Consider the following 72,089-nt stretch of genomic DNA (forward strand, 5'->3'; position numbering starts at 1 on the left):
GTGGGGCTTGGTTTTATGCTACCTGTGAGATCTGGGTTTCAAGCATCTTGTTGTGAGTGATTATCTAATCAACCTTGGTTCCTAATTGCGTTATAAGTTCGTTTACGTGAATGTTCTGGTTTAGGAATTCTTTATTTTGCTGAGTCTGGCCCGATATAAAGCTTTCCATGATCTTCTCAAGGTTAGACTTCTGGGGCACAACTTGCATAGGTTGGTTTGGTTTTTGGGCTTGATAACCTTGCAGTCTCTGAGGTGCATGATTTTGGATAGGGTTCTGGTTTTTATAGGAGAAATTCGGATGATTCTTCCATCCAGAGTTGTAAGTGGTTGAAAATGGGTTACCTTGGGCGTAATTCACTTGGTGGATATTTAATTCGTTCAAAAGATTACACTCCGCCGATTCGTGTCCTTTAGATCCACAGAGTTCGCACTCTATGTGGACTACTGCTACAGTGTTAGTGTTTGTAGACATATGTTCGATCCTAAGGGCTAAAGCGTCCATTTTCGCTTACATCATGTCTAGAGATCTTACCTCATGTATTCCACCTTGGGTCTCCTTTTTCTCTATCGATGCTCGTTCTGTTCCCCATTGATAATGGTTTTGGGCCATATCCTCAATTAGGTCACAAGCTTCCGGATAAGGTTTGTTCATCAGTGTGCCGCCTGCGGCAGCGTCGATGCTCATCTTGGTGTTATAATGGAGTCCATTGTAGAAGGTATGAACGATCAGCCATTGTTCTAGGCCATGGTGTGGGCAGACTCTTAATAACTCTTTATATCTCTCCGAATCTTCGAAAAGCGATTCTCCTTGGTTTTGAGCAAATCTAGTTATTTGGTTTCAAAGAATATCAGTCTTACTAGGGGGGAAATATCTAGCAAGGAATACTCTCCTAAGGTCTTCCCAGGTAGTTATTGAATTAGTTGGAAGTGAATCTAGCCATGAACGTGCTCTATCCCTGAGGGAGAAAGGAAATAATCTTAAACGGATCGCATCAGGTGAAGCTCCGTTAGATTTAAAGGTGTCAGCTAGTTGGATAAAAACTTTTAAATGTTGATTTGGGTTCTCAGTAGCGAGACCCGCGTATTGGTTTTGTTGCACTAATTGCAACAAAGACGGTTTTAGTTCGAAATTGCTAGCATGTATAAGGGGGTTCACTATACTCGAACTAGGTCCCTCATCAGAGGGTTGGGAGAATTCATTAAGAGGTCTCCTATCGCGATTCTCGGCCATAACTTTCTTAATTCGGATGAGTAAGAGGCGCTTACGAGTATAACATTCGGGTTCCACTAAAGGATCTACTAAATTTCCGGTACTACGAGTTCTTCGCATTTACCGGCTAATAATGCCCTAGTCTATACGGTGTAACAACAGGGTACGAAATTTGATGAAGTTGGTCCCCGGCAACGGCGCCAAAAACTTGATCGTTGTTGATTCGCAAGTGCACGAATAACGTCAAAGTAATATAAAAGAATATCGATCCCACAGAGACCAATCGTCAATCTATCGATTACTATCGTTACACTGTTTATCTAAGGCGGTATAAAAGAGATATTGGGTTTGCAAAATAACGGTAAAAAATAAATGCAGGTAAAGACAGGTTGAATGTAATTCACGTCAGTTAAGTGATGTTTCGATTGTCTAAATAGAACTACTTATGAGGCAATATTTTCTACTCTTGAAAAGAATCCATTTAACAGGAACTATCGCTTTCGCGTATTCAAAACTGAGTTTACCCTTAAATTAAGGCCTTTTATCGTCACTTATAAAAGGTGCGCAGAACGCTAAAGTAGTAAACCTATTTTTAAGAAATGAGACTCGTAAACTTAGTTGAAAAGTGATTTTGATTTGGAAAGTTTACCCAAGGAGTTTCCTGATTTTAAACCTATCAACGCGTCCGAAAACAGTTTCAAAAATAGTTTTTCCTTAAAGTGATAAAAATTCCTAGTTACTAAGCCAGGGTGCTTTCGCACTCCTTGAATAATTAAAACTAACCAAGTTTGTTTTAACAAACTCAAGTTAAAAATCAAAACAGCCTTTAAGGTATTTCTACAGATTTCAATATGTGAAACATTACTTTAACCGCGATCCTTACATTTTAACCTTTAAAAGATTTAGCCAGAAATGGTAACACAAACGAACACAACGGTGTTAATCATGATGAAAAGTTTGTTTTAGAATGTGAGGCGTGGAGAGCGAGTAAAGTGCGTAAAGTAAATAAAGTAAAGCGAGTGCGGAAAATAAATAAAGTAAAGCGAGTGCGGAAAATAAATAAAGTAAGGCGAGTGCGGGAAATAAATAAAATAAAAGCGATGCGGGAAATAAATAAAATAAAAGCGATGCGAGAAATAAATAAAATAAAAGCGATGCGGGAAATAAATAAATAAAGCGATAAATAAGAACCTGCTCCAAACGGAGGCTTCAATTCTGGTACAAAAATAAACCTCCGACTCCTAAAGCTAAAGACGACAGCAACTCGAAGTGACCCAACTCAATCTCACAAAGGTGCGATAACCCCCCGATGTGACGGATTATCGCTATTACAAATGATAAATATATGCTTAGTGTTGTAAACCTAAGTTGGATCATTAGAAAACGAAATGGAATGAGCTATTTATAGATATTTTCAGCAGTTTGTAAAGACCATGGTGCCCTCCAACTTCCCCTTAGTGGGAACGTGATTTCCAAAGGTGGCGCCCGCCATCCCTTCATGGCGCCCGCCATGTGTGTAAATGGGGTGGATCATGGGAACGTGGCAGTTACCTCCTAGTTGAGGGCTGATGACTCATGGCTTCCCCTATAGCGGGCGCCATGTGCAACGCCATGTGTGTAATTTCGCCGAAAAACCCTAATTTTAGGTCTTTTTGCTTTGTTTCTTCCAAAAGAGTCCGAAAGTGCTAAATATATGAAAACAAGATAAAAGAGAGCATAATACAAACAAAATGATAATAAAGTCCTAATAAACATGTGAAATCCGAGTAAAAAACATGGTGTAATTCGGTGTGATCAAATTCTCCCACACTTAAACCTTTGCTTGTCCTCAAGCAAAACTCTTTATAGTTTATGCAAGAAAATTAGTATCAACTAGAGTTTATTCGAGGCAAAAAGACTTACGAGTTCGTTAAAGGGATGTATCGATAGGTACTAACGAATCGAACTAAGGGTATTGTAGTGACACTTCCCGCAATTGCGGTCGTAGGCTTCGTTCCTATACAAATCAATCACCATTACCCCACCATACCTAAGCCTTCTTTTTGTTTTCTTAAAGTCTTTTTCATTCAAGTGCAATCACATTAAGCCTGTTAGCCGTACATACTCATAGTAAAATGACCGGTTAGTGATTATGATCTTAAGCATGAGGCTCTGGTACATAAGTTAGTGTAACCCTTTTATTCAACCTAATTTGCAGTTGTGGGGGATTGGATCATAATCCACCCTACCAAGTTCAGCACCAGATACCTCTGAACCAACAAGCAAATAGGCTTATTATTTTATTTTTCTATGCATTGGGGCTCCGGTACATAAGTTGGTGTAACCCCTTTATTCAACCCAATTTGCAGTTGTGGGGGATTGGATCGTAATCCACCCTACCAAGTTCAGCACCAGATACCTCTGAACCAACAAACAAATAGGCTTATTATTATTTTTTCTTCTGCATGTCCCGCATCTTTTTTATTTTGCTGGGTTAAATGACTGTATGAGAGTCACCTAGCCCGGATTTTCATGCGATTTGAGAACAAAGCAAGAATTTTTGTGATCATTCACTTATTTTCATCGGTCCCCTACGTAGAGCATGCTTAAGCCGGAGCTGACTGCTAGGATAAACTACTTAAGGACTTATCTGGAACAAAAACTATGGCTATAGCATATGGGCTATCGGGATCGACTCTTATAATCATGAACCCTAAGGTGTTAAGACAATACCGATTTTTAGAAAAAGTTTTACCAAGTCTTTTACATCCTATTATAAACCTGTCTTATAGCCTGAATGTTCAAGATGTATTGTTTTCTTGGCTAATTTTTTTTTGTAAGGTTAATGAAATGGGGGAAATAAGGATACACTTACACAGATGAATCGTCAGACACATGTTATTTTATTGAAAGGGAAAAACAAGCAACTAAAATAAAAAAAAACATACTAGAAATGAAAGAAAACGGTAAAAAGCGATAAAATTAAAGGAAAGCGATAAAAAGCAATAAAAATAAAGGAAAGATGAAAAGCGATAAAATCTCCTCCCACACTTAAACCGAACATTGTCCTCAATGTTTAGATATGAGATAGAGTAGGAGTAACCTGGAAGAGAGAGAGAGAGAGAGAGAGAGAGAGAGAGAGAGAGCTAGGGGTGAGCACCGATACCGTCACCGTCACCGCCCTGGTCAGGATGCCTGGGTCGACGATGTTTGGATCGAGTACTAAGTCCTTCCTACAACTGTTGAGAGCGACCTAGGAGAGATCCTTGGGTGGCCTCGATGAGAGCGAAGTGACGCTCATTAGACAGTTGCATGAGTTGCTGCTCATTAGTGATCGCAAGCAAAGACTCAGTGACAGTCTGATGCGCTTGCTCACTACGTTGCTGGGAAGCTACCATAAAACTCATATTGTCGGACAGTTGTTGGTGTATGGTGTTCAGGAGGGTATCACGCCTTTCCTCACGAGCCAGGTGCTCGCGCCACATCTCCTCGGTGATGTAGAAACCGAAAGTGGTACCTGCAAAAGGGTTAGAGAAAGAAAGTGCGGTGTGTGCAAGTGATGCAGCAGGAATATCATGAGCTGCTGACTGGTCGCGCCGGTCATACTCATCATCGGTCGCCTACCCTTCGTCCATAGGAATGTTAGGTGGCAAAGGTCCGGTAAAGGGTGGAGCATCAAGATTGTATGTCCAGCTCCTTGCATGTCGCACATCCGTACGCTAAGAGCAAGGTAGGACAACACTGGGTACAATTGCACCATATATCATGAAAAATTAAAGAGAGAACTTTAAAAAAGGTACTAATTGATTATGGAGCTAGTGTGAGTCTGATGCCGTTATCAATCTATCACAAGTTGGGTATTAAAAATGTCAGTGATAGAAAGACAAATCAGAATTTTACGGATCACTCGAGAAAGGATGCATATGGTATAATATAAGACGTACTGGTGACAATAGAGGACTTGAGTTTCCCTATTGATTTTGTGATCCTAGACATACCTGAAGATGAAGAGACACCCGTCATTCTTGGTCGACCTTTCATGCAGACAAGTCGATGCAATCTCGACATGGACCAGGGCACAATAACCTTACAAGTTTTTGATAAATAAATAACATTGAATGCTATCGAAAACAGGGATCTTAAGGTAGAAAAAGATCATCACTATCAAGTAGGATTCATCAGGACAGAGGTGAGAAGGCAAAGTAACGTACCGACATCAGAAAAAGATGCATATGGGCCTTCTCAAGTATCACCACCTCCATTAGAAACTCCAACTCATAGTTCTAGTCCAAACAAAAAAGGAAATAAGTAAAAGCCTTATCCTCAAGGAAGAGGAACTTGACTGGTAAAGAATGTTTACCCACACGGATAGTGTGGTAAACCGTTGAGCCATGCGATGTTAAACGAAGTGCTTCGTGGGAGGCAACTCAGGCATTTTTATTTCTAATTATTGTAACGCCCCAGACTGCTTTCGAGATTATCGACTGACCCACAAACCAACATGGGTCTTTTCAGCATGTTATGTCCTTACTCACACGCTTTTCGGGAAACTTCCCATAAGGTCACCCATCCAAATACTACTCCAAGTCAAGCACGCTTAACTATGAAGTTCTTATCTGTTGGGATACCGAAAAGAAAATGCATCTTATTAGTATATGTAGTACCAATTAATCCTTATAAGTCTTCCTTCAACCATGTAGTCCCATGTCTGCACAGTTTCAAGATCCCTCTCATTCCGATGTGAATTCAATTTTTTCCCTAGAAGTTGTTAGGAGTGTCTCATTGTCATGCCGCGTGCACCGACAACCACTCCCTCGCCCTCGGGTGTAACATGTAACCATTTTTTGGCCTCTCTGGCATTACATGCCCATAAGCTTTCGCTTGATTCGCCCCGAACCACATCGTACTCTGAGAGGTTTGGCTCTGATACCATTTGTAACGCCTTAAACTGCTTTCAAAATTATCGATAGACCCCACAAACCAACACGGGTCTTTTCAGTATGTTTTATCCTCACTCACACGCTTTTTGAGAAACTTCTCAAAAGGTCACCCATCCAAATACTACTCCAAGTCAAGCACTTTTAACTATGGAGTTCTTATATGTTAGACTATCGAAAAGAAGATGCATTTTACTAGTATAGGCAGTACAAATTAATCCTTATAAGTCTTTGTTCAACCATGCAGTCTCATGCCTGCACAGTCTCAGGATCCCTCTCATTCCAATGTGAATTCAGTTTTTTCCTAGAAGCTGCTAGGAGTGTCTCATTATCATGCATCGTGCACTGACAACCACTCCCTCGCCCTCGGGTGTAACATGTAACCACTCGTTGGCCTCTCTGGAGTTACATGCCCACTAGCTTCCGCTTGGTTCATCCCCAAACCACATCATATTGGGAAAGGTCGGGCTCTGATACCATTTGTAACGCCACATACTGCTTTCAGGATTATCGACTGACCCCATAAACCAACACGGATCTTCTCAGCATGTTTTTTCCTCACTCACATGCTTTCCTGGAAACTTCCCAGAAGGTCACCCATCCAAATACTACTCCAAGTCAAGCTCGCTTAACTATGGAGTTCTTGTCTGTTGGGCTACTAAAAAGAAGATGCGTGTAACACCAGAGAGGCCAAATAGTGGTTACATGTAACACCTGAGGGTGAGGGAGTGGTTGTCTATGCATGAGGCATGACAATAAGACACTCCTAACAGCTTCTAGGGGAAAAACTGAATTCACATCTAAATGAGAGGGATTTGGAGACTGTGCATGTATGAGACTGCATGGTTAAAGGAAAGTTTATAAGGATTAATTGGTATTATCTATACCAACAAGATGCATCTTCTTTTAGGTAGCCTAACAGATAAGAACTCCATAGTTAAGTGTGCTTGACTTGGAGTAGTATTTGGATGGGTGACCTCTTGGGAAGTTTCCCGGAAACCGTGTGAGTGAGGACAAAACATGCTGAAAAGATCCGTGTTGGTTTGTGAGGTTAGTAGGTAATCCTAAAAAGCAGCTTGGGGTGTTACAAATGGTATCAGAGTCAAACCTCTCCTAGTACGATGTGGTTCGGGGATGAACCAAACGGAAGTTGGTGGGCATGTAACGCCAGAGAGGCCAAAGAGTGGTTACATGTTACACCCGAGGGCGAGGGAGTGGTTGTCGGTGCACGAGGCATGACAATGTGATACTTATAGCAACTTCTAGGGGGAAACCAAATTCAGATCAGAATGAGAGGAATCCTAAGATTGTGCAGGTATGGGGCTGCATGGTTGAAGGAAGGCTTATAAGGATTAATTGATACTACCTATACTAACAAGATACATCTTATTTTCGGTAGCCTAGCCAATAAGAACTCCATAGTTAAGCGTACTTGACTTAGAGTAGTATTGGGATGGGTGACCTTCTGAGAAGTTTCTCGGAAAGCGTGTGAGTGAGGACAAAACATGTTGAAAAGGCTCGTGTTGGTTTGTGGGATCAGTCGATAATCCTGAAAGTAGTCGGAGGCGTTACAAATGGTATCAAAGTCAGACCTCTCCCAATACGATGTGGTTCTGGGACGAACCAAACGGAAGCTGGTGGGCATGTAACACCAGAGAGGCCAAAGAGTGGTTACATGTTACACCCGGGGGCGAGGGAGTGGTTATCGGTGCACGAGGCATGATAATGAGACACTCCTAGAAGCTTCTAGTGAAAAACTGAATTTACATCGGAATGAGAGAGATCCTGAGACTATACATATATGGGACTGCATGGTTGAAGGAAGACTTATAAAGATTCATTAGTACTACCTATACCAACAAGATGCATCTTCTTTGTGGTAGCCTAACCAATAAGAAATCCATAGTTGAGCGTACTTGACTTGGAGTAGTATTGGGATGAGTGGCCTTCTGAGAAGTTTCGCGAAAAGTGTGTGAGTGAGGATAAAACATGAAAAGGCGCGTGTTGGTTTGTGGGGTCAGTCGGTAATCCTGAAAGCAGTATGAGGCGTTACAATTATTGTATATGTTTGTTTGTTATTTTAGGTCTGCACAGTGCCTTGCATATAAAAGGGCGAAGGTAGTCACATAAATGCGGGAGTTGTACCGGGAGGAAAAACTGTATCTGAAAATAAGAGAGAGAGAAATGTCTTAAGGAGAAACCAACAACCTGACACGGCCGCCCATGTCATCTGACACGGCCTGTGTCAGGGCCAGGACAAAGGGCTGCAAGTTGAGAATTACAACATCCTAACACGACTGCCTGTGTAAGCTGGCACTACTCGTATCAAGAGCACTGAAGGAATGAATGAAATCAACATTGGCAGAAGCCTGACACGGTTGCCCGTGTCAGCTGACACGGCCCGTGTCAGGACCATTGAAGACCACACCCTTGAGAGTTGGATAGACAATGGCCTGATACAGTCACCCGTGTTAGCTGACACGGTCCATGTCAGGCCTGCGGATTTGAAAAATATTGAAAAAACTTGGACTTTGTGTGGGGTCCACCCATCATTAAAACCCAATACCTATTCATTACACCCACTTAACCCTTCCCAAAAATCTGATGTGATTCACTTTCCACTCATTATCTCTCACTAATCTTATCTTCTCCACCATCTCTCTCTAAAAAAAACCCTACCTTCCATTAACACCCCATCAAAAAGCTTCCTCCTTTACCACCACAACAAACCTAAATCATAAACTCCCTTCACGAATTCTTCTCCATTTTTCGCCCTCATCACACCTACGGTGTCCGTTTTCTCTAATTTCAATTTCGAATTTCTCTTCCTTTTTGCAGGTACAAAAATGCCCCCAAGAAGGATTGTTCAAGGGAAGCAATAAATGACTGAGACCTCGAGGCCACGAAAAAGGAGTTGCCGTAATCCGAACCCGCACAACATTGTCTTCGACAATCCGGAGTAGGAGGAACGATATGTCATTCATAAAAAGAGGAAGCTAACCCCCACCAGGTATATGTGCAAACAGACCCTTCATGATTTAGGCCTAAAAATTGAATTTGACAGGATGTTCCATTTGCTGGGTATGCTGGATTTCATGAGCCTCGAAACGCCGACCTGTGAGCGCATCCCGCTCGAATTTTTGAGCATACTCGAATTCCAACTAGAGAAGCGGTGGATTAACATGATGAGGTACTATTATGGTACTCTCCGATTCCGCCTTTTTAATAATTATCATGAGCTTTATGTTGAGGAGTTAGTTGGTATTCTCCGACTCTCACTGTACGGACCTGGTGCGGTCTCTGACGGGTTTTCTCCACAAGATTTATGGACTGCCATTACTGGGAGGATTGATTACACATCAAAAGGTGCAAAAGCCTCCAGCATTCAGAACCCGTGCTTCCGACATGCCCCAAAAGGTCTAGCGTACACTCTGTTTGGATGGGGTGATAGTACGGGCGTGACAACTCAGCCGAAGTTATTCTTCCTGTACTCGATGGCACAAAACCAAGCCATCAATATTGCTGCCTTTGCAGCTGATTAGTTGGGGAGAGTTGGTCTGGCAGATTCCGGTGGTATTTCTGTTTGGGGCATGATTACCCAAATTGCTGAACATTTTGGGTATCATGCGGTTTTTCTTGAAGACACCACGGTGGCAAGTAAGACAAAAATTGATATGGCAACTCTCATCCAACAAGGTATGATTTCTGTTGCACATGGTTATTACTCTGTTCTTATCCATAAAAGGTTTATCATTGCACCTCCTAATCCTGACAGAGTAACTATTGCTGATTGTGCTAATTGGTTGTATGTGAGTGTTGACCCTGATACAGAGGAAGGCTACGATGCTGAAAATCTAATTGCAAATGAACAGGTTGCAGGTGAATAAATGAATAAAGGCGAGCAGCATCAGGAGCCGTTTGTACCCCCTCCCCAAGAGCCATTCCATCAGGGCATTAGGTCTTCATCCGTGAATCACAACCAGTGGGCATGGGTACAAATCGAGCTCGGTGACCTTAGGACCAAGCAATCAAGACAAGGTATCGAGAAGGCTCGACAAGGGGCGGTTTTAGATGAGATGAACCTGATGATGCGACAGTTGATGTTGCACTTTCTGCCCCAGCCTCCTCAGTAAGGCACTATGAGTCACCCTTCTTCTATATTGTTCTAAAACATTTAGGCCAATGTTTAGTTCAACTGTGGGGGAGGTTTTATTATTCTTTTTGTTTTATGTTTTTTATTTTATTTTATTATTTCCCATTTTTTACTGTTTTACATTTGGTTTGTTTTTACTGTTGGGTATCATTTGTTGCATGTATTTCAGGTTCTTGGTGTTATTGTTGGATTAGGTGATGACCATTAATGGTAGTGGATGAAATAAGCACTCCACTTACTATTTCTTGTTGTGAAGGATCTTTCCAAAAAGTTGATACTGTTGAAGAAAATATCAGACGCAACTTCTCAAGCTCGACTAACGTAGGTTCCATGTGCATGCTGAGTTGAGTAAGAAGCCGCACCATACTAGAAGTACTGGAGATTCTGTCAAGATTTACCTAACATGGTGAGTGCATAAAAAGCCAAACACATTTATCATCATGTGCGAGATTCAGGTATGTCTTTATCACTCTGAGTTTATGTAAGTTCTCTTGGAATATCACTGCATATATACACACATTGAGGCACGCTATTTGAATAATAGCCCAGAGCCTTTCTAGCCACCCCTTTAATATTATCCCATGTTAACCCCGTTTGAGCATGTACCCTTTGTTTGTTTATATAACCACATGAATGTAACCCGCGACCCAAACACTTCCTTACCCTGTTCAGAGTCAATTTTATGTCTTTAGGCTGTGTTAAATTCTAAGTTTAGGGTAACCCCATAAGCATCTAAAAGTAAGGTGAGTGCAGAAAAAAATTAAGAAAAACGACCATCGAAAAAAAAAAGAAAAAAAAAAGAAAAAAAATTCTTCGAAGGTACGAGAAAAGCACTCGCCGAATGAGAAACACTCAGTTGAAAAAAAAAAGAGAAGAGAAAATCAAAGAAAAAAAAGAGAACTGAGCAATACAAACTGAAAAAGAAAATAATTAGAAATGAGATGTACAACAAACACAGTGAAAAGAATAATGACATTGACTTTGAACTCAAACCACTTGTTTTCCCTTTTGTTTGTATTTACCCCACCGTAACCCAAGCCCCATTACAATCCAAAAGACCTCAAAAAGTGTGTGTTGTGTGTAGTTGATACGAAAGAAGAAACTATTTAAATTTATGAGTTGATATTGCATATTCTGAAATGTGAGTGTAAACACTTTAACCCGAAGAGACTTGGTGAAAGTGTGATATAAGCTGACAGGTGAAGAGGTACGTCAATGTGGAAGTGCAGCGGAAAATTCATTAGGAAAAGCAGGGACTATGAAAGGGAGAATGAAGGTGTTGGAGAAATATCCCAACAGTATTGCGGTAAGAATTCAATTTTGGGAAGTGACACACTTTGTCGTGTAGAACATTACTTGAGGACAAACAATGAGCTAAGTTTGGGATTGTGATCAATCACCATTTTCACTATATTTTCATTACTTATTCAATAAGAAGCCAAGGATTCTGGAATACTTTGTGCGCATTATGGTACCTTTTGAGTTAGTTTTCATTTCCGTAAGTTATTTAAGCATTTTATCAATTTTTAGTTTTATTTTGTGTTTTCGGGATTGTATGCTTTGGTTGTCTGTGTTTATGCCCTCTAGGTCCACGTAGAATATCCAACGGACTCAATGCAAGAAAATGGAAGGGTTCGGCGTTCAAGGAAAGGAGATTTTTTAGTATAGGAGGCCAGACATGGCCACCCGTGTCACTTGACACGGGCCATGTCAGTAGGAAGGAAAATTAAGAACAAGAAATAGCCAAGACATGGGCCTGACATAGCCACCCGTGTCAGCTGACACGGCCCGTGTCAGGTCACCTGGAACGTGTTAGGAGAGATGGATAAGGTAGGGAGCTGACACGGCCACCCGTGTCAACTGACACGGGCCGTGTCAGCCTAGGCACAAAATCTTCCAATTTTTGGGTTTCTTACCCGGGCTTGAGCAGCAGGGACGTTTTGGGGCTTAAGAATGGTTAGTACTCAGATTACCAAAGAGGTTCATTCCATTTGTGGCAAGCCCAAGCTTAAGGTTTCTTGGCTCAAGACCAAAATCCAGAAACAATAAATCAATTTTCTTCTATTGCAAAGAATCAACTACATGGCGAATATTTCTATCACATTTTATTTCATCTGCATGCCATCTAATATTCTTTGCATCATTCACATGAGTAAAAAGTATCTTTAAAATTGAAATTATTGGCAAGTACCATAACACTTTAGAAGGAGGACACTTCTTACTAACATTGCCATTGTCATCATCATTGTCGTTCTTCAACTTGAGGCGCGACTCACCATATTTTGGACATTGATCCAAATTTTCATACTCTTTCCTGTATAATATGCAATCATTAGGATATGCATGTATTTTTACATACTCCAAACCCATTGGACACAATATCTTTTTGGCCTCATAATAACAATCTGACAAGTTGTTATCTTATGGTAGCATTTGTTTCAAAAAATCAAGCAATTATGTGAAACTTTTATCCGACCACCCACATTTTGCCTTCAGATTAAACAATTTTAACAATGCAGGCAATCGTGTAAAACTGGTGCACCCCTTATATAAAGGCACATCTTTTTCACTATATAAGTATCGTAACTATGGGCTTTCATATAAGATGATTATCCAATATCACAGATCATATCTTCTAGTCAATCATCCATATCTTCATCCTCTTCATCCATTTGTGACATCGCATTTCGATTATTTCTAGTGGCAAATATGTAACATATCCATGGGAGGGTACACGATTTATATCAGTGTTCTGATTCATGTGGATATGTGACTTATCCTAGCGACATGAATGAAGAATATATGATTTATCACAATATTTAACTCAAGGATATTCGATGATTCCTGATGCTCTGAGTAGAGCAATATATGATCTATTATGATATTCTCAATGATGGACATATGATTTATTCATGGGAGGATATGTGATTTATCTTGGTAATCTCGTCATACGAATATGTGATTTATTTATTGATTCAGTCATATGTGTTATGATTTGACCTAGTACCCATCACAAAAACATGTCATCTATCATAGTGAGTAAGTAAATGGAATATGATTTGTTCGGGTCTAGCCAATAGAGGAATATGTGATTTACAATGATACTCTGATTTGTGGGTATGGTGGTTTATCATGTAATCATGTCAAGTTCACAAGTACGAGATTGTTGATATTAGAATGTGGATGAAAGATGACCTTGAAGGGATATGAGATTTTCCTATTAGTTGATTTTGGGACATGAGAGAATACCATGATGGGTAGTGATAGATTATATGGTTTAGTTCAGGCATCCACTGAGATTAATATCTCACCCCACATTGTTCTCTTAATTTTTTCTTCAGATGGGCAGGTGCATGGGTTAGATCTGTTGGATCGTATTGCTGTCGCGATTAAGATTTATGTATGAAAGACACCGTATCTATTAAACTTGTTGAATTGGGAAAAAAATTAGTCCAGTTCCATACTATAATTTCTAATTTAGAGTCCGTTTGTTTTAGCTTTTTTTTTAAAACGATTTTTCTAGTGTAACATAATTTTGTATTAAAAAAATTTATAAAGAAACTTTTCATTAAGCCTTCAAATTAAAATTTTATTTGAATAGTTATTCTTAAAATGTTATTTTAGATATTTCATCATCTTATTGAAACTTTTTTTGAATATCAAAATTAAAAAAAAAATCACTTTATTTTGAAGTTATATCAAATAGTTTTTCATAAAGTTCATTTTTGAAATACATCTTTTTAAAAAATTATGATTTCGACTATGTTTTAAACTTCAATAATGCATGTTTATATTATAAGATGTTTAAATTAGTCTTTTAATTTAAAAAAAAACAGATATAAGAAAACTTATAATATTTTAAAAAACCGTTTTACAAAATCTATTTTTAAAAATATTAAAAAATATTTTTTTTTTAAAGTTAAAACAAACACCCCTTATTCCTTATTCCGTATCAATAGTTAATAATGTGATTGTTATTCTAAACATGTAATTACAGTATTAGTATTACATGTAATTCAAAACTCAAAAATCTATTATATTCATGATCAGAGTTACCGGTGTAATTGTTTTCTATACATGTATTGTTGGTTCTTTAAGAAAAGTATATACATCTTTGAGAGAAGCATATTCAAATAAACTCACATTTTTAAGAGATGCATATTTAAACATTATTTTTGTCAATAATAATATAAATTTTAATATTACTTATGCTTTGGAGATATTAAAAAGTTTAAAGGGTAAAGATACTAGGAAGTGTAACTAACGAACATATAATAATAACGAAGAAGAAAAGACAACTATATGAGATGTTTTTAGAATCATTTCATTAATAAGTCTTTCACAAAAGTGGTCACTAAGCAAAAAAGAAGAAGCATAACACAAGTTGGTTATAAACCCTTTCAAGGGTTAGAAAAGATGGAGGAAGGAAAGTTATCCAAAAATCACCATGGGATTTTGTGTGGTACGATGAAGAGAAAGATATGAAAGATCTAAGAGATGCCAACTTCAACCATAAGCGGAGAGAGTAATAAAGCAGCTCATATGATTGCTAGGGTTTCAGTTGACTTGGCCCAGGGTAGGTTAGATATTGGACTCGGGGTCTAAATTGTTATACATAATGTAAATCCAATTTTTTGGAGGGAATTCTTAATGCATCCTATATGTTTCTTACATAGCACGCGGATTTTCTAAAGTGTTTCCAATTTTCGATGATGCGTCTCTAGACGTATCAAATTCTGATTAAATATTAAAATTTAAAACGTATATCATTGATCACACTCAGAAGTCATTCTATAACTTAAAATATTCCGGAGATACATCTCCTTTTATTTTACGGAGATACATCTTCGTAACTTATCAGAACATAATTGTTCATGCTATGTTTTGTTTATGTTTGGTCATATGAAGATTTAAACCATACAAGTGATCCGCAAAAAATGACGTACGTAAGTACAGATGGTCCAAAAATGTCATATATAATTAAAAGTTTGGATCACACAAATTATCAATAATGACTTTGCAAAGATGAAATGAAAATGACAAAGAAACACTAAAATACCAATAATTATTATCGTCAATAGTGTGACGATGCTTGTGACTTGCTTCGTCTTCCACATACAACCCTCTCTCAACTTCGAGTACAGGTGGACCAAACAAGTGGGGCCCCAATTGTACTCATGGATCCGCTCGAAATCCAAGAAGTATCGTAGGTAGACGGCATCTATATAAGTGACACCCATGTCCAAAAAAATGGCATTGCCAACCAAATATATCAAGTATGCTCTCATAGCATGCGGTATGTGGAGCCCCACCTGCTCGTCATCACCTGTGGCCTAATGTGCTATATGTAGCTCATATGTATATATCTTCTTCAGGTATTCAAACCTAGCATGAGCTCCCCTGGTCCTATCCAACTCCTCATTTGCCTCCCCTAGGTTAGCCCCTATATAGTCTACCATCTTCTGATGTGCCTCGCCTTTGGTAATCCTCTCATGATCTAGGAGTCGCCCCCTGATCGGAAGATGTCATAAACACGAGACATCGTCGAGTGTGATAGACATTTCACTAAGCGGGAGATGAAATGACGAGGTCTCTGAGTGCCATCTCTCCACGGATGCATTAAGCATCTCGTGGTTTACCGTAGTATAACCGATCATGCACAAGTCCTTTAGGCCAGATAAGGACAAAACCCCTGAAACCAATCCTCATTTGGATGAGGCAAGCCAATAATCTTTAGCATATGGTTAATAAATTTTTGCGGATCACACTCCTAAAAAAAATCAATGTCAGACATTTGTCAATTAAAATTAACGTAAACAAAAAAAAGAATGAATTCAACTAATACTACCTCTCCTTCCCAGATATGTATGGCAATATGGTCTGGGTACAGAGGAAGTAATGAAAAATCAAAAATGCCTCCTCCAAATGCTTCTAGCTCAGCATCCGCAGCAGCCTCACCCTCCAGAGGTGGCACTGGATCAGCAACATCAAGAGTAGGAGGTGGCGCAAACTCAAAAGCATCTACATTAGAAGGTGGCACTGGTGAATCAGGTACCTGGCGCCTGCGGAAGGATGGAGGGAGTGATGCGTCAGATGGTGAATCCTATCTTCTACGGGAAGAAGAAGATGAAGTGGCATGAGGAGTAAGATAAGCCCCATAAGTAGATGGTTCTTCATGACCAGGGGGACTAGGAGCCTCTGAAACTTGCTGACTTTTCTCCCGCCACACTAATGTGTGTCGAGAAACCCTTTTATGCCTTAATCTATCGTGTCTATCAGTCATTACGCTTGTAAGTTAAAGTAAAGCAGAAAATTAGTGAGGCAAACAACACCACAAGCAAGAAAAAAAAGTACTGACAAAATTCCAGCGGAATCTGGGAAACTAAAACGCTGAAAAATTCTGGAGATGCATCTCTGGAATTTTCTGCAACTCAGAAGTTGCGTCAATAGCGTCAATGTACCCCATGAAGTCCCAAAAAACATGCTTTGATCATCCTTTTCATCCAACCAACATCTAATACACTATGTCTAAATTATCTTAAATGATATTTTTACTCATTTCTAACCTTAAGCAACTATATTTACTCATTTACACAAAAACTCAAAAAACATACAAAATTGATGTTTCTGATGTTTTTCTGATGTTACAGATATTGATTGAAGTTCTCCTGAACATTGTTGATTGAGTTTTGACTTGGTGTAGAGAAAAAAAGTTGTGAGAGCTTGAAGTTGAGTTTGAGTCAAATGAGAAATGGGGAAGGAGAAGGGTGTGAAACGATTTAACCTTCAAAATATTCTATAGATGCATATCCGGAATATTTTAACGTTTACTGAACTTTTTGGTCAAAGATATTATTGATTTTTGAACATAATTGAATAAGTCACTAAATGAAAATTAGACTGGTTTTTTTTAAGCATTTGACTGAATTTATTAAAGGTGAACAGTCTGATATCTTTGAATTAGTTAAATATTGATATTTTCAATTCAACCAATCAAACAATATAATTTTATAATTTCACTTTATTTTATTTTATTTTATTTTAAAATAAATTAAAATTTTAAACCAATTTGTTTTAAAGATACCAATACCCAACTTAAACTCATAGGTAGTAAATAATTTATCTTTGATAAATTTATTTTACTTTTAAATTAATAAATGAGAAAATAGAATATGCAGTGTCAATATGGTATAATTATACAATATCAATCACTGTGTATTACATCAAATCATATTTAAAATTTTAAAATTATTTTAACGTTATGACAAATTATTAATTTTTTATTGAATGATAATATAAAATTATTTTACAAGCATATTAATTAAATTTAAAATAAATTATTTGATTTTTAATTCATTTTTTATAAATTTGAATTTTGACAAGTTACACTAAATAACTCAAATTAATCAATAGATTAAATCTATTAAAAATGAATATAAAATTTTGGTACAATGATTATTTATTGTAAGACATGTTAAAATCAACAAAGTTTGATGTATTTGATTTTTTTAATTGTATTTCGTTTAATATATGAACGAAATAGAATAATTTTTACTCAATTAACTTTTAAAAAAGGACAGCAGAAATTATATTTTATGTTAAAATTGAATGGATTTATTATCTTTTTTACCAAATTAATGCATTAATTTATTATTAAAAATTAAAATTAAAAAAAATAAAATCTTAAAATATTTCTTTTTGACTGAAAGAAACCCATTTGTCTCAATAAATAGTCCCTAGGTGTTTGTTGATTTTCATTGAAAACTGAAAACATGGCAACCTGTATTAATCGAATGTATCTTTTCATTGTAATTGTGTGCATCGTTTCCGTTATGACTCAAGGTATTCTTAAATTTACATGTTATTTTTCTACGTTAATTTAATTTAAATTTTGATGTAAAATAATTGATCATATAATTGTATATCTATTAAAGTATATAAACAAAAAAAATCATTTTATGAGAATATTATTTTATTTTATGACGTTGTTATTGAAGTTGTCAATTGTTAAAAATGAAAAGAATGTCTTTTAAATCAATGACAATTTTTTTGTCTTCTTTCGTTTAAACCCGTAATATAATATTGAAAACATTTATAGTCAATGATACGATAATTCTATAAAAAAATTTAAATAACTCTGGTATTAATTTTTATATAATTGTAGGCACATATAAAGTGGTTGGAACAAAAGAAAGATTAAATGACGCTCCTTCGCCACAAGACTGTGAGAAACGACCTGATTTGTGTCCAGATCATCCTCAAGAATGTATTCAGAGTTGTGCACAAAAGGGTATCACTTTCGGTAGCGCTTGTCAAGGAGCCCTATGTTGCTGCGGAATATAGCATATATGTCTTTGTACAAATTTATGTACACATACTATCGTATGGCTGCTATCAAATGAAAAAATAAATACATAAATTTCACTTTATAAAATGCATCGTCCAACCACAAGTTTAAAATTATTCATTTTGTTTCTCCATCAAAAGAAGACATTCAATTATAAGGTGTTCATTGATGTGAGTTAACCTGTAAATTTATTGATTCAAATTGAACAAACTCATAAATTATTCAAACTCGCTTATTTACGGGTATGTCCAACTCAATTCACAATAATCAGTACTAATCACAATTTTTCCAAAAAAATATATCTATTTAACATCAACATTATTACTACTAGACCATGAACTTAACTAATTCTAAGATTAAATATTGTATCTGATTTCATTTTATATCATTTTCACGTTATATATTTTATTAAAATAAGGTGTTTTGTGAAATTGTCTACTAATATTAAGTGGATGAATTTTATGGACATTATATAATGTATTTCATACAAGTTGAGTGTTACAAATGAGTGTAATTTTATCGCATTGTGTTATTATTTTTTTATAATTGAAAAAAATAATATTTGAAACTCAACCTAACCCAACTCATAAATGAACAAATCGATTTTGTTTGGTTTGATTTTGAAATTTTGGGTTGGACGATGAACTTTACTCATTAAAGTTTGAACGGATTGGATAATGAATTAAAACAAACAAAGTTCAATCCAACCCATATTCATCACTATCCAACACTAATGAAGGTTGACTCAGTTGGTAAGGAGTTGTCTCACATACTAAGAGGTTGTGAGTTTAACCTCTACGATCAACGTAAAATATCATTGGTGAGTAATATGTAACTGATCACTAGGACGTGCTTTTGATATTTGAGGTAGTACATTGTTTTATGATTGAAATAATCAGAAAAATTTGATTAATCTTTAAAAATGGTGGTTTTAATTTTGCGCATCTCGATAAATGATGTCCACTAACCAAAAAGAGGAGTTTCTAAGTGTTTCTAATTGAAAAAAAATATTTTTTATTTGAAACTCAACTCACAAACTCAACCTAACCCAACTCATAAATGAACAGATCAATTTTGTTTGGTTTGATTTTGAAATTTTGGGTTGGACGATGAACTTTACTCACTAAAGTTTGAACGAATTGGATAATGGATTAGAACAAACAAAGTTGAATCCAACCCGTATTCATCGCTATCCAACACTAATGAAGGTTGACTCAGTTGGTAAGGAGAATCACATACTAAGAAGTTGTGAGTTTAAACTCTAAAATCAATGTAAAATATCTTTGGTGAGTAATATGTAACTTATCACTAGGATGTGTTTTTGATATTTGAGGTAGTACATTTTTTTATGATTGAAATGATCAAAAAAAATTCGATTAATCTTTAAAAATGGGGGTTTTGATTTTACGCATCTCGATAAATGATGTCCACTAACCAAAAAGAGGAGTTTCTAAGTGTTTCATAGAAATGAAGTACAAATAAAACTTAATCGGAGTGTAGAAAAGCAACAAAATTTGGCACAGGGCCTAAAATGCACCAAGGAGGTTAACTGACGTAAGTCCATTCGATTGACACCTTAAGAAAATTAATTGGAAGAGCTTGATGCACATATTTTCAAATTGAATCCAAGCTAAATGCATGCTGCAAGCTAATCAAATCCCATAATTGATGATGAACATTCAAAATCAAGAAATACTCGATTAATCAATTCATTGGGGCCGTTAACCAATCGATTGGCGCACTCAATTTTGAATAATTTCTATTTGATTTTGAATGAGAACAACCCTCATTGATTTCTTACCAAAAATACACTATCTAAATGTCAGAAGACACATTATAAATATGTATGCACTCTCACTATTTCTTGCACCTCAAGATTAATCTCTTCTAGCATTCTTCTTATGTGAGTTCTCTTTCCATAAGCTTCATCATGGCCTCCTCAAGCCAAAAACCTAGAGAAGCACGAGGAAGGTTTGTGTTCACTGCTGGATTGATAAATAGAAAGAAATAAGAGAAAATTATGATCCTAGGGAAGAAGGTGATTCAACCTTAGTACATGGATTCAAGCCTCTTAAAAAGTCATAAACCATATCATCAAACATGTCAGACCTATAAGAAAAGGTCCCAAATAAATCTTTTAGAAAAAAAGTGGGGAAACATTTGATCAACATCAATTTCTTTTTCAAACTCATTCAAAGCGCTTCAAAAATATTTTTCTCAAATAAACCGGATGAAAAAGGATTAATTGGGCGTATGCCTCTTTCTTCCCCGATTATTTGGATACTAGTTGTAGAGATTGCTTTTTCAACACTCGTCTTCCGAACTAAAATATGATAATCAACCAAATTTAATCTATTATTTCATAGATGAAAGAAGATTAATTGGTCATAGGCCTCTTTCTTCTCATAGTGTTTGGATACTAGCTGTAGAGCTCGCTTTTTGAATACTCGTCTTATGTTAAGGAACTATGACTCAATTCGCCTAACATTTTTCACAAAAAATTTGGATGAAAAAAGATTATTTGAGCGTAGGCCTCTTTCTTCCCCGAGTATTTGGATATTGGCTTATGTATTGAAGTCATGAAGTCATGCTAGATGATTTAGGAACTGTCAGAAAATTTATGGGGAAATTTTTGTTCCTGCCAATTGATTGACACTTCACCCAATCGATTGGGTCAGTGAAAAATGTGCCCTAAACATAGTTCTTTTCTTTCCTTTTAAAACAAACCAAATGACTGTTTTTAGGCCACCCAATCGATTGGATCATTAATTTTGACCACAAAAGAAGACATCCAATTATAAGGTGTTATTGATGTGAGTTAACCTGCAAATTTATTGATTCAAATTGAGCAAACTCATAAATTATTTAAACTCGCTTATTTACGGGTATGTCCAACTCAATTCACAATAATCAGTACTAATCACAATTTTTCCAATAAAATATAACTATTTAACATCAACACTATTACTACTAGACCATGAACTTAAATAATTCTAAGATTAAATATTGTATCTGATTTCATTTTATATCTTTTTCACGTTATATATTTTATTAAAATAAGGTGTTTTGTGAAATTGTCTACTAATATTAATTGGATGAATTTTATGGACATTATATAATGTGTTTCATACAAGTTGAGTGTTACAACTGAGTGTAATTTTATCGAATTGTGTTATTATTTTTTTATAATAGAAAAAAAATATTTTTTATTTGAAACTCAACTCACAAACTCAACCTAACCCAACTCATAAATGAACAGATCAATTTTGTTGGTTTGATTTTGAAATTTTGGGTTGGACGATGAACTTTACTCACTAAAGTTTGAACGAATTGGATAATGGATTAGAACAAACAAAGTTGAATCCAACCCGTATTCATCGCTATCCAACACTAATGAAGGTTGACTCAGTTGGTAAGGAGAATCACATACTAAGAAGTTGTGAGTTTAAACTCTAAAATCAATGTAAAATATCATTGGTGAGTAATATGTAACTTATCACTAGGATGTGTTTTTGATATTTGAGGTAGTACATTTTTTTATGATTGAAATGATAAAAAAAAAATCGATTAATCTTTAAAAATGGGGGTTTTGATTTTACGCATCTCGATAAATGATGTCCACTAACCAAAAAGAGGAGTTTCCAAGTGTTTCATAGAAATGAAGTGCAAATAAAACTTAATCGGAGTGTAGAAAAGCAACAAAATTTGGCACAGGGCCTAAAATGCACCAAGGAGGTTAACTGACGTAAGTCCATTCGATTGACACCTTAAGAAAATTAATTGGAAGAGCTTGATGCACATATTTTCAAATCGAATCCAAGCTAAATGCATGCTGCAAGCTAATCAAATCCCATAATTGATGATGAACATTCAAAATCAAGAAAGACCCGATTAATCAATTCATTGGGGCCGTTAACCAATCGATTGGTGCACTCAATTTTGAATAATTTTGATTTGATTTTCAATGAGAACAACCCTCATTGATTTCTTACCAGAAATACACTATCTAAATGTCAGAAGACGCATTATAAATATGTATGCACTCTCACTATTTCTTGCACCTCAAGATTAATCTCTTCTAGCATTCTTCTTATGTGAGTTCTCTTTCCATAAGCTTCATCATGGCCTCCTCAAGCCAAAAACCTAGAGAAGCACGAGGAAGGTTTGTGTTCACTGCTGGGTTGATAAATAGAAAGAAATAAGAGAAAATGATGATCCTAGGGAAGAGGGTGATTCAGCCTTAGTACATGGATTCAAGCCTCTTAAAAAGTCATAAACCATATCATCAAACATGTCAGACCTATAAGAAAAGGTCCCAAATAAATCTTTTAGAAAAAAAGTGGGGAAACATTTGATCAACATCAAGTTCTTTTTCAAACTCATTCAAAGCGCTTCAAAAATATTTTTCTCAAATAAACCAGATGAAAAAGGATTAATTGGGTGTATGCCTCTTTCTTCCCCGATTATTTGGATACTAGTTGTAGAGATTGCTTTTTCAACACTCGTCTTCCGAACTAAAATATGATAATCAACCAAATTTAATCTATTCTTTCATAGATGAAAGAAGATTAATTGGTCATAGGCCTCTTTCTTCTCATAGTGTTTGGATACTAGCTGTAGAGCTCACTTTTTGAATACTCGTCTTATGTTAAGGAACTATGACTCAATTCGCCTAACATCTTTCACAAAAAATTTGGATGAAAAAGGATTAATTGAGCATAGACCTCTTTCTTCCCCGAGTATTTGGATATTGGCTTATGTCTTGAAGTCATGAAGCCATGCTAAATGATTTAGGATCTGTCAGAAAATTTATGGGGAAATTTTGTTTCTGCCAATTGATTGACACTTCACCCAATCGATTGGGTTAGTGAAAAATGTGCCTTAAACATATAGTACATCATCTTAATTAGTGGTAACGACTATATGTCTTTTCTTTCCTTTTAAAACAAACCAAATGACTGTTTTTAGGCCACCCAATCGATTGGATCATTAATTTTGACCATAAAGATTTTCCTTTTTTGTGTCAACCTCTAGCCTATAAATAAATATACCTTCCCACATATTTCCACATCCAGATACGTGATCTTTCACTCCTTACTCCTTACACACACACACTCTCTCTCTATAAGATATTTTTATTAAGATTATTTCATCCATTTAGGGATTATTTATTGGGGTTCAAAGCTAAAACCATTGAAATTTTGGTTTGGGGGATTTAATTATTAAGTAACTAGTTCGGTTCAAAGGCTTAGGCCATTCAAAAGACTTCATTCGGTTCGAGATCAGGCTAAGGTTAAATATCATCTTCCTAAGGTTGGAGATCAGTCCGATATAAAATTTCCTAGGTTCGTGAGTTCATCCTGGTGTTAAATGCTCACCCAGGTTCAAGATCAACACATGTAGAATATTGGTTTGAAGCTTGAAGACTAACCGCTCTAAGTTTCTTATGGAAAGGAGACTAACCGCCTCGAACCATTATTTAAAAGGAAGACTCAACTATTCTCTTCGCGTTTATTGTTTTGGTGGAAGTTAGCCACAAACTTCATTTTTCTTGTATAAAAGGGTTCAAGAGTTCAACCTAATAAAAGATCTTAAGTTTACTGGATACTCTCAGAAACAAATCTTGGAGAGGATTATGTCTTTTTCTTTTATCTGAACCTCTATAACTTATGGTATTTTCTCTTTTCTCTTAACTTTTACTTTCTTGAATTTACCATATGAAATTTATTTCCCACTTCTCACTTTCAAAACTTTTCTATTTTTTATTAAACTTTGAAATTAATTCTATAAAAATTTTAAAATCAAGTTTTTCTGAAACACACAATTCACTCCCTTTTGTATGTGAAGTCACATGTCCAAGAAAGCCAAGGTGTGGGTCCCCTGATCTCCATCCATCAGAACATGTACTAAAGTCAAGGCGTAGATTCCCATATCACCAGTTTCATAACATGTACTGATGTCAAGGCGTAGGTCCATTTATCATCATATTCATAACATGTACTCAAGTCAAGGCGTAGCTCCATTTGATCATCAAATTCATAACATGTCATAGAATAACATCAAGATGTAGGGGCTTTGTCTATTCTATTTCCATAACATAATATAGAATAGAATCAAGGATTAGGTCCCTTGAATTATTCTGATCCATAACATAGAACGAAATCAAGGCGTATGTCCATTAGATCATTCAGATCCACAATACATCATATCATAAGTATTACCATTTGAGTACCACCAATTAAGGTTGACACCTAATGGTCATAAAAGTTATGAAATTATTTGTATATTTATGTTTGCTTTCTAACACAGTTGACCTCCCCTCAATTTGAGTTTCCTAGCTCAAAATATGCAGATTACAAGCTACTCTGTTTCTAGGCAGCTAGTATTACAAGATGAATATGACAAAGTATTATGGCTTTAATTTTCCCATACTTTTTTACCATTTGATCACAAAGTGTTATGGGGTGGCCGTAAAAAGGTCTTACCGAAGTAATTTTTCTAGAAACACACAAAACATTCAAGAAGAACAATTATCCAACACACAAAATCAAATATAACATAGATTCATCATGCAACCGTGTGGTATCAATTGAACACAATCACAAACATTATTTCACATATTCATCATAGAAATACATGGTATCTCATTCAACCATCACACATTCAACATGTAGTCAAAATCAATCATGTCTATTTCAACTTAAAAGCCAACATGCATTTCATCCTAGTTTTCTCTATCCAAAATTAAATTCTAAAGAACCTCACCTCAAGAGTCAGTTCTAAATTTGATGAAGATGATGAGAGGATTGATGATGATCCTTGATCCATTTCCTTCTTTTCTAAATTAGAAAAGAAGCATTATTTACTTCTACATTCAATAAATTATTTTCACTTCTACATGCAAGACGAGTATGAACTTGATACTCATTTACCTCTCTCACACACACACATTCTCAAGATGAAAATGAGAGGAATTCTTTTACTTTTATACTTTTAACTAAATCATCCTTTTTAGTTATTAAAATATATTTTATAAATAATTTTTTAAATAAATTGAAGAGAAATTAATTTAAAACATTTTTCTAATCTTATTTTGGAAACTGTTTGAGATGACAAAATGAAAAAAAACATTGTTTAATATGCACATTTCTATTTATAAAACAAGATGACTCATATTTTTATTTTACTTTTTAAAATTGTATATTATTACAAATATTGCATTAACAAAAAAATATTATTTTTCTTATTTTTTCTTTTCTTAACTTGTAAAAGTAAATAAATCAAAACATTTAAATTTTTGTTGAATACGTCAGAATTATCTCTTTTTTTGATGTCTTTTTTATTTTGCACTTGAGTAAAAAAACGTGTATTTTGTCGATTTTGTTTACATTTTGTACCGACACTTTTTTCATAGTAAAAATTAAAAATAAAAAACTTACCAAAAGAAGTCAGCTAATACTATAATGCTAATAAAAAATCTCTCATACTCATAAAATAAATCATCCTTTAATATTTCAATCGATTTAATATTTGAGATTGTACCTATCAGAAAGTTGGATTGTTATAGAGACATTAACATTTTTTCAATGTATTTTTTTAAGTTAAAAGATCAAAATATCTTAAATAATAGATTTTAAAAGATTCCGTTCAAAATATATTATTTTCTTAAATAAAAGAATAGACATTTTAACTTAAAAGCATATTAACTTTTTGAACATAAAAGTATATTATTTTAAAATGAAACTTAAAAGTATATTAACTTTTTGAACATAAAAATATATTATTTTTAAAATGGAACTTAAAAGTATATTATTTTTAAAATGGAACTCAAAAGTATACTATTTTCAAAATGAAACTTAAAATAATATAATATGTTCAAACTAATATATTCTTTTTTAAAGCAAAAGATCAAAATATCTCAAATAATAGATTTTAAGTTAAAAAATAACTCAAATAATAGATTTAATATCCTTTTCTGTTTTATATGTTAACTTCGTGGTTTATTTTGATCATTTAACTTAAAAATATTCATATTGATCCCTTAATTTTTAAAACATACTATATTAATCTTTTTTTGTCTAATTATAGATGAATTTAGTGATTAAATTTTAAATTTTGTTGTTGTTAATTAGACAAGAATAATTACTATAATATATTTTAAAGAGTTAAAAGATCGATTTTTTACCAAAATACCCCTATTTTTCAACAAAAAAATCAAAATAACTTTGATTTTAAAAAAAATCTCAATCTACCCCACCTTTTAGAGGAGACGTCAGACCAATTGACGACAACTCTTAAAGTTAGAGAGGAGGCGCCAATTGGATTGGCTACAACACGTGGTGCTGTCAATCTAATTGGCGCCCATGTGTTAGTTTGTAAAGGAGACGCCAATTGGTCTAGCGCCTCAGTGTAAAGTATAATTTTTTGTGTTATAAATAGAGGTGTTGTGTGAATCATTTTTTCACATCTCATTTTATCATTTTGCAAACATGTATGGTGTTCGTCACCGTTGTGGAAAAGTGGTTTATTCGAGAGACAAACCTCCGATGTTGATGCTCTTCTGGAACATCACTAGTTTCGATCAACTGAAGAGAGAGTTGGTTCTTTGGTTAGATGGAAAAATACCATAATAGAAAAAAATTAGAAGTATTGAAAGACTCGATAGTATATTTGGTTAGGTGCGAGTCAAAACTGATAAGGATGTTAGGGAAATGATGTTTGGATGAGATGACATTAGTTTGATTGTTGTAATCAGTTAGGAATATTCTGTTTTAAGTTTGCTTATGTTGTAGTGATGTTTGTTGTTAACCTTGTTGTAACAAAAAGATAATGATATATAAAAATCCAAGGTTACAAAATTTAAAAGGAGATAATATCTAATGATGCAGATGTTGCTCCTAGATTGGGACAGTTGTTCTTATTGTGTCCTGGTTGACGATATATACTACATAGTCTTATCATTTTATCAGTCGTATCCATTTCTATTCTAATACGTGTGATGTTTGGTCGTCCTTTTTTCTTTCTTCGCATCTCATCGTTGTTCTAAACTATGTCACCTTCATATGGAGGCCAATATTCCTCCATTGGTAGCACTGAGAAGCTTTTGTTATACACATTCATGACGGTAATGGCCTTGTAAACATCAGATAGATGGCGGTAAGCGTCCTGACAAGTATGTGTGCATGTCGCAATGACATGGGAGCAATGAATACGGAAGGCCTGGAACTTTCCACAATCGCACCAACTTCTATTTAGTTTGACAACATAGGATAAATTTGGCATCCCCTCATTGTGGTCCATTGTTTCCTGTACGCTGAAATTTTGCCTATGACGATCAAAGATTGTTACCGCGTATGTGCTAGCTTTGATAGTCTTCTCTTTCATCACTTTCTTACAACATTCATTGAATGTTTGACCCAAAATTAACAATGCACTCCATCTTTGACCTCTGGTTACGAAGGTGGAAGCTAACCTATAATAAGTTGTTTTGACCCAAGCGGTTATTGGTAGATTTCTAATGCCTTTGAATACGTCGTTCATGCATTCCACAAGGTTTGTTGTCATGTGGCCCCATCGACAACCTCCGTCAAATGCCCTTGTCCACTGCTTTACTGGTATGTTATCCACCTATCTTCTTACATCAGCATTAGACAGTCTAATTTCATCACAATAATATTGATATGATGACTGAGTTAGAGCATACCTGGCATTCACCACTTTTTTGTGAAGGTTCTTATCTTTGATTGCACGCATGAAGTTTTATGCGATATGTCTAATGCAATAGACATGAGTGGAAGGAGGATCATGACACCCGTTGTCATGGTTATTGTAAGCACTCTCAATGGCAGCATGTCTACCAGAAGTCAAACAGAGATTGGCTTGTGGAGCCACATGTGTTATGAGATGTCGAAGAAAGAAACCCCAACCACCAACGGTTTCACCTTTAACCAGATCTTGTGATTGTATGTGCTAGCCAAATGGATTGGCGCCCATGTGTACTTACTACATGCTAGCGCCACTCAAATTGGCGCCTCCTCTAGGCTCATGCATGCTACATCTTGACCTAACTGGGCGCATGCATGGCTCTGCATGCTTGGTTACGAGGTATGCATGCAAGACATGGTGTCGCCAATGAGGGGAGGCTACATGCAATCACAAGATCTGATTGATTGGATCTTGTAGAGATCTTCATGACATGATTGCCCCTGATCGATTGGATCGTGTAGAGATCTTCTTGACGTGACTGCCTCTGATCGAATGGATCTTAAAGCGGTTTGTCTTTCTACTCCACAGTCTTCAGAATTTTGCCTTGGTGTGATCAAGAGAAATGGTTTTCCCCTGCTCAATGAAGGTCTTAGGCGTTCTGCACTTTTGAATCATCAAGTTCCTCAATTCATGTTCATTGTGGAAGATTTCTGGATGTCAGATTCTTACTCACGAGTAAAACAAGTTTATTTTGTAAATGATAATGTGAATGTCATGTTTATGCTAGTTCTAATATCCCATTGTGTTCACTGGAATTATGACATATAGTGAATGAACCACTAATGAGAATGTCATATCAATACAAACACAAGTGATAAGCAAATCATTAAGGAGACAATTTTAACACGATTTTACTGACTGAAGTACGCTTTCAAAATAAACCCTGCTTCAATTAGGTCTTTTAAGGGTTATAACATGGCCTGGTTCACGGTTTCAGAAAGAAAATATTTAAGGCTCAAAACATATTCTAACCCACCTACTCTTCGTGATGTTCTCCCGTCATTCACGGCTATGATACTGTGTTCCTCCTCTGGTATCAAATGACTCTGATAATCATCAAACATATCATCTACCTGTCTATATGTCAAAGCAGGAGTAACAGAGACAACATGTTGTCTAGGAATGGTCTGAGTGTAGCCAAACTGCCACATGACGCACTCACGCAGATGAGGAGCAGTGAGACATAATCCGCAGGCCAACCATCAAGAGTATATCATTATCTCGTCAAATGGTTGCGTCTGATGGTGATCGACATAACTATTGAAGTGCATTTCCACGGCAATCAAACTGTCAAGATAAATTCTGAAAGGCTTAGTCGACTGGTTCTCTCTAAGTGGGGAAAAAGCAGTAGCACGCGGTATATCCTCAGTGTAAGTCTCAACACTCGCTCTTCCTGAGATGCGCGAGAAGTGCTAGAGGATCCAAGACTGAAATGAAAAGTTTGGATCACACGAATTATTAATAATGACATTGCAAAGATGAAATGGAAATGACAAAGAAACATTAAAATACCAATAATTATTATCGTCAATAGTGTGACAATGCTTGTGACTTGCTTCTTCTTCCACATACACCCCTCTCTCAACTTAGAGTACAGGTGGACCAAACAAGTAGGCCCCCAATTGTACCCATGGATCCACTCAAAGTTGTAAGGCCCCAATTTTGACCCTAAGATCCCTCATGCAATCTCATCATATGCATTAGCATTAGGATCATACTTTGGCATCCTCCTTACCCCTCGTTCATTGGGTTTGTTTTGGGAGAGATCATCAAGCACTATGTGATTGTATCATACTTGTATATTATCATTTTTACTAACAAAAATACCAAAAATATGTCTTTGCATTTGCCTAACTCTTTTTTAAGTAGGGCATGATCCCCATTTGATCTATCAAGTTCATATCTAGGGTTTAAGACCCTCAAGGCTAAGAGCACAACCAAGGAATGATCCACAATATCTCTAAGCATCAGATATGAGTCCTATTGATATTTACATGTTACTTTGATCAATTATTCTTCAAGAGTTTGGAGGTAGTTTGCCTTGGAAACCCTAGTTTGTCTGGGTATCTTGATTAACTTCTTCAACAAGCTTCCTCACCAATTGATCAAATATCTCAAGGGGTATTTCAAAATTCATCATATTATGCATATATTATCTACCATGATCCTAAAAAGTCAAGATAATTGCATGATAGAAAGTTGGTTGATGGTGGTTAGCCAGATGAATTCATCTGATCAAAACTGGGTCCCCCTAGACCCTATCTCCTACAATTTTCATCATATGAAAATGATCCCAAGAGAAACGTTACTCTAAATGACATTACAAACAACTTTCATGATAAAGTCTAGAGCTAATTTTGCTTGGAAAGTAATTTTATATGTTGAAACATTATAGGTCATTTTGTCTAAACCCTAATTTGAAAGTAAACTTCCCAAGGCCATAACTTGCTCAATTTTTATGATATGAAATATTTACAAGTTTCAAAATCAAATTCAAGATGTCTAATTAAACTTTTATGTTTGTAGTGAAAGCTAAATCAACTTTTATGAGAATGTGATATAAGGATACATTATAGGTCATTTTTGACCTATACCATTGAACAAGTGATTTTCCTCAACTTCAAAAATGCATAACTCTATCATTATAAATCCAAATGACATGAAATTGGTGGCCATTTTTAAGGTATTTGAAAGGGCTACAACTTTGATGAATACATGTTTCTCATTTGGAGCTCACACGAAAAGTTAAGTAAGGTGGAACATTGAGGTATATGACTTGACACTTAGAAAAAATTTCAACATGTTGAAATTTCCAAACTTCCACCTCAAAATTCACCATGATTGAAGTTCCAAATGAAAAAGTGTCCAACATAAGAGTTGTTTCCCTTGATCTAAGCTTTCCAAAGAGTCCTATTTCATCCATTTTGGACAAGGTTTGCTAGGGCCGCGTATGGTCTTAACAGGTCTGCATCAAGTGGAAAGATCAAATGTTCAAAACATCACATAGCATTGCCTTGCCATTCAAGCTTCATTTCAACTTCACTTCATATGCATTTTGACCAAAATGGATTTCTTTGTGGGCTTGTACACGCCCATGCAAGCATGTGCATGATATTGCCAAATTTGGAAGCAAATTCAAGTGTGCAAATAACATTCCCAATTGCTATAAATACAAGCCCTCTGAGCTCATTTGAAGGATCCCTTGCGCGCCAGCTTTGTCCTCTCTTTTCAAACCCTCACAAATCAAAGGAAAACCTGAGAATTTTCAATCTGAAAATTGAGTTTGAATCTCATTATTTGGAGATTCAAAAACTCCAGGATCCAAAGCTTTGTTCCATTTCCAAACCACTTCTGCAAGTTCCCTGAGTGTGATCAAGCAAGGATTGAAGCAAGCAAGATTAAGTTCTGCACAACATTGAAGGTATTTTCTAGAAATTTTCTTCTCTTTGATTCTCACTTAATTCTCATCCATTCTCTTGGATCTTTGGTTGTCTGAAGTCCTACCAACGTAGGCAAGAAGATTGAGTTGTTTTGAGGTCAAATCGAAGCAACTCAGTTGTGACACCTCAAAATTCAACTCCTCATATCTTTCTATTTATGTAGAGTTAGTTAAAATTGAGGTCATATTCGTGATCTACGCCATTTTTTCTTTCAGATCATGTCCTCCTTTTTCATTTATGTGATGGTGATGACTGAACCAGTCCGACGAGGTTCGCCTGAGAAGGTGGCCGGAGGTTTAGTGCCGGTGATGTGTTGGACGGGATCTGAGCCACATGATCAATTCAAAATATTTTAATCTCACGTGTTGGTTTTGATTACCATCCCTGTGGCACATTGACTTAAGTCCATGGTGGAAAGCGCGCTGATGACCACTTGATCTGCCACCTCAATTAATGAGGGAGATCAAGTGGTCCACGTTTTTTCGTATTTTCTGATTTTCATTAATTCATATTAATTTTAATATTGATCCAAAAAATATGAGAGTTTTACCAAAATATTTTAAATAAAATCCTCTTTCGTTTTTTGAATTAAAATTATTTTTCGGATCATTATTAATATTTTTCATGATTTAATTGATTTTGTGAATATTTTTAATTATTTAAAAATACTTTTAAGTCTCTAAAAATTCTGAAAATTTTTCTCCAAGGTCCTTTGACCTTGTTTGACCTATGATAAATCTCATGGCCATTTCCTTGGTGTTTTGATGAGGTTTTAGGAATTAGACAAACCATATTTAATTTAATACATTATTTTTAGTATTTTTTAAATTGAATAAATGTCAAATAATTGTGTTGAGCCATTTTGATTGTTTGTATGAGTTTGACTTGTGTTGTTGGGCCTTGGTCAAGGTTGATTTGACTTTGCTAGGTTAAGATCATTGGATTTAGGGGATTGATGGAATGTACATTCCATCTCCCAAAATGAATGAATGATCTTAATTTGGTAAAAGTCCTCCTTTGTCCAATTTGAGTTTTGATCTATTCCCCTCCCTCTTCATCTTATTCCCCTTCTTTATGCATTCATATCATGGACCTATGATATCTCAATATCCTAAGGCTAGTTGATTGAAAAATCAACATAAGTATGGATGAGATTAGGTCATCTCTTTTGCATATTCTTTTTTGTGTGTGGTATGTTTCATGAGCATAGTTCATTATACTATGTCTCTAACATGCATTAACACCAAAATTCTATTGCCCGACCTCAAATAGTTGTGACTTCTACATAAGTCCAATTACGATTGCTTAACATAACGCTAAATTTCTGACACAAAAGGCATAGCATTCTAGTTAGTGAGATTGTAAGTCTCCCCTCTTTCATTGTATTGTGTGGAAACTTGGCCTTTTTTCCTTCCTTTGGAAGATGTCTTAGTTCAAGGATCCATGCTTGTGATAAGTGCGTTGAGTGTTCTCCAAAGAATGACTTAAAAAAAAGCAAAAGTAATACTAACTTCTAACTCATTAACAACTAACATTTAATTTCAAGTTATTTACTTTAATGCGCTTTATTCTTAAGCCTTATTCATTTACCATTATTCATACCATTCTAATTGTTTATGTTAATGTCATTTTCACTTTGTCCATTTGGACCATATTTTGTGATATAATTTGCTTATGTATATTGTGTTTGTTTGTGTGGTCTTTGGCCATTAATGTACATAATAAGAACAAAAACCCTAAAAAACATCTTGTGTGGACTATTGGTTTGATCTGAGACAATTGGACTTAGAATTTAGGCAACACTCCCTATGCAAAGTACTTGGCCAATGCCAACTTCCATGTAGCCAAGTGCTTGAAATTTGAAACTTCATATGATACATCATTGAAGATCCATTTGAGTTCATTTGCATCATGATCATTGTGAAGCTGTTATTTTGAACCTGTGACTTATGGCATTGTGGAATTCATCTGCTACATGGGCAAATTTGAAGAAGATCATGGAATGGATAAGCTTGGATGTGGCTATCTTTATTTGATTCCCTACTCTTCAAGTTAATATTGTGTGCATTGTATGTTTCTTGATTCTAATTTCCAAGGGAATTTGGGTTTCTATATGACATTCTTGTCTATTGGATTGCAACCCATTGGTCAGATCTTTTCAACTCTTAACTTTTAAATTTATGCTTAGGATTAGTCTCTTCATCTCCTCCCCATCTCTTTAATTTCAAAATCTCTCCCTCCTTTTAAAAACTTCTTTGTTTGTAGTTGTCTTTTTTTTTAAAACTTAGACCATTTTGCAAACTAGAAACTTTGGCCTTATGCCATTGCATTTTTAAACATCTTTTCTTAAATAAATATGTAAATAAACTTAACCAAACTTGACTTAAAATTTTCAAAATCCTAAAAGAATTAACTCATTCAAACCATTTTCTAGGCCTTTGTGCCTTTCAAACCTAATTTTTGTTAAAAGCAAAGCATCCACTTTGAAATTTGTATCACGAACTACGAGGTTTTGATCCCTCATTTTTATGTTGGTACGTAGGCACAAATCCGAAGGTCTTGTCAAACACAAAAAATATAATTAATTAATTCTTTTCTCATCCCCCCATTCTATTTGTTTGTAAACATCATTTTGTACAAAATACATATGCACACAAGAAAGGGCTCCCTAGGAGTACCTATAACACTTTGGGTGCTAACACCTTCCCTCTGTGTAACCAACCCCCTTACCTGTAATCTCCGGCATTTTATTAGTTTTGCTTTGAAAACTTCTTATTTTATGGGTTTTGTTTGTACTTTTCCCTTTTCCCTTGGAAACAATAAAAGCGCGGTGGCGACTCTTGTTATTTGATGTCTTGCTTATCCATAGCTTGATGATCACGAATTTACCGCTACAGAAATTAAGTGGCGGCTCTGCTGGGGAGTAGTCTCCAGTGGGTTTAGCCTACTTTTTTGTGTGTATATAATTGTATATTTGATGTATGTATATTTATTTGTGTGATATAATCTGCTTGTTATGCTTGGTGATCTCTGAGTGGTGAGATAAGTTCTAACCCGAACTTGAGTGCAATTAAGATAGGACGATGGTATAGTCATGTTCGATTTGTGTGGAGTAGTCATTAACAAGTTGGCTTGAGATCCATCTGCTCAGTGGAGACCCTTTTGGATTTGGAAATGTCACACAAGTATTTGTGGTTAGGCATTACTATCTCTAATTTGGGGTCCGAGAAGCTGAGGACCGTAGAAAATTTAACCCCTCTTGGCCTATTTAGGACGTAGTGCGGAGACTGCTCAAGTGTAGAATTGATAACAGTTTTTACGCGATACTACACTCAGACGAGTTTCTCTTGAGATTATTATGGGTTGATGAATCAGTCATCCTAACCTGTAATATCCGGTAAGATGGAATTAAGACTCTGGGAACTTTTTAGAACATAATCTACAGGTTTTTATCCTTAGTTCACTCCTTTAGGATGGTTCTTACCCAGACTCCATCCTCGTGACTTACAACAAACCCTTTATTCTTGGTTGATCCAATCAAGTCTTGTCAATATCAATGGAACTTGGGTGTTGATAAGGTGTAAACCATAATCCACCAAAATTGATGATTGATCTTGACAATGACTTAATTCATCCATTGACCTTTGTTCGTGTGCCTTGTGTGTGATCCCTTATTTGCGATTGTTGCATTCATGCATTCATGCGTATCATGACATTCATCACACAAAAATTTCAAGGAACTGAGGTGTTATTTGCAAATATATTCAGACCATGGATTATGGATGAAGGAACACTAAGAAGTACAGTTTCAGATGTCCCGACTTGAAAGAGTTAAGGAAGCTAGCATCTTTTGTATTTGATCTCTTGGACTTCAAGCAACGTCATGGGAAACTTCTATCTATCTTGTCTGCTGATATGGTTGAAGGACTTTTGAGTGTACTAGTGCAGTTCTATGATCCTCTCTACCGTTGCTTCACTTTTCCAGATTATCAGCTTGTGCCTACGTTGGAGGAGTATGCTCATCTCTTGGGGATACCTATTTCTAGTAGAGTACTATTTAGTGGATTGGAAGAGATTCCCAGATCCCGTCTTATTGCTGAAGCTCTTCACCTGAAGAAATCAGAGATAGAGGCTCATTGGGTGAAGAAAGGAGGATTGTTTAGGTTGCCATCTGATTTACTCATCAAGGAAGCTACTGCCTTTGCTCAAGCCGGTAGTGTGGACGCTTTCGAAGATATCTTTGTGTTGCTCATTTATGGATTAGCTTTGTTCCCTAACATTGATGGTTTTGTTGATGTTAACGCCATTAGAATCTTCTTGATTGGAAATTCTGTGCCTACTTTGTTGGGTGATATGTACTTCTCTTTGCATCTAAGGAATTCTAAGGGTGGTGGAACTATTGTCTGTTGCATTCCTCTTTTGTACAAGTGGTTTATTTTGCACTTGCCTCAGGCGCCTGCTTTTGTGGAGAACAAACAATGTCTACGGTGGTCTTAGAGACTTATGTCTCTCACTAATGATGATATAGTTTGGTATGATCCTTCTTTGAGCAGTTTGGAGATTATTGATAGTTGAGGTGAATTCTCTAATGTGCCTCTTATTGGTACACAAGGAGGAATTAACTACAACCCTGCTTTGGCTCATCGTCAACTTGGGTTCCCCTTGATAGACAAACCTAATAACACTTTGTTAGAAGGTCTTTTCTATCAAGAGGATAAAGATCCCCGACAATTGAAGCAGAAGATTATGCATGCTTCGCATAATGTGCATAGGAAAGGAAGATCCGAGCTTGGTCTGTGCAATTGTGTAGCTTTGGAAGCTTACACTCTTTGGCTGAAGAAGAGAGCTTTGGAATTGAAGATGCCTTATCCTTGTGAGAGACCTATGTCTATGGTTGTGGTTGAGCCATTAACTCTCCCTAACTAAGATGTAGAGGAGTTGGAAGATGCGCTCACCGAGATGAAGCAAGAGAAGGATATGTGGGAAGAGCGTTTCCATGCTTTGAGTAAAAAGCATGAGGAGTTGCAATTGAAGTCTAAGGACAAGGATGCACTTATTGAGCTACTTGAAGACCGAGTGACAAAGAGACAGAGAGATCCAAAGGTTTCATCTTCTAGCATACCTCAACCTTCCGTTGCTTGGAAGAAGATTGTTGATCAGCTTGTCCTCGAGAAGACTTAGATGAAGACTTCTTTTGAGACTGAGATTCGACGCATTCGAAGGAAGTACGTGCCTGCAGCCAGATCTTCTGACGTTGTTGTTAGGGATCCTTAGGATGGCTAGTCTTCTTCTCCCTTGTATTTTTTGTTTGGTTTCTGAAATTGTACTCAGTGTAATCCTTCCAATTATATAAATAAAAAGAGTTTTTTTATCAAATTATTGTAATTATTGTTTTATATATATATATATATATATATATATATATATATATATATATATATATATATATATATATATATATATATATATATATATATATATATATATATATATATATATATATATATATATATATATATATATATATGCAAATAATATAGTAAGTTCCTTAGAAATAAAAATAAACAAGCATTTCATTTCATGCATCATTTGTATAAGCAGGATTCTCTTTTGCCAGATGTCTCATTGGTATTTCTTTTGTGCTTCAGCCAAGTTGACTCATCGGTACAATACTCGCGCCAATCACTCCAGAATTATGGAACATCTTGAGCAAGAGAATAAAGACCTGGAAGAGGAGATTGCCCGCAACTCCTCCTCCTCAAAGGACTGTTATTTCATAGGTGGCTACCTCTATCATGCCTGCTGCTACCGCTAATTTCGCACCTGCCGTGCCTGCCAGATTCCCGTGGGGAATGCCGCCAAACTTCATGCCTGAGGGCTTTATGCCCACATTTGCTTCCATGCCGGCATCTAGCCCGGTCATGTCTGTGCTGCCACCTGTAGTGCATACCTTACCTCGTGTGGAAGACACCATTTATCATTCTGAGCCATCTGAGGGCCCGAACGTTTATGAGAAAATGGATAAAATGAAAGATCAATTTCTTTAGCTGCGCAAGGAGTTGAAGACTTTGAGAGGTAAGGACTTTTTTGGGAAGAGTGCTGCTGAATTATGTCTCGTGCCGAATGTGAAGATTCCGGTGAAGTTCAAAGTACCTAACTTTGAAAAGTACAAAGGAAACACATGTCCGCTCAGTCATTTGGTGATGTATGCCCGTAAGATGTCTACCCAGACAGATAATGATCAGTTGTTAATTCACTACTTTCAAGACAGTTTGACCAGCATCGCGCTAAGATGGTATATGGGGCTGGTGATGCGTTGGAAAACTTGATGTTCGCAAGTATACGAACGCGTCAGAGTAATATAAAAGATTATCGTATCCACAGAGACCAAGTGTCAATCTATCGTTATCTGTCGTTATGGTGTTTATCAAAGGTGGTCAAAATAAGTGTTTTGTAGTGTGCAATAAAAAGTAAAGTGTTGAAATAGATTTAATTAATAAAGACAGGGTCGAATGTAATTCACGTAATCAATTGATAATCCAAGTACTTGCTAGTAGAACTACTTATGGGCAATGTTTCCTACTTTGAAAAGAACTAATTTAACATGAACTGACGCTTTCGCGTATTCAGAACCGAGTTGTACTTCCTAATCAAACCCTCTTATTGTCACTTATAAAAAGGCGCGCACTGCGTTAGAGTAGTAAACCTATTTTTAAGAAATATAGTATCTTGACTAAGCTGAAAAGTATTATAACCTGGATTTCTTAACCAAAAGAGGTTCTCACGAACCAGACTCTAAACTTATAAACGCGTCCGAAAATAGTTTTAAAATCTCTTTTCTTCTTGATGTTAAAAACTCCTAATGAACTAAATAAAGCGCTTTCGCTGTTTTTGAAATAGTTAAAAACAATTAAGTTTATAAAGATGTTGGACGGCTTTCGATCTTACCCAACGGAATTGAAGTGCGGGAAAACTTAAGTTGAAAGTTAAAATAGCCCTTTAAGTGTTTCTACGAACCATTGTACGGATTACTGGTTTAATTACGATCCTTACATTCTAGCCTTATAAATTTAGCTAGACATGATAAAGTAAAAGTGCATTAAAGTAAATAAAAGTAGTGCGAGTGCGGAAAGTAAATAATTTAAAGCGAGTGCGAGGAAATAAATAATTTAAAGCGAGTGCGAGGAAATAAATAAAGTAAAAGCGAGTGCGGGAAATAAATAAAGTAAAAGCGAGTGCGGGAAATAAATAAAGTAAAAGCGAGTGCGGGAAATAAATAAAGTAAAAGCGCGTGCGAGAAATAAATAAAGTAAAAGCGAGTGCGGGAAATAAATAAAGTAAAAGCGAGTGCGGGAAATAAATAAAGTAAAGGCGAGTAATAAAAACCTGCTCCAATCGGAGGGCTGCGTAAATTGCAATGCGGAAATGTAAATGGCGGCAGGATTAACTTCCTTCCAAACTGCTCCAAACTCGATTACAGACTCTATCACAGACTTGATGACACAATTGTGGTAACACTCCAATGCGAAGCGATTACCACTATAAAATACTAAATATATGCCTAAGTGAAACAAAGTTGCTTCTGAGTTTGCCTCTGCTCTAAGTTTGGATGATTGTAAAACTGAATTCGCGTTTCTATTTATAAGCAAAATAAAAAAGGTGGAATTGACTTGGATGCCCTTCAACTTGAAAATAGAGAAAACCGTTTCCTTCTTGTGGCGCCCGCCACAAGCACAAAATGGGGTGCCTTAGTGGATGAAGTGGGGAAACGTGGGAGTTGAGGAAGTTGGACTTGGACACGTCATGGCTTGGTCTGTGGCGCCCGCCATGGGGTAGGCCATGAGCACAAAATGCTGAATTTTAGGGTTTTTAGCTCTTTTTCACTCCTTTTCTCGATCGGGGCTCCGATTAAAGTAAAAACCTGAAAACAAAGGAAAACACAGTAATAACACAACAAAATGACAATAAAATGACTAGAATGCATGTGAAATCGGAGTCAAAAATACATAAATTTTAGTGTGATCAAACTCTCCCACACTTAAACCTTTGCTTGCCCTCAAGCAAAACATTATAAAGCTCATAAAATAAAAACTGGTGTAAACGAGTGCTTCACGTAGAAATTCTAAGTTCAAGTCGGGATGCAGTGATAGATACTAACTGAGTGAACTAAGGGTATCATGATAACACTAATCCGCAAATACGGACATAAACTTCATTCCTATATTAACCAACCCATATTATCCCACAATACCTAGGTCTGCCTCTTCATCTCTTTTTGTGTCCTTTTCATTCAGGCGCAATCACATTAAGCCCGTTATCCGTACATGCTTCATAGTAGAGTGGCCTGTTAGTGATTATGATCAGAGCTTGGGGTTACTGGCACATAAATATGTGTAAACCCTTTTATTGGACCCAACTGTAGTTGTAGGGGATTCGGATCGTAATCCGCCCTACCGAGTTCAGTGCCAGATACCTCTGAACCAACCAACAGTGGGTACTGCTTTTCTTTTTCTTTTTCTTTTTCTTTTTGTAGCAATCTTTTACAATTCTTTGGTTTAAATGACTTTGTGAGGGTCACCTATACCGGAGTTGCCTTTTTGCTTTCTTTTATTTTTATTTTTTATTTTTATTTTTTATTTTTTTATTTTTTTGTTTTTCTGGATCATTCACTTATTTGCATCGGTCCCCTACGTAGAGGATGCATAGGCCGGAGCTGACTGCTGAGATAAACTACTAAGGACTTATACGGAAATGATGATTAAGGCCATGGTATATGGGGTTTCGGGAATGATTCCTATATTTACGAAGCTTATGGTGCTAAAACAGATACTGATGTTTCTCAAAGTTCTCCCAAGTCACCGCATCCTTACTCAAAACAGGTCCTTAAAACCTGAAAACTTTCGAAATAACACCTATTTTCTTTTGCAAAATTTTTTGGTGGGGCTAAAGGTATGGGGAGGTAGGATTGTACTAAGGATCTACTATATTTGGTGACTCGTCAGATTCATGCATTATACTAAAAAGCAAAATAAACAACTAAAAGGGAAATTAAACAATCTAAAAACAAACAACAAATAACTAAAAGGGAAAGCGAGAAAAACAATAAAGAAAAGACGATAGAGTCTCCTCCCACATTTAAATCGAACATTGTCCCCAATGTTTCGAAATAAGATAAGGAAGAGTTACCTGACAACCTAATGCTGACCACTAGTGCCTTCGCCATCCTGAGGTGGACGACGTGATCGGGTACGACGACGGTCTCTCTGATCCATCCTCGCCTGCAGGGCATCCTGTGCGGTCCTCACGTCTCGAAGGTTACCAATAATGGAACCTTGGGTGGCTTCAATTAGTGCCATGTGTCTCTGGTGGTATTGTTGTTGACGGGCTTGCGTATCGGTGATCACTTGCAGGGACTGTAGGACAGTGTCGTAGGACCTGTCTGTCCTCCGCTGTGATTGTTGCATGAAGTTCATATTATCCGTCATTTGTTGCTGGATGGTAGAGAGTAGGTCGTCACGCCTTTGCTCTCTAGCCAGGTGGTCACGCCACATCTCCTATGTAATATAGAAGCCAGGAGTGGTACCTGCAGAAGAAGAAAATGGTGCGGTGTGTGGTGGTGAAGGATGATGGGGGGACACATGTGGTACGGGAGATCTCTCTCTCCGATCATATTCATCATCAGTGTCATGTCCTGCCTCATCAGGAATGCTAGGAGGAAGAGGACCCAAAACAGGTGGATCATCTAAACCGTAGGTCCAATTCCTCTCATCACGTATATTAGTACGTCTAGTGCAAGGTAGAATAACAGATGGGATAGCTACACCATGAATCATAAGTGTATAACCTCCTTCTCTCCTTGAGCGACACAATTTCATGTCTCTCAGAAATTTTAAGGTAATTGTGCGAGGAGGTAAGGGGTCTAGGGTAGCAATCTCATTGTTCAGGTTAAGTGCCTGAGCAATAGACGTAATCAATCCACCAAAAGAAATCGGTCCCGCCTTATTCAGAGTTAAAATCATGTGGGCGAGCATAAACGGAACCGAATTAATTCTCCTATTTGTGAGGCTTCCTTGCAAATATAGAAGCTCTCTAGCGTTAACCTTATTTGGATTCTCCCGGTCAAAAATAATGCATGCCAACAGATATCTAAAAACTCTGATGGCCGGGTTATGGATAGTTGAGGCAAGAACTCCTTCAAAAGAGTTAATGGAAGTGTTTGATAAACGCTCCCAGAAGGAAAATACCTTAACAGACCATTCGGAATCCAAAGGGGCCTCACAAATAGCACCTTCCCCATGAGGGATCCCTAACAAACTGGCTAGTTCGTCGGTACTGAATTGGTATTCAACAACAAACATTCTAAATTTGACAGTACCAACTGTGCTAGCAGTGTTAGGGTTGACAATATAAATTAAGGAACTTAAAAATTCGATTGTCAGCCGCTCATAGGTGGGTTCTTTGTTGATAAAGAAATTATGCAAACCTAGGTTGTCTAATAAATGGAAAATGCTATGGTAGATTCCTAAAGTGTAGAGACAATTTTCGTCAACATACCTTGTCGGGAGAATTTCCCGATTTTACAACCGTTCAATGATTTTTCTTTGTCTCTCCCCTGGTTTCCCTCCTCGGAGAATGAATCCGTTGAACTCCATTTGAATGCTCTTGAAATGTGGATGAAGAAGATGAAGTGGTTGGTGAAAAAGGTTGGATTTTTACAAAATCCGGCGGATGAAATTGAAAATGGAAAGTGGAATAATGATTTGTGTGGTATGGTGGTTAGGAAAGTATGAGCTTTTTATGGGTTCAAGGGCTTTTTTCCAAGGTGAAAAAATGGGTTTTGGAGGTTGTAAGTTGCAAAAATGGTGAAGAAAAGTGGTATGCCCTGACCATTTACAAACGCTGTGGCGGGCGCCACAGGTCCTATGGCGGGCGCCACAAGGCAAAATCTGGCTGGGCCAGATTTTGGTCCTTTGGTTTGGGCTTCGCTTGTCTTTTGGCTTTGAGGGGTCTGGATAGTATTTGTCTTGTGATTCTCCTAGTTTCTTTGACTTGCATAATTTTATAAAAGTAAAAACGAAAAATAAAAAGTGAAACTGAAACAAAAACAAAAACAGGAATTAAATATAAATAAATAAATAACTGAAAAATTAAAATGCAAATAAAATATAAAACATATATAGATAAAAATAGAAATACTAATGTATAGTAGTAGTTTATATAATATCCAAATGCGATAATGTAAAATGAGTAATGCAAATACAATAAATATATGAAAGAGAAATAAAGTGAAATGAAATGGTGAAATCAGGTATTAGGGGTGTCGTCTGCCTGAGTGGATCCACGGAGCACGGTTATCTCCTGCCTGAGCTCTGCGATCTCCTGATATAGACAATCGGCTTCAGTAGCATGGGTGAGATCGGACACTCCTATCTGTAAAGTTAGGTCCGCCACTTCCTGTCTAAGCTCTGCAATCTCTCTACGGCACTCAACAATCTGGGTGCGTATGTCAGGTGTCTGCCATGAATGATTATTAGAGAGAACAGTGATTCTAGGAGATGGTGGTGCAGGTGTGTATTCAGCAATTGGGGGCGATCTCGGCTCCTCAACGGTCTCTCCCTGGCCCTCTAAAGCATAACTCCAATTCGCTGGATCATGCACACTGGTCATCATAGGATCTGACAATGTGAAGTAATGGATGGCCTCGCTGTCGACTAGCAGTCGGAACTGACATGGGTGGAAAGAGGCTCTCCTCATCAATCCTCTGGTCAAACAGAAATCGATGTCCATGGTAGTATATCCACAGTAGGTCCGAAGATGCAACAGCTTACGAGACAGACCCAAAGCGACTGCAATCTGTGTGATGATTCCACCAACATGGATGACTCCTTTGGTGGATCTAGAGATACCGCTGAGATTATTCAATAAAAAGTTCCCACATGCTACTGGGCGAGACTGGGATGCGCAAAATAATAGGAAGATCTCCTCTTCACTTAGTAGTGTCTCTGCATCCGGTCTTCCCAAGAAGGAATGTGCTAATATCATCTGAAAATATCTGAAGGTTGGGTTATGTATGACATAAGATAACTGTGTAGATGGATCCTGGCTTCCGCCACCTGATATATCACTCCAAAACTTCTCCACTTTCTTACCCAGGAAATATCCCATAGGTGTCTCCGGGATAACATCAGGAGTATTCTGGAAACCTAATAAGTCGCCGAACTCTTTCTGGCTGAAGGAGTACTCAACTCCAAAGAGCCTGAAAGCAGCATACCCATCTGGTCCAGAATAGGGGTCGTAGTCGAATGAACTCAGGAACTCCAAAGTCAGGTTCCTATATGTGTTACTCAAGTCATCAGCAAATTCGTCCCAGTGGAGCTGGTGGCTAAGGAATCGGATACTAGGCTCGATACCCAGTGCCTCCATACAATGCTGATCAGGGTAACGTGTGGGTGCCATAGGGCGCTGGTATAAAGCAATGTAGCGCTCCCTCTGAGCATTGTCTCTATAGGCAACATGCATGTCATCAAAACCCTGCATCCTGTAAAAGTTACGAAAGTGATCCTGAAAATACAAACCATTCAAACTTTAGTCTCAATGCAAAATAAGATAAAATAAAATAAAAATAAAAATAAATGTAAATAAATGCGAAAAAAAAAAGTAAAATGAAAAGGAAAAACCATGGGTTGCCTCCCACGCAGCGCTTGTTTAACGTCATTAGCTTGACGGTTAGAATTTATACACCTGTAGTAGTATGAATCGGTGGATCAATCAGGGTGTGGCTCGAGTAGTATGCTGGAATGTCTCCTCCTTCGTAGAGCTTCAGTCTTTGTCCATTTACAATGAATGGACTACAGGTATCGTTCTTGATTTCTACGGCTCCGGATCTCAGAATCTTGGATACTTCGAAAGGACCATTCCATCTTGAACGTAGCTTCCCAGGGAAGAGTCGTAACCTAGTGTTGAAAAGGAGAACAGAATCGCCTACATTGAAGTTTTTCTTTACTATTCTTTTGTCATGATAGGCTTTTGTCCTCTCTTTATATATTTTTGCATTCTCGTAGGCAGATTGCATAAGTTCTTCTAATTTATGAATGTCTAGGGTACGCTTTTCTCCAGCGGCTAGGTAGTCTAAATTCAAAGTTTTAATGGCCCAATAGGCTTTATGCTCTAATTCGAATGGTAAGTGACATGATTTTCCATAAACTAGTTGGTAAGGGGTAGTTCCTATAGGGGTTTTGAAAGCGGTTCTATAGGCCCATAACGCTTCTTGAAGCTTCTGAGACCAGTCTCTCCTAGAAATAGAAACAGTTTTCTCTAGGATTTGTTTTATCTCCCTATTAGATACTTCTACTTGGCCACTAGTCTGTGGGTGGTATGGTGTTGCTACTCTATGCCTAACTCCATATTTTCTTAAAAGTTTGTCAAATATTCTTGATATAAAGTGTGATCCTTCATCGCTTATGACTAAACGTGGTGTTCCAAATCTAGGGAATATATAGTTTTTAAATAGTTTGATTACTACCCTAGTGTCGTTTGTGGGTGCAGCTATAGCTTCAATCCACTTAGACACATAGTCTACAGCTACTAAAATATACCTATTTCCTAAGGATGGTGGAAAAGGTCCCATGAAATCTATACCCCATACGTCAAAGAGTTCTACTTCCTGAATGTTTCTTAGAGGCATTTCATCACGTCTTGAAATGTTTCCAGTACGTTGGCATCTATCACACTTAACAATGAAAGCATAGACATCACGCCACATGGTAGGCCAGAATAGGCCAGCTTGAAGAATCTTGGCGTATATCTTAGAGGTGCTTGCATGTCCACCATAAGGTGCAGAATGACAATGCTCGATAATATTATTTACCTCTTCTTCTAGAACGCAACGGCGAAAAATGCCATCTTTACCCCTTTTGAAAAGGAGCGGTTCGTCCCAATAGAAGTTTCTCACATCGTGGAAGAATTTCTTCTTGCCGTGGTAGTCAAGATCAGGGGGTACTATATCAGCAGCGAGGTAATTAACGAAATCTGCATACCAGGGTACGTTACTTATTGCTAAGGAATTTTGGGAATGCTCATAAGGATCTAGGTTATTGTCTTCAATGGTTTCTACTTTAACGACCAGTCTATCATAGGCGAAATCATCATTTATGGGTACTAGTTCAGGTTTTAGATGTTCTAGCCTAGAAAGGTGATCGGCTACTACATTCTCAGTGCCTTTTTTATCTCTTATATCTAAATCAAACTCTTGTAGTAATAGAATCCATCGGAGTAACCTGGGCTTGGCATCTTTTTTACTTAATAGGTAACGAATGGCAGCATGATCGGTGTAAACAATAATTTTTGCTCCTACTAGATAAGATCTAAATTTGTCTATAGCGAAAACTACATCGAGTAATTCTTTTTCGGTTGTTGCGTAATTAAGTTGGGCAGCATCTAGGGTTCTACTGGCATAATAAATGGCATGTAATTTTTTATCTTTTCTCTGTCCTAGAACGGTTCCAACTGCATAATCACTAGCATCGAACATTATCTCAAAAGGTTCCGACCAATCGGGCGGTTTCATAATGGGTGCAGAGATTAATGCTTGCTTTAAAAGATTAAATGCGTCATTACATTTTTCGTCGAAAATGAATTCAGCATCTTTCATTAAAAGTCCGATTAACGGTTTTGTTATTTTGGAGAAGTCCTTGATAAAACGCCGGTAGAATCCAGCGTGTACAAGAAAGCTTCGGACTTCTCTGATGGTTTTTGGTGGTTTTAGGTTTTCTATAACTTCTATTTTAGCTTTATCTACCTCTATACCTTTTTCGGAAACTATATGTCCTAAAACTATTCCTTCGGTCACCATGAAATGACATTTTTCCCAATTTAGCACGAGGTTCACCTCCACGCATCTCTCCAGGATTTTCTCAAGGTTAGCAAGACAATTGTGAAAATTGAATCCGCAAACCGAGAAATCATCCATAAACACTTCCATGATACCATCTAGGTAATCTGCGAAGATTGACATCATGCAGCGTTGGAAAGTAGCTGGGGCGTTACAGAGGCCGAAAGGCATTCGTCTATAGGCAAAGGTTCCATAGGGGCATGTAAAGGTAGTTTTTTCTTGATCTTCTGGGTGAATAGGGATTTGGAAGAATCCAGAGTATCCATCTAAATAACAGAAGTAAGAGTGTCTGGCTAGACGCTCCAACATTTGGTCTATAAATGGTAAAGGGAAATGGTCCTTCCTAGCTGCTTTATTTAATTTTCTATAATCTATACACATCCGCCATCCTCCTTCTAAACGTTTTGCTACATGTTCGCCTTTATCGTTTTGCACGACTGTGATGCCTCCCTTTTTAGGTACTACATGCACAGGGCTCACCCACTTACTATCCGAGATCTGGTAGATTATACCTGCCTCAAGTAACTTAAGAACTTCCTTCTTAACAACATCACTCATTATAGGGTTTATTCTTCTCTGATGCTCCCTAGAGGGTTTTGAATCTTCTTCGAGCGAAATCCGATGCATGCATACGGATGGGCTTATACCTTTCAGGTCAGAGATATTATATCCTAAGGCTGAGGGATATCTTCGTAAAACGTCTAAAAGTTGGTTCGTCTCCTCTTGGCTCAAGGTAGCACTGACTATAACTGGGCGGTTCATCTTTTCATCGAGGAATTGTATCTCAGGTTCTTAGGCAGTTCCTTAAGTTCTAAGGTTGGTTTCTTAGGGCATGGCATAGGATCTGGGGTAAGGGATAAACATTCGTAAAGGTTATCATCGATGTAAGGTTCTTTAAAGTCATCATCTTCCTTTATGGGGGTTGATGGTAACTTGATTGTAATTTCTTTTTGTTCTAATTCTCTAACGCATTCATCAATGATATCTAAGGCATAACACGAGTCTCCCATCACAGGTGCCATAAGAAATTTTGAAAGTATAAATTCTATTTTCTCGTCACCTACCTCAAATGTCAACTTTCCTTTCTTGACATCTATTATGGCTCCTGCAGTCGATAAGAATGGTCTACCTAGAAGAATTGGTATGACAAAATCAGTAGGGATAAATAGTTGACCTATCCTAACAGGAACATCTTCCAAAATGCCTATCGGATATTTGACAGATCTATCGGCTAACTGAAGTGACATCTTAGTTAGTGGGTTGTAATTCTCCTAAGTTTAACCTCTCACAAACTGCTAAAGGCATTAAACTCACACTAGCTCCTAAGTCTAGAAAAGCTTTTTCGATGACATGATTACCCAAAAGGCAAGGAATGGAGAAATTTCCAGGATCTTTATCTTTCTTTTCTAATTTGTCCTCGGAAATAGCATTACATTCCAAAGGCTTCGGATCGTCAAGTCTACGTTTGTTGGTAAGGATGTCTTTCAGAAACTTTGCATAAGAAGGTATTTGGGTGATGGCTTCTGCGAAAGGGATTTCTACATGAAGTTTTTCTATAACTTTAATAAATTTTTGGTACTGTTTATTGATCTGGGTTTGTTTGAGTCTTTGGGGATATGGTATAGGTGGTTTATATGGCGGGGGCAGTACGTAAATTTTATCTTTAGGTTCTTCTCCTTTATCTCGACCTTCCTGGTTTTCAGATTCCTGATAACATGAAATAATATCACATTCTAGGACTCAATTTAATTAAATTATATTATTATTTACTTCAATTTATTTCATTTTACGCGATATTACTCGGTATTTTCTTTCTATTTATCTCAGGTAGTTTATTTGAAGCACAAGTAAAAAAGGAAGAAAAGGAGGTGCAAAAAGGAATGAAAAGAAGCAAATATCAAAAGCCAAAGCCCAGCCCAAAAACACAGGCGTTGTGCCTGTGACGAGCGTCACACAGGCTGTGACGAGCGTCACGCTTTACCCACTTGTGTTATGAGCGTAACACATGGTGTGACGAACGTCACACCATTCTCCTATATTTTTGGCTTCAGAAGCGCAACAAAGACGTTGAGGCCTATTGTTACGCTTGACCATTGGAACGTGAATGGAAGAATCTTGGAAACCGTTACAACAAAGTGACCAGTATAAATATTGGCTTTGCAAACCCTGCAGAATCTCTCCGACTTCGTTCAATTTTCTTCTTCCAGCCGTGCAAGCATACCATTATTTTTCTTTACTGTTTTTGCTTTTAATTGCAGTTTTTATTTTTATTTTTATTTTCTTTTCCAGTTAAGCTTTCAGCACTTAATTAATTCTTTTTCGCACAATAGTTTCTACACCGGAAACTATTGTGTATCTTTTACTAGATCTAACCTTACGTTAGACCCTAGATTTTTATTCCTTCACTTTTATTTTTCTGTCTGATTGAAGAATTCAAGAACAAATCCCACCGGTCTGTGGTGGATGTTCAAGACTGCTATTTAATTACTCAGGTTCTTTAATTATTGTTTGAATTTATATATGCTTTGTTTTACTGTTTATTTATATTATTTGCCTGAGATGGAATTATTTATGCATGCTGCTTATTTAGATCTGTTTAGTATGTCTGGCTAATTTATTTAGGTATCGGTATGTAAAGTAAGCGGAATGAAGGAATCAAAACTAAGTTGGTTTAATTAAGTTTAAAATTAAAATCACTCTTTTCACGGTCTCAATTTACAGGTTTAATAACAAGGTTTTTGTACGAAAGTAAAAGACATAAAGAAGTTAAAATCAATAGAACGAGAGTTTGAGTTTTTGACTGGACAGTGTTAATTGGACATTAATTCTAGATCAGGGCGAGAGCAATTTTTAGAGTTAATTAAATTCTAATCTTTTTCAAAAAGTATTTTTAAAGGTTGAATGTGAGGACGAGAGTTAAGCATTTGAATTTAATTATATAACCTAAGTCAACATAGCGAGAGTTTGAGACAAGGGTTTTTAAACGATTAGTGTTTTCTTAAAAAGAGTTTCTACGGATTCTATTGTTTTCAAAAAGTGGTTTTTGACTTAACTAATAAGTGACAGCTACGTTAATATAAAATCATAGTTCATTCAACAGAGCGAGAGTTTGAGATAAGACTTTTAATTAATAGTGTCAACTGAAAAGATTTATTTTAAAACCAAGAAACCAACGAAGAATTGATTCCCTAATTACGACGAACTACATACCGATATCCGTTTAGTTGATATTTAATTTAGATCCTATTTTTAGTTTTACCTTTTCCCCAAACAATCAAAGTATTACCCGCCTTAGCTTTACGAAGTAACCTTAGAAAACGGTATATCGATTCATAAGTCCCTGTGGGATCGATATCTTTTAAAACTACGCGATAGAACTGTGCACTTGCAGTTTGTACCCCAAATTCGACTCATAAAGTCGGGATCAAGTTTTTGGCGCCGTTGCCGGGAACTTTTATTTAGTCGATATCGTAACTCTTCTGTTACGCTGTAGAGACTAAGGCTTATTTTCCTTTTCTTTTCTTTCTTTCGTTGATTTGTATGCCACACACTCGCTCACAAGGCGAGCCGTTCTACTTATGAATCAACGATATCAAACTATATCTCCGAGTCTTACGACGAATTCGGGAATATCGTGCTGCAAACAATCTCCCTCCTGTCGAACTTCTTGATCTCAAAAATCTTCTTCCTTCGCCGATACCCGAGATGGCAGAACCAGCTCGTGCTCTTCGAGATTACGCCGCTCCATCGCAAGATGAGCCGCATTCGAGTATTGCTCCACCCGCAATTGAAGCAAACAACTTTGAACTTAAACCTTCATTGTTGCAGGCAGTGCAACAGAACCAATTCTCTGGAAATCCTACCGAGGATCCAAACCTTCATTTATCCGTATTTGTCCAATACGCTGATACTGTTAAATCTAACGGTGTCACTTCAGAGGCAATTCGACTTCGTCTTTTTCCTTTCTCGTTAAGAGATAGCGCTAGAAGATGGCTTCAATCTCTTCCTTCCAACTCAGTCACCACATGGAACGAGTTGAAGAAAGTTTTTCTTGCCCGATATTTTCCGCCGAGCAAAACAGCTATGTTAAGAGCCCAGATAAATGGATTTAAACAGAAAGATAACGAGTCTCTCTTCGAAGCATGGGAAAGATACAAAGACATGATGAGACTTTGTCCACACCATGGTTTAGAAGACTGGTTAGTAATTCATACCTTCTATAATGGTCTCCTGTACAACACGAGGTTAATAATAGACGCCGCCGCAGGTGGTGCACTAATGAACAAACCTTATGCTGATGCTTACCAACTTATCGAAAGCATAGCTCAAAACCACTATCAGTGGGGGAAGCGAACGAACAATGGTAGAAAAACCTAACTGGCATGTACGAGATAAGTAACCTTGATCATGTTAATGCAAAAGTGGATGCTCTGGTCCAGAAAATTGAAAGTTTAAATGTATCACCTCCAGCCACCGTGGTTGCCATAACTCAGAATTGCGAAGTCTGTGGAATCCAAGGTCACACTCCTGCAGATTGTCAACTCCTAACAGGAATCCAAGCGGAGCAAGTAAACTATGCTCAAGGAAGCCCCTACTCGCATACCTATAACTCAAATTGGAAGAATCATCCCAATTTTTCATATAAGAGTAATAATGCTTTATACGCACCTGGACAATCTCCAAATCAAGCCCCAGCTATACCTCCAGGATATCAAAAGCCGGTCCCATCTACACCTAACAATAACGCCCCTAGGAAATCCAACTTGGAAATCATGATGGAAAACTTTATAGCTTCTCAACAGCAAACCAATAAAGATTTCTTAAACCAGAATGTACACACTGGCGAACAAATTAAACAACTAGCAAGTAAAGTAGATGCCCTGGCTACCCATGACAAAATGCTGGAAACGCAAATATCACAAGTAGCTCAACAAAAAGCGCCTACTGCTGCCCCAACTGGTACATTTCCTGGCCAACCCCAACCTAACCCAAGAAGCCACGCTCATGCAATTATACTGAGAAGTGGAACGGAAGTGGAAGGACCGTCTGACCCAAGGATAGAAAACCAAAACTCTAAAAAGTCAACTGAGGAGGAAAGTGAACCTAAGGAAAAGGAAGAGAGTAATAAGGAAACCGTAGAAAAGAAGGAACCTTATGTACCTCCACCACCTTATAAACCACCTATCCCTTACCCTCAAAGGCTTATTAAAACCAAAGATGCGGGCCAATTCAAAAAATTTGTTGACCTACTAAAACAATTAAACGTCACAATTCCGTTTACAGAGGCTATTACGCAGATGCCCTCATATGCCAAGTTCTTAAAAGAAATTCTTTCTAATAAAAGGAAACTTGAAGATAGCGAAACCGTTACACTCACCGCTGAATGTAGCGCTATAATCCAGAATATGCCTCCTAAACTTAAAGACCCAGGTAGTTTCTCTATACCCTATCACATACGAAAATTTGTCATTGACAAAGCCTTATGCGATTTAGGAGCCGGTATTAGTGTTATGCCTTTATCCATATGCAAGAGACTTGAAATGGGAGAATTAAGACCAACTAAAATGTCTGTGCAACTAGCAGATCGTTCCGTTATATATCTTGTAGGAATTCTTGAAAACGTTCCAGTGCGCATAGGTCAATTCTACATTCCAACTGATTTTATAATTATGGATATTAGAGAAGATGAAGTTACACCCATTATACTGGGAAGACCGGTCTTAGCAACTTCCGGTGCAATCATAGACGTAAAACGAGGACGACTCACTTTCGAAGTAGGAGAAGAGAAAATTGAGTTCATTCTTTCCCAATTTTTGAAAGCACCTGCAATAGAAGATACATGTTACTTCATGGATATCATCTATGAACGCATAAAAGAAACATAGTTAGAAAAAGACAAATCATCTGACTATCTTGTAGAAGACAAACTTAACCAATGTTTAGCAATAACACCGGACCCTACGCAATGCCTTAAGAAACCAACCCTAGACCTGAAAACACTTCCCAAAAATATGAGATATGAATTCCTAGACTTAGAACTTGAACGACCAGTGATAGTTAATGCTGACCTAGGAAGACTCGAAACAGAAAAACTCCTGCATATCTTAAGAAAATATCCAACCGCACTAGGATACAACATCACCGATCTTAAAGGAATAAGTCCTTCTATTTGTATGCACCGCATCATGCTAGAAGAAGACTGTAAAACTTCTAGGGAACACCAGAGGAGACTAAACCCGATCCTGAGTGAGGTAGTGAAGAAGGAAATAACCAAGTTATTAGAGGCAGGTATCATATATCCTATATCTGATAGCCAATGGGTTAGTCCTATACACGTAGTACCAAAGAAAGGAGGTGTAACAGTCATTGAAAATGAAAAAGGAGAAACTATAACCAAACGAATCGAATCGGGATGGAGAATGTGCATTGACTATAGGAAACTAAACAAAGCAACCCGAAAAGATCATTTCCCTTTACCATTCATTGACCAGATGTTAGAACGATTAGCAAAACATTCTCATTTCTGCTATCTAGACGGTTACTCAGGCTTCTTTCAAATACCAATTCACCCTGATGACCAAGAAAAGACAACGTTCACGTGTCCTTTTGGTACCTTCGCTTATAGACGAATGCCGTTTGGCTTGTGTAATGCTCCCGCAACCTTCCAAAGGTGCATGATGGCAATATTCGCCGATTTTCTAGAAAACATCATGGAAGTATTTATGGATGACTTTTTCGTATGCGGACAAAGCTTTGAAGAATGCCTTGAAAACCTAGAAAGAGTTCTAGAGCGATGTGTAAAAGTAAATCTAGTACTTAATTGGGAAAAATGTCACTTTATGGTACAAGAAGGAATTGTTTTAGGACACATCATCTCGAACAGAGGAATTGAAGTAGACAAAGCCAAAATAGAGGTAATCGAAAACCTTCAACCCCCGAAAACTGTGAGAGAAGTACGAAGCTTCTTAGGACATGCCGGTTTTTACCGACGATTCATTAAAGACTTCTCTAAAATAACTAAACCTTTAACTGGGCTATTAATGAAGGATGCTGAATTCATATTCGACAATAAATGTTTAGAAGCATTTCAAACGCTTAAACAAGCACTGATCTCCGTGCCCATAATGCAGACACCAGATTGGAATGAACCATTCGAAATAATGTGTGATGCCAGTGATTACGCTGTAGGTGCTGTTTTAGGACAACGAAGGGATAAAAAGCTTCATGTTATATATTACGCAAGTAGAACTCTAGATGAAGCACAAATGAATTACGCCACAACCGAGAAAGAACTTCTAGCAGTAGTGTTTGCGCTAGATAAATTTCGTTCTTACTTGGTCGGAGCCAAAATAATCATCTATGTTGACCACGCTGCTATCAAATACCTCTTAACAAAAAAAGATGCTAAACCTAGACTCCTAAGGTGGATCCTGTTGCTACAAGAGTTCGATTTGGAAATCAAAGACAAGAAAGGAACTGAAAACGTAGTAGCAGATCACCTCTCGAGACTTGAGAACCTTGAACCGGAAAGAAAATCAATTAACGATGATTTCTCGTACGATAAGCTTATAGCTACTTTGGAAGAAAATAACGCTGATAAACAGGTAGAAACCACCTTAGCTATATCTGTTACACCGTGGTACGCTAACCTCGTCAATTATTTAGCTGCCGGAATAGTTCCACCTACCTTATCCTACCAGCAGAAGAAACGATTCTTCTATGACATAAAACACTATTACTGGGATGACCCCTTACTTTTTAAAAGAGGCCCCGATGGTATTTTCCGTCGGTGTATACCCGAAGAAGAGGTAGAAAATATAATCCAACACTGTCACTCCGCTCCTTATGGTGGACATGCAAGTACATCCAAGACCTGCTCTAAAATCCTACAAGCCGGTTTCTATTGGCCAAATATATGGAAGGATGTACATGCAGCTATTAAGAAATGTGACAGATGTCAACGCACAGGAAACATATCTAGACGTGACGAGATGCCACAAAAGGGCGTTTTGGAAGTAGAGATTTTCGACGTGTGGGGAATAGACTTCATGGGACCTTTTCCATCCTCTTTCGGTAACAAATACATACTCGTGGCAGTTGACTACGTATCAAAATGGATTGAAGCTATAGCTTCTCCAACAAACGACACACGAGTAGTAACTAGACTCTTTAAGAATATAATATTTCCAAGGTTTGGTGTCCCAAGAATAGTAGTCAGTGATGGTGGATCGCATTTCATATCCAAGGTACTCGAAAAACTACTGCTTAAGTATGGCGTAAGACATAGAGTAGCGACACCTTACCACCCTCAAACCAGTGGGCAAGTGGAAGTGTCTAACAGAGAAATCAAACAGATACTAGAGAAAACAGTCGCCACTTCAAGGAAAGACTGGTCATTGAAATTACCATAAGCTTTATGGGCTTACCGAACTGCTTACAAAACTCCCATAGGGACAACCCCATTTAAGCTCATTTATGAAAAATCCTGCCACCTCCCGTTAGAATTAGAACATAAAGCCTATTGGGCTATTAAAAATCTAAATTTAAACTATAAGGCCGCCGGCGAAAAGAGAATCCTTGATATAAGAGAATTAGAGGAACTCAGAAGAGACGCTTACGAAAATGCCAGAATCTACAAAGAAAGGACAAAACAATGGCATGACAAGCGCATATCAAGGAAAATCTTCAAACAAGGCGATACAGTCCTTTTATTTAACTCTAGGCTAAAGTTATTCCCGGGAAAACTACGATCTAGATGGTCAGGTCCTTTTCAAATCACCAATGTTTTTCCCAGTGGAGCGGTAGAAATTAAAGGCAAATCTATGGAACCATTTACCGTAAACGGGCAACGTCTAAAACATTATAACTATGCAGAAAACAATGAAGATTCTCAAGTCTTGCACTTAGACGAAATGCCTCCAGAACTTATAGATTATAATTGATAGTTTTTATGTCGAGCTTGCGACATTAAACAAAGCGCTTAGTGGGAGACAACCCACAAATATTTATTTCTTTTATTTCTTCCTTAATTATTCTTTTAAATTTTGTTTAGTGTTCATTCTTAATTTATTTTAATTTATTAAAAAAAAAACTTTTCTCTTCTTCTTTCGGCATTTGGCCAAATCCTGACTAAAACTCTTGTTTTTCTTTTCTCTAGCTAACATTAACCTGATGGGACAAATCGATCGTATGGGTATCAAATTCAGAGGAAAAGCTCAGAAACAAAAGTTTGAGGAACTAGCCACGAGAGAGATACTACCTAGCCTGTATGCTGATGACTGGGCAATGACTGCCCTTGGACTAAGAGAAAGTGTCCTGTATTTGCTGAGTCAGATAGGGTGGGAAACCTCTCCTATCCGTAGACATTTCGTCACCTACCGGAGACTAACACTAGAATTCCTTAGTTCCCTGATCTATCTACCCAGCCATGGGAAAGGAATAAGCAGAGGTTTCATCCAGTTCAGAATGCTTAACATGGAGTACCAATTTAATATTCAAGACTTTACCAACCTTTTAGGTTTCCCTACCTCCTTTGACACATTCACAGTGAGCCAAGAAGAACTTTTTGAATATAGAGAACTTGAACACTTTTGGGGAAGCTTGACTGGAAATGACGATCCCGAGGAACATGAGTTTCTCTCTGGAAACATACATAACCCGGCCTTTCGTTATTTCCATAAGATCCTGACCCACACCTTATTTGGGAAGAAGCCAAACAGTACCACAGTTTCACGTGATGAACTCTTCATCATATTTTGTGCTTCCCAGAACCGTCCAGTAAACGGTGCCACTTTTATGTTGGCAAATTTAGACCACCTTATCCAAGATGAACGAGCACCAATTCGAATAGGCGGTTTGATAACCATGATTGGTAATGCTATCAGATTACGTCAGCCTATGCTTGACTTAAGCCCTTTTTGTGGCATTACTATTATGAGTATACCCTTCCTCTTCAACACTATGTTTATAGCAAACCTAGGATCTGACGAGTTTGAGCTTATAATTAATAACCAAGTTCTTTGCCTATTCACCATGCCCAATCCTAGGACTAGTGTTCATAACCGCAATAACTGGCTCTACAATTTGAACGAAACCCCCTCTCCTACTAGATCCACTGAATCCATCCAGGACTACGAAATTTGTGATGACTAGATTCCTTATGCTGAATCCGACCCTCAGACACCATCTGGTTATTATGATATTGATCCTCCTCCTCAACCTGTTCAGACCGAAGAATCGGCAATACCCGACCTTAGACATCATATGTCCGAAACTGATTATAACACTGCCATTGAAGCTTTGATGTCAGAACAAGACGCCCTCAGAGAAGAGTTCACTAACATGAGACACGAATTTCTGGGATACATGAACAGTATGACAAATCAGTTTCACGAGTTGCTATACCGTGTTAACTCCTTTGTTCCTCCGGCCAGAGATCATACAGATGGATAGAAGTCGTTTTTCTTAGTTATTTAGTTTTAGTTAGATTATTCATTAATGTTATTTCAAATTATGTTCGTATTTGTTTCTCTTTCGCATTTTTGTTTTTTTTTTCCAATGTTACATTATGATTATTTTATGAAGCTATTGATTTATTCTATTTTATTATGAATTATGCAATATCTATCAAAAATGCTCTCTACTGTTGCTGCCTACATAACTTATTAAAGAAAAAATATATTTATGCACTATTATACAAAGTAGAATAGCATGTAGGGGAAATTTAAATAGTAGAGTAAAATAATCTGAAGCAAAGCAAAACAAAAAAAATAAAATAAATTACTATAATTATTATGAAGAACGCAAGCAGTAACCATGCCAGAATGACTGTGTGACGAGCGTCACACAATCTATCACGGACGTAACGCCAAGTGCCTGTGACGCCCGTCACGCCCCTGTCACGAGCGTGCCACCGTCTGACCATGTTAACGTTACTAACCGTTGGGAGACGACCGTTACACCACTTCACCTTTTTACCTTCCCCATTTATTCACATTTACCCACATTTATTTACTTTTCAACCACTCCCTTTCCAACTTCCAATTTTTTCCCTATAAATACCCACCATACCTTTCTTCATACACCACAAACCATTCTCTAAAATCAATTTCATTTCCCTTCTCCCCTAATTACCTCTTTCAAACCACTTATCGATATGGCGGGCAACCAAGCTTTCGGAAATATCATCTTCCGATCCGAAGATGATAATTATCAAAGGGAGCAGTTCGAGCGTTTCCAACAACGAGGTGTCACCTCTACCAGGTATCCTGATTTAACTTGTTTACAAGAATTAGGATTACTTCAAGGTATAGAATGGATGCTCCGTCTTGCTGATTTAACCTTTCTTTGCACGCATAATCAACCTACCTACCCGTCCCTAACCTTAGAATTTTTAAGTTCATATGCGTACAACACTCCCACCAGTGAAGACGAGTACTTAACCGGTACCGCAACCTTCCGCATGTTCAACACCGAGTACTCCCTATCCCAAAACCAATTGAGTACCATGCTACAGTTCCCCATCGAAGGTCAAGTCTACCCAAGAATCCCTCCAAACACAAACTGGAACACAGTTGCCGCTTTTGACCTCTTTAGGAAAATATCCGATGTAGATGCCAACAATTGGGAAGAGCTCCTTATTTCCCATATACATAACCCAACTATCCGGTACTTTATCCGCATCCTGCAAAACACAGTTTTTGGAAGACCGAACAACAACAAGGTCAACGCAAAGGAATTATTCTTCCTCGAATGCGTCTTCGAACCGAATACTAAGGTAAATGCCGCCTCCTTCCTATTTCATCATATCCGCACCTTATGTGCTAGAGGCCGTCAACCTTTTGTAATTGAAGGATTAATCACCACCATAGCACTTGGCTTAAACCTAGGGGACCGACTCCAAACTTTAGAATCTCTACCTCCCCTCTTTATGGATATAAGCTACTGTCGGTCCAACCGCCTAATTAAGAACAGAGTAGGTGGAAAATATTACCTTATGGTGAATAACCAGGCAGTCCCAAGCGTTGTTCTACCCAACATTGCCCTAACAGATGTCACCAACCCCAACCGCCATCTCTATGATCTGAATGCTCCCGAAGCTACCGAGCCTTCACATGCAAACCCATCTACAGGCAAGTTCGAAGAAATGGAGCAAGGTGATCATGCTCCTGCACAACAATCAGTCCCGCTCAACCCTTCCGATAATGCAGCTGGCCCATCCTCACGACGTCGTCGACGAAGAAGGCCTGCAACCAACGACGACATCATGGATGTTATTGATGGTATGCATGCACAGAATCTCGAAATAATGCAAATGATGCGCCAAATGCAACAACAACAGGAAGAGAGGAATGCCATAACCGACCAGCGGTTCACTGATTTGCTTAGCAGGTTTGACAACTTAGAAGTACATCAACGATCACCAGGTCCAAGAACAAGAGGCGGCAGGCAGCATTAACTTTAGTTTCTTTTTCCTCTCTTTTTTATTTATCTTTTATTTTCTTTGAAACATTGGGGACAATGTTTCATTTAAGTATGGGGGGAAACCGTGTTCTTTCTATCCTCCTTTTTCTTTTTCAAGTATGTATCTTTTTTCATTGTTATTTCCCTTATAAAAAAAATATATATATATATTTCTTATAATATAGATTTATTTTAAGTTAAGTCCCAAGTGTGAAAAATTTCTACTATCTATTCCCTCAAAATTTTCATGAGCCATAACAAAAATTCAACACACTCAGTAAGTATAAAGGTTGCTCATTTTATCGAACTTGAGACAAATTAAGACAAAAACTATTACCGCCAAACACTCTAAACAAACCTCAACATGTTAGATCAGAAAGGCACCTGTTATACAAGTCCATGGACTTTTAACTTTATAGTAACCCCGAGTAGTTTATACAAGAAGTCAACACCATCTTAATAGCAAACTACGTGGAGGGCCGATGAATATAAGTGAATGATTCCCCAAAAAAATAAAAAAATAATATATATATATATATATATATATATATATATATATATATATATATATATATATATATATATATCAGGAAATGCACTAAGTAAGTTAGGTGATCCTTACCAGATCATTTAATCTAAAGGTTGCAGATCATACAAAAACATAATACGAAAGACCCATTATGAGTTGGTTCAGCAGGTATCTGGTACTGAACTTGGTAGGGAGGACTACGGTCCGATCCCCCGCAATTCGCAATGGACTAAATAACGAAGTTATCCGACTCATGTACTAGAGCTTCAAGCTAAAAAGGGGATCAGAATCACTAACCGGCCACTCCACTATGTGCGCGAAACGATAAAGGGCTTAATGTGATTTCGCTAGAATGAAAATGGGTGAAATAAGAGTAAAAGAACCAGGCTAGCTATAATAGCATGACTCGAACTGGTTTGCATGGGGTAAGATTATCAAATGTGGTAACGGTAGTTCTTGATGTCGAAATAAATTCAAGCTGCTTCTAAACAAAATTTACTTGCAACCTAGTACGAATTGCTGTGTGTTTTGAAATTTCATCTAGCTAAAATTTTAAAAATAAGTTCTATACTGTATTTTGCTTGAGGACAAGCAAAAATCTAAGTATGGGGGAGTTTGATAACATGAAATAATATCACATTCTAGGACTCAATTTAATTAAATTATATTATTATTTACTTCAATTTATTTCATTTTACGCGATATTACTCGGTATTTTCTTTCTATTTATCTCAGGTAGTTTATTTGAAGCACAAGTAAAAAAGGAAGAAAAGGAGGTGCAAGAAAGGAATGAAAAGAAGCAAATATCAAAAGCCAAAGCCCAGCCCAAAAACACAGGCGTTGTGCCTGTGACGAGCGTCACACAGGCTGTGACGAGCGTCACGCTTTACCCACTTGTGTTACGAGCGTAATGTAAGACCCCAATTTTTGCCCTAAGATCCCTCATGGTATCATATCATATCATATCATTGCCTCAAGGATCATTGTGCACCTTTGCCTCCTTCCTTGTGGGTGGGCTATCTTGTGAGTGTGGTTCTTGATCACCAAGCATGTTTAGCATTTGTATATCATTGCTTTTCATTTGTTTACTAACCAAAAGTACAAAAATATTGTCATCTAACCCTGTTACTTGCAGATGAAGCAACACTAGGTCAAAACAGTCAAATCATTCATTGAGCAATGGATGGTGGCCATTCTTGAAGAATTTGGGCACCATGATCGTTCATCAAAAGTTCATATGAGTTGTGATACCATTTGGAATCAAGATCTCAAGTGGTAGAGGCTTGAAATTCATCAGAACATGGCTCAGTCAACCAAAACCCTAGCAAAGTCAATTGTGGTCAACTGTGCATTTAATCAGGGATTTGATGGTGGGAAATGGTTGGAGAGATGTTATTCATGTCCATACAAGCCTCATATAACATGTCAAACATCATCATTGAAGAATTGGAGGTCAGACAAAAAGTTTCCAAAAATAGCAAGTGACCTGTAATTTCAAACTGCCAAAAATGGAAAGGTCTTCTCCTCAACTTTACATCATCAAGCAAGCTTCAAATCAAATTTTGTCCAACATGAAAGTTGAAGATCTTGCTCTTGCCTTTCCAAAAGTCCAAGAACACTCATTTCTCATGTGTGGTTGGCAAGTTATGACCAAATCATTTTCAAGAAAAGTTGAACTTCAAGGAGGCATAACTCTGGAACCATTTGGCCAAATTGAGTGAGGTTTCTTTGAGCAAATCCCATTTGACATGAGCTATCATAATGCATCATTACATTTCATCAAAAATCATCACATAAAAAGTCCATTTTTCAAGTGAACCAATTTAAATTTTGGTGGGAAAAAAGGTGATTTTGAAAAATACACAGGATTTTCACTCCAAACCAATGCCAATCACTTCAAAACAGAAAATTGGATTTGCTGCAAGAAGAATTTCACTGTTCCATTGGTTCTATTTGAAAAAGGGCATTTTTGCCAAATTGCATAACAAGCTTCATTTCACTAATCCATTCTCATTTGGCCTAATCATGTTTAGCAAGTGGATTAACAGGTACTATAAGACCTTAATCATAACAGAAAATCGGGATCACCAATCACAATCTCAGATCCAAACCAAAAATCTCTCAAATTCTCTCAAACTTTTTTCACTTTGTTCATCAAAATTTCACCATTCTTTTTGCTTGTTCTTGTGTTGATCATCATCTGCAGGTATAATTGGAGATCTGTTGAAGCAAATTCTTGAGAATTCTTGAATAATTGCATCTGTGGAAGCTTGCATATTCACATGGCAGTTGGAGTTTTCTTCAAATTCGAGCTGTGCTGAGCTGAAGTCTTACTTCCATTCATCTTCCCTAGCATCATTGAATCTCTGTTTGCACAATCCAAGCCTCAAAACACACGAATCAGCTGCTGCATCATCATTAAGGTTGGAATTCGACCACTCCATTTCTTGCAATTATCATGTGGCTTGTGTAGATCTTGGCATGTAGATTATTCTGCAACTTGAATCGTGCATTTTCATTAGAAATTAAGGAAGTTATGCTGATTTGAACATTTAGATGTTAGAACTTCTTTTGCTCGATCCGGTTGATATGTTTAGAATTAGGACGAATTGAAGTTGGATTAATGATATGTGATGCATGACGTTTGGATTGATATATGGCTTGTTGATTTCTGTGATGAAAAGTTCATGTTGATGATGAACAGCAAGAACACGCGTTGAATGCTTAATTTTTGTCTCCAGAATTTCCTTTGATCTTCATAATCCGTGTTTACATGCCGTTTCCGTGTTTGTGCGCCATGAGCCTATCACAACCCGCCACGCACTTAAGTGAAACGCAGCGTTTCACTTAAGTGGCGCTCCTTTTTGAACTAGCCAGGGGATCGATTCCCCGCTCCATCAAATTCATTTGCCTTGCCTTATATTTTTTCACATATGCTTACCACATGTTAACATGCTTCCATTTCATTTTTTTTATTTTTCTTCCACAATCAAAAAATCATAACTCATTCATTAATAATCCAAATCACATGCAAGTTTTTGTGAAATGTTCATCATAATGTGCTTTATTTTTTGATGATTTTTAATAAATTTGTGCACGTGTAGAAAAAATAATTGTCTAGGGTTTGTTTTCACATGTCATTTCTTACACAATGCTTGCTATTTCTTTCATGAAATCATGATGCTTAATTGGAAATTCTTGAAATTTTACATGTGTATTCTAGACTAATTCCTGGTCATTTTGGTATATAGTTTGCTATTTTTTCATTTCTGGATTATGAGATATGATGTGATCTTTGGAGGTGTGGCAATGTATGTCACACCAATTCTTGTCCATGTTGCTGATTTTATTTTCCATGCCTATTGAAATTGAATTGATCTGCATTTTTGCATTTTGATACTTATGGATGTTAAGTTTTCTTGTGATTTTTCCTAGGATTTTTGAATGCATTTCCTATTTGTTTGAGAATTTTCCCTCTGTTTGACCAATTGTGAACATTTTGTGAGTCATGATCTCATATGTTTTGTGAAATTTTTGTGGCTTATTGGATGGACTTGAAATTTGGCATGTGTATTATAGACATCTTGAAGTTTGCCATGGCTTGGGTTTCACTCATTTATCTTATTATGTCATTTCTGTTTTATGCTTGCATGAACTTGATGTACCATTTGGTGCCTTGTATGAGCTTGCTTGAACATGCTTTGACTTAGGGATTTTAATTGACATACTTCCACTTATCCAATTGACATGATTTTTGGTGTGTTGCTCATTCAATGTGTTCTGTTTAGGCAGGATTTTTATTGGAATTTATTGAGCCATGTTTGATTTGATATGCTTGTGTTCATTCTGTTTGCTCCAATGTGTTTCAATTTGCATAGTTTGACATGATTTGCTTATGAATTGGATTTGGTGCATAGTTTTGACATGAGACCAATTGGACTTTGTTCTAGTTTGATTAATCTTGATTTTGGTTAATTTTCAGGTTCTGTTTTAAATTTTTTCCCTATCTTGGATCCTAGGCTTTGGCCTAAGGGTTTACTTCTCATGTTTGAAGCTTTGTTTCAGGTTGCACATGCAACTTACACAATTGATGATGCCTCATCTTGAGAGCATTTGATATTTGCTTTTGCTTACTAATGTGTGTTTTGTAGGTTGAAGTTGATTCAATTGGGATTGACTTGTGGCTTATGCCTTTGCCTATATTGGTTGTCTGTTGCATTAACTGTTGGTTGATTGTCTGTATAGCATACTGATTTGTTTGATGTTTCTACAGGTACATTTAGTTGCTATAGTTCATTTTGAACTTGCTTGCTTTGCTTGATAGCTTAAGCATTGAGGTATAGCATCTCTTCTTCATGTAGTCTGGAAGACCTGGCCTGTTACTTGGCCAGGCACCTGTCTGAAGTCCTCCTTAAGAGGCAATGTTTGTGATTGTTTATTTTTGTCCCTAAGCAGGAAAAGCCCTCATATGAGGCAATTGGTAGATAGAAGAGATATGTAGCCTATCTCCTACTATTTTGTGTGTCACTCACCTTGCTCACACCACATGTGTTGATGCATAGTCAGTAAAAGCCCAATATCTATCGAGTCATTAACTTGTGGAGAGAGTTCCAACTTTCTGAACTCCCACACCTTCTGATATTCAATGCTCTCCCTGACCAGGGATAAGAGCAATGAGACACACCCCTCATATCCTTTCATCTGCTTCACCTTGGCTCTCAATGTCAAGGTTAAGAGCACCACTTACCCTATTCCAGTTGACTTCATAGTCTAACCCTTGCTTGAGCCAAAATTGCTTGCATATAGAGTGTGCTAAATGACTTTGTTTGATTGATTGCTCAGTGCATTTGTACATGTTTGCTTGTTTGCCTTTGTGCACTTATCATCATTAATTACTCATTATTGCATGATCATCATTTCACATCTTTGTGATCCATCTTTGGTTTACCCATTGAGGACAACTGTAAGTCCATTCATTGGCCATTGTTCCTATGATTTGGAAGGGATAGAGTGTAAGACCATTTCATTTGGCCACTTATGTCCATTGTTTAGTGCTTGTTTGTTTGTTGTATGTGAGGATGCAATTGTAAGACCATGTTGTTGGCTTTTGTATTCCTATGATCATATGTAGGAGATTAGAGTAAGTCCAGACAGATTGGCATCTGACATCCATATTTTGTTTTGCTTTGAGGAGATTGGTATAAGTCCAGATAGATTGGCATTCGGTATCCACTCTTTTGTTTTGTTTTGCTCTAGGAGGTTGGAATATGTCCATTTATTGGCATCTGACATCCCTGTTTGTTTTAGGAGACTGGTGTAAATCCATCTATTGGTATCCGGTATCCACCTTTGTTGTGAGATTGGTATAAGCCCAGCTATTGGCCTCCGGTATCATTTGTTTGCTTATTTGTTATTGCTCATTGTTGCCTATTCCTAAGGACACACTTGAATCATCTTCTATATGATCTCAAGAGGTGAACCTTTCTGAGAAGTTTTACACTCCATTATCCATTCACCCTCTTTGTCCTAAACCTTTTCACACTTTGCTTTCAAAAACTTTGACTTGTTGTGCAAACATCTTCATGTCTTTTCAAATTAGAAACCTGGACCCTAAGTCCTTGACTTTTCAAACTCCATTTCATAACACTTCTTTGAATCAATCCTAATCATACCTTGACCATACTTTGTAAATACTCATAATCAATTAACTTCACCCATTCAATTGTTTTGTGACTTTGTCCATTGTTAACATATTTTATACATTAGCCATAGGTTTCAATTACCATAGCGGTTGATGTAAATCTTACCTTGTCCTTAGTGAGTCGATTGTAAGACTTCCGTATTGAAAACAGGGTTAACCCCTCTAGTACGTCGAAGTCGTCCTCGCATGGTGGATTGTTGATTCAGGTTAAGTTTTCTCCCATTGGTAATGAAAAGCCTTAATGCTTGTGTTTTAAAATGAAGTCACTAATTTTTTGGAAATCTTTTAGCCGAACTACGGCGTTTTGATCCTTACCTTTGATGGAAGGTATGTAGGCAACGGGTTCATCCGTTCAAACACAAAAACAATAAAAATTGTATATTCTTTTCTCATCATCCCATTCATGTTTGCACAATATGTCATAAACAAATAAACATTTTTATACAACAAGTGTGAAAAGGGCTCCCTAGGAGTACCTAGGACGTTTTGGGTGCCTAACACCTTCCCATTGCGTAATTTACCCCTTACCCAGACTCTCTGATCTTTTCATTAGTTTTCTATGTGTAAAACTTCTTAGGCCTTTGTTCGCTTTTTAGCCATTCCTTAGGATAAATAAAAGTGCGGTGGCGACTCGATTCTTTGTATACTTTGCTTTTGATTTAGTCAATAAATCATAAAGTGACGAATACACCGCTACAGAAAAGTGGCGACTCTGCTGGGGAATACCTTAGACCTTCCCTGGTGGTATTGCCTACTTTTCACCCTTGTTGTGTGATATTTGTTTATTTGTTATTTGACATATTTTTGTACAATTTGGGATAACTGTATTGATTGTGATGTTTGAATTGCTTGATATACAATTGCTGTTTGCTTTGGTGATCTCTGTGAGATGAGTTCTATACCCGAACTCGAGAGCACTCTAGGATAGGAGAATGGTGTAGTCTTGTTGACTGGTGTGGAGTATTCCTTAGCCAGTTGACTTACGAGTCCATTCACTTGGTGGAGGTCATGTTGGATTAATAATGTCACACAAGTTATTTGTGGTTAGGCATTATTCTTTCAATCATGTGCCTTAGAAGCCAAGGACCGTAGTTTACCAAGCCCATCTTGCCCTATTTTTAGGACGTAGTGCGGAGGTCGTTCAGATGTAAGATCTGATGCGATTGTTACGCGATACTACACTCATAAGAGTCTCTCTTGAGAATATTTTTGGAATACGAGTATTCGTTCCTCCGATAATATCCGAGAGATGGGACGATGATTATGGGAACCTCTGATAGAACATGTCTGGCAGGTTTAAACCCTAGTACACTCCCTTTGGGTGGTTCTTAACCGAGACTCCATGCTCGTGACTCTCAGCAAACCCGTGATTCATGGTTGAGTCGTTCAGACAACCTTAATATCAATGGAACCTGGGTGTCGATAAGGTGTAAACCATAATCCGCCAAAATGGATGGTTGATATTAAGGATGTTAGAGCCGGTTCATGTACCGTTAATATCAATGGAACTTGGGTGTTGATAAGGTGAAAACCTAAATCCACCAAAATGGATGATTGATATTAGGGATACAATGAGCTTTCCCATGACCTTTGTTTGGTGTGACTTGCTTGATCCTTGAGTATGATTGTTGCATTCATGCATTCATGCATTCATCTACATCCATATCATCAGATAAAAAGAAAATTTTCAAGGAACTCAAAGGAGTTTATTTGCAAAAAATTTCAAACATGGAAAAAACCGGAATTTTTTTTTACCTGATATATCTGATGAGATATTCTCATATACGATCAAAATGCTTAAATATTTCAAAGTTTGCAAATAAAACCCTCGAGTTCCTTTGAAATAAAAAACAAGCATATGCACAAACACTTCATGCATCATTTGCATAAGCGGACGTTGTTCTCAACCTTTGGTCCTGTGGTCTGACCCTGCGATCTTCATTTATTTTGAAGACGCACCTCGTCGGTACTACACTGGGTTATCTCTGCCAGAGTGATGGATCATATTGAGCAAGAGAATTGTGAACTCAATGAGGGATTTGCCAGACTACGTGCTTTTGATGGATTTATTCCTGGTTAGCCACTTGTCTTCTTTCTCATATATTGATGCCGAGGATGAAGTTGGAACTCCGTTCCAAGCTTTATCTATTGATGAACCAATCGAGAAGAGGTCTCCTTCATTTGCTTCCTATCGCGATGCGAAACTGGCCATTAAATGTGGTGCAGTTGTTGGTTTAGGGAAGATGATTGAGCTTGAAGACAACAGATCCCGGGCTGGCATTGACTATTCCTCTGGGGCATTCAATGAGCAAGGTTTGTTCAAGAGTGGAGGATTCATCCATGACGATCAACCTGAAGAAGCTGCTGCTATCTTGGAAGAGGATGCAGAAGATCTGAACAACTTCGTCATTCCTGGTGGTGTCTGCCACAATTGGGTCGCTGTAGATGTTCCTACAGTCATCCATAGATCAGAGTAATTGTTCACTTTGATTAAAACCCTTCTCCCATGCCAAAAGGAGAAGTGATGACATTGTTGGCAGCATTTAATACAATGATGTTTTCATTCAATTAATGCATTGTTAAACATTTGTTTTCCATTTGTTTTCACTTTTTGCTTTTTGCATGAAATCAGTGATCACAAAAAACCCTGAAAAACAAGAAAACAATCTTTTCATCTGCATAAATGATTTGTTTGTTTAAATTCAAAAGCTTTTCATTATCCAGAATCATTATGCAGGGATTTCTAAACCCATTGAACATAATGATCCAACGCCATCTCCCAATCTTGAATTCTTTGTATTTGAGGCAGAGGAAGATGATGTTGAAGGGGATTCCTGATGAGATTACCCGACTTCTTGAGCACAAAAAGAAGCTCATTCAGCTGTATCATGAGAATCAGCAAAACAGTCAAACTGGGGCATTACAAATGTAATGTAAAAAAAAAAAGGGGGTTAAAAAAAAATGAAAAAATCAAAAATCAGGAAAAAAATTTCAAAATTTTTCCCAAAGAAAAAAGAAAAAGTATACCCTCAAATCCCTAGTTGACTGATGCTGAATGGATTCAGAGTCGTTATGACCAATTGAATTTGATTGAAGAGAAGCGATTGACTGCCATGTGCCATGGTCAGTTATATCAGCAGAGAATGAAGAAAACATTCGACAAGAGGGTCAAGCCTCGTGTGTTCCTAGAAGGTGACCTTGTGCTCAAGAAAGTTTTGTCTTTCGTGCCCGATTCCAGGGGCAAGTGGACTCCAAACTATGAGGGTCCATATGTTGTTAAGAGAGCCTTTTCAGGCAGTGCTTTGATGCTTACAACAATGGATGGGGAGGATTTCACTCGTCCTGTGAATTCAGATGCAGTCAAGAAATACTTTGCCTAAAAAAAAGTATATGCAAATGAAAAACAGAATAGCTCGCTAAGTTGAAAACCCGAAAGGGCGGCTTAGGCAAAAATGAGCGTCTCGGTGGAGAACCCGCAAGGGTAATCCAGGCAAAAGTTAGAGATTGAAAAAAAAAAGTATATTTGCATCCCGCTAGATTGAGTACCTCACCCTGGGGCAATCTAGGCAAAAATTAGGGATTTGGCAAGTAACTGCATCCTGACAAGACTTTCTGTTCCACAGCCGTCTTTTTGTCAGAAGATTCTCGATTCGTCGTCAACTGAAGCTTCGAATACATCGAGATTCAAATTGGTAGAGAAAGGATCATTATGTTCAATGTAGCCCTCTTCCAATATACATCACTCATTTCAAATTTGTACAGATCTATGGAGTCTTGCCATTTGCAGGCTACCATTCCATCAAATCAATTTGAGCTTTTTATCCCATTATTTGCATTCTTATTTGTTTCAATTCAACAAATATTCTGCATGTTTTAATTGATAAAATGTCATTGTTTTAAACAAATAAAATTTTTCAAATTTTTTTTAAACAAAGTGAACATTCACAATGGCAAAAGGATACCTAAGAATTTCTCAGTGCTCTCCCGAGGGTGGCATGATGTCCAACAGGTAAGACATTTGTTCATATTCCTGGCTTTGGTTGTATCCTCTTTATCCTGCTTTATTGTTGGGGTTGTTCCCCAAGCAGAGCTTTTGTTAGGGTTGTTCCCTAAGCAGAGTGTTGTTGAAGACTTCTTTTCTTCTCCAGCAGTTTCCTCTCCCCAACATGGGTGTTTCCCGTTTGGAAGTTTCGGTAGTGGATGGTTTGAGACCCCAGTACCCTATCACTCTCCCTAGTGCAGTCGCCAGCGGAGTTGTGGTTTTTCTCCTCAGCATGGATGCTTTTCCTTTGAAGATTCAATGGTTGGTGGATTGATATCCCGGTACTTTACCGCTTTCCCCAGCATTGTCGTAAGCTGAGTTGTTGCTTCTTTCCTCAGCTCAGTCGCTAGTGGGATCTGTAATATATCCCCAGAATAGAGCGCTTGTGGAAGACTTCGTTTGCTCCAACAGTACTCTCTTCCCCGACCAAGTTGCCAGCGGAGTTGCTATCTCCCCATCAGTGCACTTATTCCTTCAGCAGGGCAGTGATTGTGTTCCTCCTCAGCAGTTGTGGATTTTCTCCTCAGAAGAGTCAGCGTTTGGTGGTTGATCCCCAGCTCTCTTCCATATTTCCCAGTGGGTTTCTCAGTGACTTCCCTAGTGGATCTGCCTACAAATTTGTGGTTTGGTGGATCGTGTATATGCAAAATCCCCAATGGAATGGGTATTCCTCAACAGAGTCAGGGTTGCATCTGTGATAATCCCCTCAGAATCTCCGCCAGGGTTGAAACCTTTGTTGTCCCCCAGTAGGCCGGTTGACGATCTATCATCCATAGATTTGGTTAATCTCCTGTTGCTTTTGATCCCCAGTAGAGTGGCTTGTTGCAGAATCTACTTGTGTGATCTTTTCTTCTTCCTCAGCTGGGTTATTCCCCAATGGATTGGTTACTTGCATTATCCCCAGGTAGAATTGCTTATGCAGCCAGATTCTACATGGATGATCTGTTCCCCCTCAGTGGGTTATTCCCTCAGTGGAGTTATTGCGGAATTGCCTTCGTAGCAGTTCTTGCCTGTGCAGTGAGCTCTTGTTCCCCTGCATATTTTGGGATTTCTCCCATTCCCCAACAGATTTGTCTTTGTGGCCGTTGTTGCCTGTTGTGACTTTCTGTACTCCAGTTGGGTTGATTGTTGATCCATCGCTCAGAGATTTTGTGATATCTCCGATCTTTTGCCTCCCCGCAGATCTTTGCTTTTCAGCTTGAAGATCTCCTGCAGATTGGCTTTCTAGTTGGATTCTTTCCCTAGAAGTATAGTACCGGGCGTTTGATTCTTGGAACTAGTTTGTGTTAGAATTGTCTGTTTTGTCAGCATTCATCAAACATTAATCACGCATATTCATGCATAATCGTAAACATTCAGATATTCATGTTGCATTTTTTGCCATATATCTTTTGTTTGTTGTTTCCTGCTATGGTGATATAGATCTCCTTTATAGATCTCCCAAAGCAGATGTCGGGTGTTTAATCTCTCAAAATAGAGTCAGCCCTTAAGCAGAAAGTGTCTATCCTTTCCTGCCATTTCCCCACTGAGATATATCCTCGTGGATGACGGTTGTTTCCGTTCCCTCCCAACACACATTGGGACGGGTTTTCCCTTTTGAGTTACATCCTCATCAGGACGAGTCTTGATTCAGTCCGCCTTTTTGGTTCGATCCTAAATTGGCCTTTTTCAACTGTCTCTCGTGCTTCCCTGTGGTATAAATGAATAGTTGCTTACAAACCGGCGCTCACTCATCTTATCCTCAGTGGAATGTTTTGGCCTCTGCCTACAAACCAGCAGTTGTAAGTCCTATCTTTGCGGTTTTTTCTACCTACGACCCGGTAGTTATAAACCCTGTTTTCTCCCCTAACGGAGTTAACTTTGTTGTTCATCCCAACCGATGACAATTCCCTTTCTGTGGTTTTCTATCCAATATTTGATAGATATAATTCCCTATTTGTGGTTATCTTCATCTAAGTACTCGATGTTGATTTTCCTTCGCTTGGATGAGTCGCTTGAATAAGCACTTATATCCCCAGCAAGTCTTTTGTGGATAATTGCCGTATGCTAGCAATTTTATCCCCAGCGGGTCCCTTCACCTTTTGTCAATGATTGTGTTCCCCGGATCATTGATTTTCATCAATGTATCCTCGGCGAGTCTTCTTTCATTTACCCTCTTGTTGGTAATGTTGTGGATCCTTGTTGATTGGCCATCTTTATATACCTAGTTGGTATCCCGATGCCTTTCTTTTCGGATTTTTATCCTATAAACAACCTACAACCCGGTTAAGGATAGTCTTCCTTTTGAGGTTATTATTCACGTTTTGACGGCTATGAATAATATATCTCATTCGCTCTTCGGTCGAAGCCTTTCGTGTTTCCCCAGTCGAGTAAGATTCGTATTCCTTGTGGAATCGGATATCCATCCTATAAACAAGTCTGTTGTTCTAGCTTTCTTCAGGGTGGTACGTGTTTTGGAACACAAACCAATTCACATTTTCGGATTTTTATCCTATAAACAACCTACAACCCGGTTCAGGATAATCTTCTTTTTGAGTATACTATCCACGTTCTGACGGTAATGGATGTTGTATCTCTTTCACTCTTGGGTCAATCTTTTGATTGTTTTCTCCGTAGAGTAAGATTCGTATTCCT

The 72,089-nt window shown here is 37.4% G+C and overlaps 1 long non-coding RNA gene and 2 other non-coding genes across 3 annotated transcripts; 2 read left to right on the forward strand and 1 right to left on the reverse strand.

The window, feature by feature from the left end:
- Window positions 1-740: 740 nt before the first annotated feature.
- Window positions 741-847, forward strand: LOC127089039 (small nucleolar RNA R71). Its single transcript, XR_007790819.1, has one exon. It is a non-coding gene; the product is annotated as a small nucleolar RNA R71 (small nucleolar RNA).
- Window positions 848-17,978: 17,131 nt separating this feature from the next.
- Window positions 17,979-18,713, forward strand: LOC127083025 (uncharacterized). Its single transcript, XR_007788290.1, has 2 exons — window positions 17,979-18,121; window positions 18,444-18,713. It is a non-coding gene; the product is annotated as an uncharacterized LOC127083025 (long non-coding RNA).
- Window positions 18,714-50,804: 32,091 nt separating this feature from the next.
- Window positions 50,805-50,911, reverse strand: LOC127088570 (small nucleolar RNA R71). Its single transcript, XR_007790401.1, has one exon. It is a non-coding gene; the product is annotated as a small nucleolar RNA R71 (small nucleolar RNA).
- Between the last annotated feature and the right edge of the window lie 21,178 nt (window positions 50,912-72,089).

The sequence above is a fragment of the Lathyrus oleraceus genome, chromosome 5 (genome assembly GCF_024323335.1).
Source record: "Lathyrus oleraceus cultivar Zhongwan6 chromosome 5, CAAS_Psat_ZW6_1.0, whole genome shotgun sequence".
Classification (NCBI taxonomy): Eukaryota; Viridiplantae; Streptophyta; class Magnoliopsida; order Fabales; family Fabaceae; genus Lathyrus; species Lathyrus oleraceus.